Genomic DNA, 72,089 nt, shown 5'->3' on the forward strand with positions numbered 1-72,089 from the left:
CAAAATGGCTACTTTACCCCTCCCACTACTATAAGGATGAGGGGATTTTTCTGCAATCTTCACTGTGTGAACCTGGTAGAGCTCCTAGAGCTGAAGCTCATTAAAGTGTAGGTATATCCACTTACCTCCTTAAGACTGGGTCTCCCTGGAGTTTTTAACTCTCACGCTTGTCCACACTGAGCCCCCAGCTACTTGTCAATTACAGTTTAGGTTTTCCCATTCTAGTACTTATACACACAGAGGCTTCCCCCATTCTAGTATTGATGCACACAGAGGCTTCAGCTTGAGGGTCTCTGCTTTGGTGTGCTATGATATCTGTATCTGTCTCACTGTCTCTCCAATTGGGGAGGTAGCAATTTGCCCTAAGCCCTCAATTCTCTGATGAATCTAGGAAAGTTCATGGATTTTCAGTTTAAGTTTTTACTTGTTGTTAGGATGTGGAGTGATGGCTTCAAGCTCCTTGGACAACAGACCAGAAACTAGAAGTGCCTATCTTGAACTTAGAAATTTTTCTATGTTTTTACCCATGCATGATTTTCTAACATCAAGTTTTAGTCTTTGATACTGAATCACTGAGTTATGCAGGTCTTCCAAATGTTGGCCATATCATTATAGATTTTTTTGATTACTTCATTTAATGTCACCAATGATCTAATCAGAAAGTCTTCAAATATTGTAAAGCTCTCAAGCTCATGGTGAAGAACACCTTTTTTTCAAAATTCTAATTTTCACTTGAAAGTCCAAATTTTATCATTTGTAACAAATACTTCCAATTGTTTGCCTTGAAATAACAGATTCATTTCATCCATTATTGAGAAAATGTCTACAGAATGTCTAAGTTGGAATAACCATAGATTTCTCTTTTTGCCTGTTGTCCTTCAGGCAAAAATGGTATTCCATGAGAAAAACTGCTAGTTTGACTCAAAGCTCAACCATACAAGTGCTTTTCCTAAAGGCAACCATCAAACTTCTTTATGCAGCAAATGTGCTTTATGTACACTTCTTTTGTCAAAGAGTATTAACTGACATGTACTCAGCGTCAAGATTCTAAAAAGTTATTTTTAAATTATTTTTTCATCAAAGAAATTCTTTTCTTTTGAGAGAGAGAGAATGTTGGGGGTAGAGAGCAGAGGGAGAAGGACAGAGAAACTCAAGCAGACTTGCACTGAGCACAAAGCCCAACACAGGGCTCAGTATCACCTGAGCCAAAACCAAGAGTCAGATGCTCAACCAACTAAGCCATCCAGGTGCCCCTCACCAAAGAAACTCTTAAGTGAAAGTGGTTTTTCTTGTAGTGTGTAGTGGTAAAGAATACAGTAGCCACTAGTACAATTTGGTACGACTTCCTTGATTTATTTGTGCTGAAATGCCATTGCTTTTAGACCATCAGTGGGAATATCAACATAGCAAGAAAAAAGCAAAATAAAATCATAGCATGGGGTGCCTGGGTGGCTCAGCTGTTAAGCATCTGCCTTTGGCTCGGGTCATGATCCCAGAGTCCTGGGATTGAGCCCTGCATCGGGCTCCCTGCTCAGCGAGAAGCCTGCTTCTCCCTCTCACACTCCCCTTGTTGTGTTCCCTCTCTCGCTGTCTCTCTGTGTCAAATAAATAAATAAAAAACATCATAGCATTATTTTGAAAATAACCTTGACCTCATGGACCCCCTAGAAGGGTCTCATGGACCCCTCAAGGTCCTTAAACCATACTCTGAGGAACATTGGTATAGTGGAAAAGATAACGGTTTTTGAACTATATAGACTTGCATTCAAATTCTGCTTCTTCAATGGGTTTTGCAGTTGGAAAATTTAAGTTCAATTTAGTAAACATATAGTGTATTATTAGCTTCAGGAGTAGAATTTAGTGATTCACCAGTTTCATATAACACCCAGTGTTCATTACATCAACTGACCTCCTTAATGCCCATTACCCAATTACCCCATCACCCCACCCACTTCCCCTCCAGCAACCGCCACTTTATTCCCTATAGTTAAGAGACTCTTACGGTTTTCCCCTCTCTCAGTTTTTGTCTTATTTTCGTTTTACTTCCCTTCCCTTTTGTTCACTGGTTTGGTTTCTTAAATTCCACATATGTGTGAAATAAAATGGTACTTGTTTTTCTCTGACTTACTTCACTTAGCATAATACACTCTAGTTCCATCTACATCATTGCAAATGGCAAGGTCTCATTCTTTTTGGTGGCTGAGTAATGTTGCATTGTATATTTATGTATATACCATCACTTTTTTATCCATTTATCTGTCAATGGACATCTGGGATCTTTCCATATTTTGGCAATTGTGAACATTGCTACTCTAAACATTGGGGTGCATGTGTCCCTCTCTTTCTGTCCTTTGGATAAATAGGTAGCAGTGCAATTGCTGGGTCAGAGTGTAGTTCTATTTTTAACTTTTGTGGAGCCTGCATACTGTTTTCCAGAGTGGCTGTACCAGTTTGCATTCCCACCAACAGTGTTAGAGGGTTCCCCTTTCTCTGCATCCTCACCAACATCAGTTGTTTCCTGAGTTGTTAATTTTAGTCATTCTGCCTGGTGTGAGGTGGTATCTCACTGTGGTTTTGATTTGTATTTCCCTGATGCCGAGTGATGCAGAATGTTTTTTCACATGTCTGTTAGCCATTTGAATGTCTTCTTTGGAGAAATATCTGTTCATGTCTTCTGCCCATTTCTTGACTGGATTATGTTTTTTGGGTGTTGAGCTTGATGAGTTTTTGGATACTAGCTTTTGGATACTAGCCTTTTATCTGATATGTTATTTGCAAATATCTTCTCGCATTCTGTAAGTTGTCTTTTAGTTTAGTTCATTGTTTCCTTTGCTTTGCAAAAGCTTTTGAAGGAGAACCTGCTCTTAAAGGGCTCACATGCAGTATCATTCACCTTGAGACCCAGCAATAAAACACCATTTGGGAAAGTTCCTAGAACACAAGCGAAGGATACCACTTACTAGTCTAGCAGTGTATGCTGAACAGGCAAGAAACTGCTGAGACACTCTCTGGGGAGTGAGAAACAGTTCTGCACACAATTTGTGTAATTACATTCTATCTTGCTAATGCCAATGCTAGTGAACAATGTCTTGGGACTCTCACTGTAACCTGTTAATACTGCTAAGCATGCATGCTGAGAGCCCCCTGCACCACCATGGTCATAGCTGCAGGAATGGCAATATAGCCAGATGGTATAGGGTAAGATCCCACCCACCTGCCACCACAGCCCCAGCCACCAGGGCTAGAGGGAGAGCCCCAACCACTGGAGGACTTGCATTGTCCAAGACAGCTGGAGAGGTGGAATCCTGTCCAATATCATAGCCACAACAGCAACCATAGCACTCCAACAAGCTGGGGTGTTAGAGGTTAACCTCACCACTCATGTAGCCCCAGAGGCTTCCATGGTGTGCCAGCAAATTGGGCCAGGAGATAGCTTTGCCCATTATCACAGCCCAAACCAGCCGGGCTACAGGCAGAACCCACACACCTATGCATTTGCAGCTACAGTCATGGATCCCAAGCCATATGGGTAGGTGTGGGGAAAGAGCCCTGCCCACCACCATGCCACAACAATTGTTGCACAAGTAGGCGAACAAAGCTCAACAGGAGATGCCACTTAAGCACCTGGCTCTGGTGAACAGAGTGTATTACACTTATGGGCATCATGGGACAATTCCTACACAAGGCCACTCCTTCAAAACTGGGAGAGGTGGCTGATTGGCCTAACATATAGAAACAGAGAGGAAAAAATTAAGGATACAGAGAAATGCATTCCAAATGAAAAAGCAAAACCTCAGAAAAGGACCTTAATAAATCAGAGACAAGTAACCTGCCTGACAAAGAATTCAAATAATAGTAAAAAAGATGGACAACAAACTCAGGAGATGAGGGAACACAGTGAGAACTTCAAAAAAAGACAAAATATAAGAAAGTACCAATCAGGAGAAGAATGCAATAAGTGAACTGAAAAATATACTAGAGGGAATCAAAAGCAGATTAGATGATACAAAGGAATGAATGAGTGAAAAGAAACCCAAGGAAGTGGAAATCAACCAATCTGAACAACAAAAAGAATAAAGAAAAAAGGGGGCCTGGGTGGCTCAGTCAGTTAAGCATCTGCCTTCAACTCAGGTCATGATCCCAGAGTCCTGGGATCAAGTGCCATGTCAGGCTCCCTGCTCAGCGGGGAGTCTTCTTCTCCCTCTCCCTTTGCCCCTCCCCCCTGCTTGTGCTCTCTCTCGCTCTCTCTTGTGTGCTCTCTCTCGCTCTCTCTCTCTCAAATAAATAGTCTTTTAAAAGAGAAAAGAGGATAATTTAAGAGACCTCAGGAACAGCATCAAGCATATTAACATTCACATTATAAGGTTGCACTAGGAAAAAAGAGAGATAAAGTACAGAAAAATTATGTGAAGAGATAATGGCTAAAAACCGTCCTAAACAGACATCCAGGTCCAGAAAGCACAAAAAGTACCATACAAGATGAACCCAAAAAGATCTACATCAAGACACATTATAATAGAAATATAAAAATTTTTAAAAAGTTAAACATAGAGAATCTTAAAAGCAGCAAGAGAAAACAAATAACTCGATAAGAAATGGGCAGAAGACATGAATAGGCACTTTTTAAAAGAAGACATCCAGATGGCTAACAGACACATGAAAAGATGCTAAACATCACTCAACATCAGAGAAATACAAATCAAAACCACAATGAAATACCAGCTCACACCTGACTGCATAGCTAAAATAAACAACATGAGAAAGAACAGGTGTTGGTGAAGATGTGGACAAAGGGGAACCCTCTTGCCTTGTTGATGGGAATGGAAACTGGTGCAGCCACTCTGGAGAACAGTATGGAGGTTCCTCAAACTGTTAAAAATAAAATTACCTTACAATCCAGCAACTACAACCCAAAGGATACAAAAATACAGATTCGAAGGGGCACATGCACCCCAATGTTTATAGCAGCACTCTCAACAGTAGCCAAACTATGGAGAGAACCCAAATGTCCATTGGCTGATGATTAGATAAAGAAAATGTGGAACATATATATACAATAGAATATTACTCAGCCATAAAAAAGAATGAAATCTTGTTATCTGCAATGACATGGATGGAGTTAGAGTGTATTATGCCAAGTGAAATAAGTCAGTCAGCGAAAGATAAATACCATATAATCTCAACCATATATGGAATTTAAGAAAGAAAACAGATGAACACATGGGAAGGGGGGAAAGAAAAACACAGAGAGAAAGAAACAAGCCATAAGAGACTCTTAACCATAGAGAACAAACTGAGGGTTGATGGAGGGAGGAGGGTGGGGGATCGGCTAGATGGGTGATGGGTATTAAGGAAGGCACTTGTGATGAACACTGGATGTTGTATATAAGTGATGAATTACTGAATTCTATTCCAGAAACTAATATTGTACCATATGTTAACTACCTAAATGTAAATTTAAAAAATTAACAATAAAATAAAATAATAATAGTGAAAAAGAAGCAGCAAAAGAAAAACAGCTAGTTATGTATGAGGGAATCATCACAACACTGTCAAGTAATAGTTCAGCAGAAACTTTGTAGCCCATAGGGGGGTACCATGATATATTCAAAGTGCTGAAAGAAAATACTAATAACCAAGAATAATCCAGCTGGCAAGGTTATCATTCAAAATTGCAGAGATAAAGCTTCCCAGTCAAGCAAAAGCTAAAGGAGTCCATCACCAGGAAACCAACCTTAAAATAAATGTCAAAGGGACTTCTTTAAGTGGAAAAGTAAGACCATAATTAAATAAGATAATATATGGAAGAAAAGCCTCAATTGTAAAGGCAATTATTATTTTATTATAATGAAAGTACTGCATCAACCACTTATAAAGCTACTATGAAAGTTTAAAAAACTAAAGTACTAAAATCAACTGTAACTACAATAATTAGTTAAGGGATACACAAAATAGGATGACTGGGTGGCTCAGTAGGTTGAGTGTCTGCCTTCAGCTCAATCATGATCCTGGTGTCCTGGGATCCAGCCCCACATCAGGCTCCCTGTTCAGCAGGGACTCTGCTTCTCCCTCTTCTTCTGCCTCTCCCCCCTGCTTGTGTGCTCTCTCTCTCTCTCTCTCTCAAATGAATAAATAAAATCTTTTCTAAAAGGGATACACAAAATAAAAATATATAAAATATGACATCAAAAACATGACATGTGAGGAGGGAATACAAATGTAGTGCTTTTAGAATGATTTCAAACTTAAGTGACTGTTAACTTAAAACAGACTGCTACATATATAGGTTGCTATATATGAACCTCATAGTACCCACAAATCAAAAACCTGTAATAAATAAACATACACAAAAAGTGAAAGAAATCCTACTATAACACTACAGAAAGTCAGGAACCCACAAGGGAAAAGAGCAGGAAAAGAAGAAAGGAAAGGAAAAGAACTACAGAAACAACCAGAAAACAATTAACAAAATGGCATTAAGTACATATGTATCAATAATTACTTTAAATATAAATGTAATAAATTCCTCTACCAAAAGGCATAGGGCGAATGAATGAATTAAAACATAAAGACCCTTCTATATGCTGCCTACAGCAGACTTACTTCAGACCTAAAACTGCACACAGACTGAAAGAGAAGGGATGGAAAAAAGATATTGCATACAAAGGGAAATAAAAAGAAAGCCAGGGTAGCAATATTAAAAAAAAAAAAAACTTTAAAACACAGACTAATAAAACACAAAGAAGAGCAATATATAGTAATAAAGAGTTTGAGCCAACAAAAGGACATAACATTTGTAAATGCTTATACCTCTAACATATAAGCACCTAATAAATAAAGCTTATGTTAAGAGACATAAAAGAAGAGATGGACAACTATATGATCCTAGCAGGAGACCTTTATACCCCATTTACATAACTGGTTAGATCATTCCCATAGAAAATCAACAAGGAAATGTTAGCCTTAAATGACACATTAGACCACATGGACTCAATGTTTATATATAGAACACTTCATCCAAAAACAACAAAATTCACTTTCTTCTCAAGTGCAAATGGAATATTCGCTGGAACAGATCACATGTTAGACCACAAAACAAATCAATAAATTTTAAAAGATTGAAATCATATCAAGCATCTTTTTCTACTACAACATTATAAAACTAGTTATCAACTACAAAAAACACAAACATGTGAAGACTAAACAACATGACGTTAAACAACCAAAGTGTCATCACAGAAATCAAAAAAGAAATTTAAAAATACCTTGAGACAAATAAAAATGGAATTGCAGCATTCCCAAATCTACAGGGTGCTGAAAAACAGTTCTAAGAGGGAAGTTCATAGCAATATAGGCCCACCTCTAGAAACAAGTAAAATCTCAAATAAACAATCTAACCTTACACAAAAAGGTACTAGAAACAGAAGAATAAACACATCCCATAGTTAATATAAGGAGGGGAATAATGAAGATCAAAATGGAAAAAAATGACATAGAGAATAAAAACAATAGAAAAATCAATAAAAACTATCAACTAGTTCTTGGAAAAGATAAATTAATAGACCTTTGGGTAGATGCATCAAAGAGAGAAAGAGAGAAAGAGACAGAGAGAGAGAGGTTCAGGATCAATGTTGGAATAGGAGAATCCTGAGCTTACCTTGACCCACAGACACACCAAGATAACATCTATACAACTAACTCTGAAAACAACCTGAAGACTGGCAGAACAGACTTTCCACAGTTAATTGTTGAGAAGAGGCCACATCAAAAAGGAAAGGAGGGACAGAGATGAGGTTGGGAACCAAACCCCCAGAGAGACTAACCACAAATGGGAGGAACACCATAAACACAAAGAAATGAGAGGATCAGATCAAACATCAGGCATCCCTGGCACTGGGGAGAGAGATTCAAAAAGAAGCAAGACAAAAGAAAACAGTTAAATGAAAAGAAACCCCATTAGGGTATCAGCTGATTTTTCAGGAGAAACTTAGTGGGTCAGAACAGAGTGGCATGATATAACCCAAAGTATTGAAAGGAAAAAAAAAACTGCAACCAAGAACTCTACCCAGCAAGGTTATCTTTCAAAACCGAAGAAGAGATAGTTTCCCAAACACAAGGTAAAGAAGTTGATCACTATTAAACCAGCCTTATAAGAAATGTTAAAGGGAATTTCTTTTTTGAGTGGAAAGAAAGGTCATATCTAGAAGAAAATTAGGAAAGGGAAAAAATTCATAGGTAAAAGCTAACATACAGTAAAATGAGTAAATTAACCACTTATAAAGTCAGATTGGAGGCTAAAAATGAAAAGGAGAAAATAAATTATATCTACAAAAATCAGTCAAGGGAGAGACTGGGAAGATGGTGAAGTAAGAGGATCTTCACCTCATCCCATGAACGCACCAAGATAATAGGTGCATCAGTGCAACTAACTCAGAAGACAACCCAAAGACTGGCAGAACAGACATTCCACAGTTAGTCTTAGAGAGGAGGCCACATCAAAAAGGGTAGGAGGGACAGATACAAGGTTGGGAACCATACCTGCAGCAAGACTAACCATAAAAGGGAGGGATACCACAAGCATGGAGAAGTGAGAGGATCAGACCTCACCAGGCATCCAAGCATGGGGGACCTGCACTAGGAAGATGAGTCCCATAACATTTGGCTTTGCAAATGAGTGGGGCATAACATTTGTGAGTTTTCACAAGAGAGCCATAGGGTGAAAGGAAACCGAGTCCCTGTCCTTAAAGAAACAGCATAACAAACAACCCAGGCTAGATACAACATAGAAGCAGCAGTTTAAAAAGTGCCTGGGATATATGTGAATATTTATTTACTAATCTCAGAACATGTGCTGGAAAGACTTTGGCAAGAACAAAAGAGCTCTCAGGCTCCATTACTCCCCCTCGTTCCAACAATTAGATAAAAGGACAATTTAGGAAAGCAGAACTCTCCACATATTGGGCTAATACTGAGCACCCTACACCCATGTTCTTCTGTAGATCCCTTCCCATCCAAACCACCCCACTCAGAAGACATTATTCCAAAGAGACTTCTGCCACTGGCTACCATGACACCCAAAGTCTCAGCAGGTGAACCTTACAGCTGGCAGCATAGAAAGAGTGCCCTGCCAATCAGTGATACGCAGCTCCAAGAGATAAACTGGGGACAGTAATCTAGTCTGACTGCTAGAACTGCTCACCAACAAAAACATATCAGGTACAACACAGGAAGAGAGCCCTGAAATTCAGTGTGACTGCAGCTCCAGCAAATGAACTGGGGGCAGGCAAAGGGATTGACTGCCAGCCCCTCACTCAAGGAAAGCCTCTGGGGAAAGAGCAGGGAGAATATGTTGCAGGGTAATGCTACTGTAGCCAAGGAAGACAGATTGAGGGCAAGCATGTGGTCTGACTGCTGACACCACACAACTATAAGCCAACATTGGCCCCAGGCAGGCCCCTTAATAACATAAGAAAAAAACCCTACCGGGTATACCCGCAATAGGCAAAATGTACCATTGCAACTGACTGGACTGAAGGCAACCACAGCTCAGCTACAACAATAGGGTACATTATCCCACATAGGAAACATAACCTGGAGCAACTCCTTCTGGTGAACAGGGATATTGCATGGCAAGGCGCAAGGTGACCTTTTCTTCATAAGGCCACTAATTTCAATATCAGGAAATGTGGCTGACTTTTCTAATACACAGAAACAAACTAAGTGTTAAACAAAATGAGGATGCAGAGGAATACATCCCAAATGAAAGAGGAGAAAAAAAAAACATAGTGGTGGGAGGCCAGATGGTGGAAGAGTAGGGGACCTCAATTCATCAGGTCCCTTGAATTTAACTAGATAAGTATCAAATCATTCTGATCACCTATGAATTCAACCTAAGACATAAGAAAAGAATTGCTGGAATTCTACAGGTAGAAAAGCAACCAATTTTGCAAGGTAGGAGGTGCGGAGAAGTGAATCTGAGGGGATATATGGAAAGACAAATGGGGTGGGGGGAAAGGACTGTCCATAAGCAAGCTACTGAAAAGTGATATAATGCCAGAGTGCAAAAGAGAAACTTTTAGAAATCTGCTCCTATGACAGACATCCCTGCCTGAAAGGTGCTCAGGTGGCAAAGTGGGGCAGAATCCTAGATGGGACAGTGTGGTCTCAGGATCCCTGGGGTCACACAAAGAAAGGGGGTGCCTGAGCTGGCAGAATTCCCAAGCATTGGAGCAGGGAAACTGGATACAGTCGCCAAGCCCAGGAGTGGGCTCTCAGCTAGGATTGCCATGAAATACCAACTGAGGCACGATCAGTTGATGACTAATCAACCAGGGTCTCTGCAAAGGGCAGAAAGGCGGTGACCCTCCTCCCTCCTCCAGGAGGATTGGCACGGGTGTGCACTGCAGGAGTCTGCAGAGTTTGGAGCACACAAAAGTGAAAACAGTTTTCTCTTGAGGTTTTACTGTAGAAAGGCGCCATGATCTTTCAGCTCCAGGGCAGGAGATCCAGGTGTGGCCATTTTTATTTTCATCACCTAAAGCAGCATGGAAAGACTTCAGGGAACTAAGCCCACATAGAACAACCCAAAGAAGCTTACACTGAGCCCGGCCTCCTGGCAAGGGGTGGTGTAACTCCATCCAGGCAAAGACACCTGAGAATCAGTGAAGCAGGCCCCTCCCCAGAAGACCAGCTGGAAGATCAGGCCAAATTTACAGAGCACACAGAACTGCAAAACTCCATTATTAGGGGAAAATAGTACATAGAATTCGAGGTTTTTTCTCATGATTCTTTTATCTTTCAGTTTAAAATTTTTCATTTCTTTTTTTCATTTACACCTAGTTTATCAACTTTTTTTCAGGGTTTTTTATTTTTATTTTTTAAATTTATTCCTTTTAGTTTCTGATGTAGGTTCATTCATTCACTAGTTGTAACACCCACTTCTCATCAAATCACATGCCCTCCTTAAGTTCTTTTTAAATTTCAGTTTTACATTTACATTTTATAGATATATTCCTCATTTTTTAATTCCTTTCATTATATTCATACACACACACACACACACACACACATACATATATATGTTTTGTTTTCTTTACAATTTTGAGATCTAGTGTCTTCTAACAAACATAACAACATACACCTAAGACCAAGTGGATCATCTTGTTTTGTCTACCTGGGAGATTATATTCTCTCCTATTTCCTTTTTTTTTTCTTTTTTTGGCTTCTGATATCTTTGGATTTGTCTAGTGTGTATTTTCTTAGGTCATGGTTGATATTTTTTTTCTGCTCACTGGCTCACCCATTCTTCTCTGGGCAAAATGACTAGAAGGAGGAATTCACAAAAAAAGGATCAGAGGTAACACTTTCTGCAACAGATCTAATCAATATGAATATAAGTAATATCTCAGAGCTGGAATTCAGGATAACAATTATAAAGTTACTAGCTGGGCTTGAAAAAAGCATAAAAGAAACTAGAGAATCTCATAGTGCAGAAATGAGATCTACTCAGGATACAATTAAAAATGCTTTAACTGAGATGCCACCTAAAATGGATGCTCTAACACCTAAGGTAAATGAGGCAGAAGAGAGTCAGTGACATAGAAGACAAGATGATGGAAAGGAAGGAAGCTGAGGAAAACCTAATGGGCCATGAGGGGAGGCTTCAAAAAATCACTAAAACCTTAAAGTGAAACAATATTAGAATTATTGGGGTCCCAGAGGAAGAAGAAAGAGAAAGGGCCAGAAGGTATATATGAGCAAATCATAGCTGAGAACTTCCCTAACGTTGGAAAGGAAACTACCTTCAAGTCCAGGAGTTAGAGAGATACACCCTCAAAATCAATAAATATAGATTAACACCCCAACATATAATATGGAAGCTTGCAAATTTCAGACATAAGGAGAAAATCCTGAAAGCAGCTCGAGGCAAGAGCTCCTATACTTACAGGGGTAGAAACATTATACTGGTAGCAGACCCATCCACAGAGACCTGGTAGGCCAGAAAGGGCTGACATGATATATTCAGGACACTAAATAAGAAAAACATGCTACCAAGACTACATTATCCAGCGAGGCTATCATTCAGAATTGGAGAGTTAAAGACCTTCCAGAACAAACAGAAGTTAAAAGAATTTGTGATCACTAAACTAGCCCTGCAAGGAATATTAAAGGGGATCCTGTAAGTGAAGAGAGAGCCCAAGATTAACACAGACCAGAAAAGAAAAGAAAGAGAGAGAGAGAAACTACAGACACAGGGACTTTACAGGTAATACAATGGCACTAAATTCATAACTCTGAATAGTTACTCTGAATGTAAATGAGCTAAACACTCCAATCAAAGATATAGGGTATCAGATTACATAAAAAGCAAGACCCATCCATAAGCTGTCTACAAGAGACTCATTTTAGACCTAAAGCACCTCCAGATTGAAAGTGACAGGGCAGAGAACCATTTATCATGCTAGTGGACATCAAAAGAAAGCTGGGGTAGCAATCTTCATTATAGACAAATTAGATTTTAAACCAAAGGCTGTACTAAGGGATGAAGAGGGACACTATACCATAGTTAAAGAATCTTTCCAACAAGGAGACCTAACAATTATAAATATTTAAGCACCTAATTGAGGAGCAGCAGATTATATCAACCAATTAATAACTAAATTAAAGAAACACATTGATAATAATACAATAATAGTAGGGGACTTCAACATCCCACTCGCAGCAATGGACAGACCATCTAAGCAAAAGATAAACAAGGAAAAAAGGGCTTTGAACGACACACTGGACCACATCGACTTCACAGATATATACAGAGCATTCCATCCTAAAGCAACAGAATACACACTCTTCTTGAGTGCACATGGATCATTCTCTAGAACAGTTCACATACTGAGTCACAAATCAGGTCTCAACCAATAGCAAAAGATTGGGATAATTCCCTGCATATTTTCAGACCACGATGCTTTGAAACTTGAACTCAATCACAGGAGGAAATTTGGAAGGAACTCAAACACTTGGAGGTTAAAGAGCATCCAACTAAAGAATGAATGGATCAATCAGGAAATTAAAGAAGAATTTAAAAACTTGATGGAAACAAATGAAAATGAAAACACAACTGTTTAAAACTTTTGGAATGCATCAAAGGTGGTCCTAAGAGTGGAGTATATCACAATACAAGCCTCTCTCAAAAAATCAGAAAAATCTCAAGTACACAAGCTAAAGGAATTAGATAAAGAATAGCAAATAAAGTGTAAACCAAGCAGAAGAAGACAAATAATCAAGATTAGAGCAGAAATCAATGAAATAGAAACCAAAAGAACAGAACAGATCAATGAAAGTAGAAGCTGGTTCAATGAAAGAATTAATAAGATCGATAAACTCCTAGCCAGACTTATCAAAAAGAAAATAGAAATGACCCAAATTAATAAAATCATGAGTGAAAGAGGAGAGATCATGAACACCACAAAGGAAATACAAACAAGCTTAAGAACATATTGTGAGCAGCTATATACCAACAAATTGGACAATCTGGAAGAAATGGATGCAGTCCTGGAAATTTATAAACTACCAAAACTGAAACACAAAGGAAGAGAAAACATGAACAGACCCATAACCAGCAAGAAAATTGAAGCAGAAATCAACCATCTCCCAGAAACAAGAGTCCAGAGCCAGATGGCTTCACAGGGGAATTCTACCAAACATTTAAAGAAGTACTAATCCCTATTCTTCTGATGCTTTTTCAAAAATGGAAATAGAAGGAAAACTTCCAAGCTCATCCTATGAGGCCAGCATTACCTTGATCCCCAAACCAAAGACCCCATCAAAAAGAATTACAGACCAATATCCCTGATGAACTTGGATGCCAAAATTCTCACCAAGATACTAGCCAAGCAACAATACATTAAAAGGATTATTCACTTTGACCAAGTGGGATTTATTCCTGGGATGCAAGGGTTGTTCAACATTCACAAATCTATCAAGGGTATGCATCTCATTAATAAAAGAAAGGACAAGAACTATATGATCTCCTCAACTAATGCAAAAAACACATTTGACAAAAACAGCATCCTTTCTTGATTAAAACTCTCCACAGTGTAAGGAGAGAGGCAACACACCAATATCATCAAAGCCATCTATGAAACTCCCACAGCAAATATCATTCTCCATGGGGAAAAACTGAGTCCTTTTCCCCTAAGTTCAGGAACATGACAGCAATGCCCACTCTCACCACTGTTGTTCAACATAGTACTAGAAGTCCCAGCCTCAGCAATCAGACAACAAAAAGAAATAAAAAGCATTAAACTATGCAAAGAAGGGGCGCCTGGGTGGCTCAGATGATTGACCATTTGCCTTCGGTTCAGGTCATGATCCCGGTGTCCTGGGATCTAGTCCTGTATTGGGCTCCCTGCTCAGTGGGGAGTCTGCTTCTCCCTCTGCCTTTCCACTGGCTTGTGCTCTCTCTTGCTCACACACACTCTCTCTCCCTCAAATAAATAAATAAAATTTAAAAAATAAAACAAAACAGAATAAAATAAAATAGTCAAAGAAGAAATCAATTCCTCATTCTTTGTAGCAGACATGATACTCTATGTGGAAAACCCAAATACTCTACCCCAAAATTGCTAGAACTCATAAAGCAATTTAGCATTGTGGCACAATATAAAATCAATGCACAGAAGTCAGATGCATTTCCATACACAAACACTGAAAGAAAGAGAAATTAAGGAATCAATCCCACTTATAACTGGACCAAAAACCACAAGATACCTAGAAATAAACCAAACCCAAAAGGTAAAGGATCTGTACTCCAAAAACTACAGAACACTTATGAATGAAATTGAGGAAGACACAAAGAGATGGAAAAGCATTTCATGCCCATAGACTGGAAGAATAAATATTGTAAAAATGTCTATGCTACCCAGAGCAATTGGCATATTCAATGCAATCCTTATCAAAATACCATCAACATTTTTCACAGAGCTGGAACAAATAATCCTAAAATTTGTGTGGAACCAGAAATGACCCCAAATAGCCAGAGGAATGTTGAAAAAGAAAACCAAAGCTGGTGGCATCACAATGTGTAACTTTAAGATAAACTAGAAAACTAATCATCAAGACAGTATGGTACTGGCACAAAAACAGCCACAAAGTTCAATGAAACAGAATAGAGAACCCAGAAATAGAGCCTCAGCTCTATGTTCAACTAATCTTTGACAAAGCAGGAAAGAATATCCAATGGAAGAAGGACAGTCTCTTCAACAAATGGTGCTGGGAAAATTGGATGACCACATGCAGAATGAAAATGTACCATTTTCTTTCACCATACACAAAGATAAACTCAAAATGGATGAAAGACCTAAATGTGAGACAGGAATCCATCAAAATCCTAGAAGAAAACAGACAGCAACCTCTTTGACCTCAGCCACAGCAACTTCTTGTTAGACATGTTTCCAAAGGCAAAGGAAACAAAAGCAAAAATGAACTATTGGGGACTCCAAGATGTTAAGTTTCTGCACAGCAAAGGGAATAGTCAACAAAACTAAAAGGCAGCTTATGTAATGGGAGAAGGTATTTGCAGATGACATACCAGATAAAAGGCTAGTATCCAAAATCTATAAAGAACATATAAAACTCAACACTAAAAAAACAATGAATCCAGTCAAGAAATTGACAGAAGACATGAACACTCATTTTTCTAAGGAAGACATACAAATGGCAACAGACATATGAAAAAATGCCCCACATCACTTGTCATCAGGGAAATACAAATCAAAACTCCAATGAGATACCACCTCAGATCAGTCAGAATGGCTAAAATTAACAAGACAGGGAACATCAAATGTTGCTAAGGATGTGGAGAAAGAGAAACACTTTTACACTGTTCGTGGGAATGCAGGCTGGTACATCCACTCTGGAAAACAGTATGGAGGTTCCTCAAGTAGCTAAAAATAGAGCCACCCTATGACTCAGCAATTGAACTACTAGGTATTTACCCCAAAGATATATCAGCGTGGATGGAACTGGAGGGTATGGTATTATGCTAAGTGAAATAAGTCAAACAGAGAAAGACAAATATCATATGGTTTCACTCATATGTGGAATATAAGAAACAGCACAGAGGATCATGGGTGAAGGGAGGGAAAACGGAATGGGAAATCATCAGAGAGGGAGAAAAACCATGAAAGACTCCTAATTACAGGCAACAAACTGAGGATTGCTGAAGGGGAGGTGAGTGGAGGGATTGGGTAATTGGGTGATTGGCATTAAGAAGGGCACGTGAGGTGACAAGCACTAGATGTTACATGCAATTGATGAATTATTGAACACTACATCGGTATCTAATGATGTAGTATATGCTGGCTAATTGAATCTAAATTTTAAAAAAATAACAAAAGAATTAAGTGAAATGGAGGTAAGTAATATGTCTGAAGAAAAATTCAAAGTTATATTCATAAGTATACCCACTGGACTTGAAGAAAGATAAGAGGATCTCAGTGAGACCTTCAAGAAAGAGGTAGAAAATATAAAACAGAGCCAGTCAGAGATGAAAGACATAATTACTGAAATAAAAAAAATACTAGAGGGAATCAATAGTGGATTAGAAGAGGTGGGAGAGTGGAACAACTACCTAGGATGCAGAGTAAAGGAAAGCAACCAAGATGAATGGCAAAAGGGAAAATAAAAGAATAATAAAGAATGAGAACAGGTTAAGGGACCTCAGTGACATCATGAACCATAATAATATTAACATTATAGGGATCCCAGAAAAAGAGAGAGAAAGGGGCAGAATATTTATTTGAATAAATAATAGCTGAAAATTTGCCTTGTCTGAGGAAGGATACAGACACATAGATACAAGAAGCACAGAAAGCCCCAACAAAATGAACCCAAGAAGGTCTACATCAAGCAGAGAAAGACAATTATCATATGGTTTCATTCATATGTGGAACATAAGGAATAACACAGAGGACCATGGGGAAAGGGAGGAAAAAGATGAATGGGAAGAAATCAGAGAGGGAGACAAACCATGAGAGACTCTGGACTCTCCAGGAAAACAGGAAACAACTAAGGGTTACAGAAGGGAGGGGGTGGGGAGACGGGGTAACTGGGTGATGGGTATTAAGGAGGGCACATGTGGTGATGAGCACTGGGTTTTATACACAACTAATGAATCATTGAACACTACATCAAAAACTAATCATGTACTATATGTTGGTTAAATGAACATAAAAATAAATAAATGAATAAACAAATTAAAAAACAAACAAAAAGCTGAAAAAAGACACTAATTAAAATGGCAAAAAGGAGTGATAAAGAAATAATTTTAAAAGCAACAAGATGAAAGAAAACTGTTACATACAAAAGATACCCCATGAGGTTGTTAGCTAATTTTCTTTAGCAGAACTTTTGCTGAAGAGAAAGGAGTGGAATGATATAATCAACATAACGAAAGAGAAAAAAGCCTTCAGCCAAGGGTAGTCTACTTACCAGGTTATCATTCAGAATAAATGGAGAGATAAAAATTCTCCCACACAAACAAAAATTAACGTTTTGCATGGTGCACTGGGTGTTATACACAAGTAATGAATCATGGAACTTTACATCAAAAACTAGGGATGTACTGTATGGTGACTAACATAATATAATAAAAAAATATTATTTTAAAAAAAGGAGTTCATCAACACTAAGCCAGTCTTACAAGAAATGTTACAGAGAATACTTTGAGTTCAAAGAAAACTCCATAATTAAGAGAAAGAAAATTATGAAAGGAAAACATTTGACAGGTTAATGCAAACATATAATAAAAGTAGTAAATAAATCAGTTATAAAAGCAGTATGTAGATTAAAGTGCAAAAACTGTAAAATAAATTAGAACTATAAATATCAGGGTGCCTGGGTGGCTCAGTCAGTAAAGTGTCTGCCTTTGGCTATGGTCATGATCCCAGGGTCTTGGGACTGAACCCCACATTGGGCTCCCTGCTCAGCAGAGAGCCTGCTTCTCCTTCTTCCTCTGCTGCTCCCCTTGCTTAGGCGCTCTCTCTCTCTCTCTGTCAAATAAATAAATAAAAACTTTTTAAGAAAAGAAATAGGAATATCAGTCAAGGAATTCACAAAGCAGAATGTAAAGTATGACACAATATACATAAATCATGGGAGGAAGGAATAAAAAGTTCGTGCTTTTAGAATGTGTTCAAACCCATCAATTTAATATAGACTGCTATATGCATAAGCAATTAAAAATGACCATAATGGTAACCACAAATCAATAACACATGTTATATTTTTAAAAAAAGAGAAAAGAATCCAAGCATGACACTAACAAAAGCCATCAAACAAAAGGGAAAAGAGCAACAGAAGAAAAAGAAACAGAGAAGAACTACAAAATATACCAGAAATCAAATAACAAAATAACAATGAGAACATGCTTATCAGTAATTCCTTTAAATGTAAATAGAGTAAATGCTGCACTCAAATGACAGAATAGATAAAAACAAGAACCATGTATACGCAGCCTAGAAGAGACTCACTTCAGAGCTAAAGAAAAACACAGATTGAAAGGGAAGGGACAAAAAAACTTCTACCATGCAAATGTCAGTGAAAAGAAAGGAGGGGTAACAATACTTGCACTGGAAAAAATATACCTTTTCTTTTTAATTATGTTCTCTTAGTCACCATATAGTACATCATTAGTTATTGATGTACAGATCCATGATTCATTGTTTGCGTATAACACCCAGTGCTCAGTGCAATATGTGCCCTCCTTAATACCCATCACCAGCCTATCCCATTCCCCCAGCCCCCTCCCCTCTGAAGCCCTCAGTTTGTTTCCCAGAGTCCAAAGTCTCTCGTGCTTCATTCCCCCTTCTGTTTACACCCCGTTCATTCTTCCCTTCCTTCTCCTACCGATTTCCCTGCTATTTCTTATGTTCCATTAATGAGTGAAACCATATGATAATTATCATTCTCTGCTTGACTTATTTCACTGAGCATAATCTCCTCCAGTCCCGTTCATGTTGCTATAAATGTTGGGTAATCGTTATTTCTGATGGCTGAGTAATATTCCATTGCATATATGGACAACATCTTCTTTATCCATTCGTCTATTAAAGGGCATCTCTGCTCCTTCCAGAGTTTAGCCATTGTGGACAATGCTGCTATGAACATTGGGGTGCATATGGCCCTTCTCTTCACTACGTCTGTATCTTTGGGGTAAATACCCAGTAGTGCAATTGCTAGATCATAGGGTAGCTCTATTTTGAAATTTTTGAGGGACCTCCACACTATTTTCCAAAGTGACTGTACCAACTTGCATTCCCACCAACAGAGTAAGAGGGTTCCACATTCTCCACATCATCTCCAACATTTGTTGTTTCTTGCCTTGTCCATTATTGCCATTCCAACTGGTGTAAAGTGGTATCTCAATGTGGTTTTGATTTGAATTTCCCTGATGGCTAATGATGTTATTAAATATTTTTTCACGTGTCTGTTAGCCATTTGTATGTCTTCATTGGAAAACTGTCTGTTCATATCTTCTGCCCATTTTTTTATTTGATTATTTGTTTCATGCGTACTGAGTTTGAGAAGTTTTTCATAAATCTTGGATACCAGTCTTTTATCTGTAGTATCATTTGCAAATACCTTCTCCAATTCCATGGGCTGCCTCTTAATTATTTTGACTGTTTCCTTGGCTGTGCAGAAGCTTTTTATCTTGATGAAGTACCACAAGTTCATTAAGTTCATTTTTTCTTTTGTTTCTCTTGCCTTTGGAGATATGTCATGAAAGAAGTTGCTGTGGCTGATGTCAAAGAGGTTGCTGCCTATGTTCTCCTCTAGGATTTTGATGGATTCCTGTCTCACATCGAGGTCTTTCATCCATTTGGAGTTTATCTTTGTGTATGGTGGGAGAGAGTGGTCAAGTTTCATTCTTCTGCATATAACTGTATAATTTTCCCAGCAGAATTTATTGAAGAGACTGTCTTTTTTCCACTGTATGTTTTTTTCCTGCTTTGTCAAAGATTAGTTGCTCAAAGAGCTGAGGGTCCATTTCTGGGTTCTCTATTGTGTTCCATTGGTCTATGTGTCTGTTTTTGTGCATGTACCATGCTGTCTTTGTGATCACAACTTTCTAGTATAGCTTGAAATCCAGCAACGTGATGCCCCCAGCTTTGTTTTTCCTTTTCAACAATTCCTTGGCAATTCTGGGCCTTTTCTGATTCCACACAAATTTAAGGGCTGTTTGTTCCAGTTCTTTGAAAAATGTCATTGGTATTTTGATCAGGATGGCATTGAAAGTGCAGATTGCTCTGGGTAGCATAGACATTTTAACTATGTTTATTCTTCCAATATATGAGCATGGAATGTTATTCCATCTTTTTATGTCTTCTTCCATGTCTTTCAACAGTGATATGTAGTTTCTAGAATATAGATCCTTTATCTCTCTGGTTAAGTAAATTCTGAGATATCTTACAGTTTTTGGTGCTATTGTAAATGGAATGGATTCCCTAATTTCTCTTTCTTTATGTTATTCTTTTTTTAATGTTTTTTATTATATTATGTTAGTCACCATACAGTACATCCCTGGTTTTTGATGTAAAGTTCGATGATTCATTAGTTGTGTATAACACCCAGTGCACCATGCAATACGTGCCCTGAAGCCCTCAGTTTGTTTCTCAGAGTCCATAGTCTCTCATGCTTCATTCCCCTTCTTCAGTCTCATTGTTCGTGTATAGAAATGCAACTGATTTCTGAGCATTGATTTTGTATCCCGCCACATTACTGAATTGCTCTATAACTTCTAATAGTTTGGGGGTGGATTCTTCTGGGTTTTCCATATAGAGTATCATGTCATCTGCGAAGAGAGACATTTTGACTTCTTCTTTGCCGATTTGGATATCTTTTATCCCTTTTTGTTGTCAGATTGCTGTTGCAAGGACTTCTAGTACTATGTTGAATAATAATGGCGAGAGTGGGCATCCCTGTCGTGTTCCTGATCTTAAGGAAAAGGCTTTCAGCTTTTCCCCATTGACAATGATATTCGCTGTAGGCTTTTCATACATGATTTTTAATGAAATTGAGGAACGTAACCTCTATCCATACACTCCAAAGTGTTTTAATTAATAAAGGATGCTGTGTGTTGTCAAATGCTTTTTCTGCATCAATTGAAAGGTTTATATGGTTCTTGACTCTTTTCTTGCTGATGTGATCAATCACACTGATTGATTTGCAAATGTTGAACCACCCTTGCATCCCAGGGATGGTGGTGATGGAAAATCCTTTTTATGTACTGTTGGATCCTATTAGCTAGGATCTTGTTGAGAATTTTGGTGTCCATAATCATCAGGGATATTGGTCTGTAATTCTCCTTTTTGATGGGGTGTTTGCCTGGTTTGGGGATCATGGTAATACTGGCCTCATAGAATGAGTTCAGTAGTTTTCTTTCTGTTTCTATTTTTTGAAACAGCTTCAGGAGAACAGGTATTATTTCTTCTTTGAATGTTTGGTAGAATTACCCAGGGAATCCATCAGGTCCTGGACTCTTGTTTTTTGGGAGGTTTTTGATCACTGCTTCAATCTCCTCATAATTAATCAGTCTGTTTAGATAATCAATTTCTTCCTGTTTCAGACATGGAAGTTTATAGGTTTCCAGGAAGGCATCCATCTCATCCAGATTGTTTAATTTATTGGCATATACTTGTTGATAATAGTTTCTAAAGATTGTTTCTATTTCCTTGATGTTAGTCTTGATCTCTCCCCTTTCATTCATAATTTTATTAATTTGTGCCCTTTCTCTATTCTTTGAATAAGTCTGGCCAGTGACTTAACGATCTTATTTATTCTTTCAAAGAACCAGCTTCTAGTTTTGTTGATTAAAAAAAAAACTTGCATTTTAGATTGTTTATTCTTCTTAACTGAGGCTTGGAAGGCTATGTATTTTATCCTTAGGACTGCCTTTGCAGTGTCCCATAGGTTTTGGACTAATGTGTTTTCATTTTCATTGGTTTCCATAAACTGCTTAAGCTCATCCTTAATTCCCTGGATTACCCAATAATTCTTAAGCACGATGGTCCTTATTTTCCAAGTGTTTGAGTTTCTTCCAAATTTTTCCTTGTGATTGAGTTCCAGTTTCAAAGCATTGTGGTCTGAGAATATGCAGGGAATAATCTCAGTCTTTTGGTATCGGTTGAGACCTGTTTTGTGACCCAGTATATGGTTTATTCTGGAGAAAGTTCCATGTGAGTTCGAAAAGAATGAGTATTCTGTTGTTCTGGGGTGTAGTGTTCTATATATATCTATGAGGTCCATCTGGTCCAGTATATCATTCAAAGGTCTTGTTTCTTTGTTGATTTTCCACTTAGGTGATCTGCTATTGCTGAGAGCATAGTGTTGAGGTCCCCCACCATTAATGTATTATTATCTATATGTCTCTTTATTCTGGTTTAGAGTTGGCTTGTGTATCTAGCTGCTCCCCTGTTGGGGGCGTAGATATTTGTAATTGTCATATCCACATGTTGGGTACATCTTTTAAGAATAATATAGTGTCCTTCTGTATCTCTAACAACAGTCTTAAGTTTAAATTCTAATCTGTCTGATTGAGAATTGCCAGCCCAGCTTTCTTTTGAGGTCCATTGGCATGAAAAATGGTTTTCCATCCCTTCACTTTCAGTCTGGATGTATCTTTAGTGTCAAAATGAGTCTCTTGTAGACAGCAAAAGGATGGGTCATGTCTTTTTTATCCAATCTGCAACCCTGTGGTGTTTTAGGGGAGCATTTAGACCATTCACATTGAGAGTGATTATTGAGAGATATGATTTTATTGATATCATGTTGCCTGTGAAGTCTTTGTTTCTATAGATTGTAAATTTCTGTTCTGTATCACTTTTGGGGTCTTTTTTACGTTTATACAACCCCCCTTAATATTTCTTGTAAGGTGGCTTGGTGGTCACATATTCTTTCAGTTTCTGCCGGTCTTGGAAGGTCCTTGTCTCTCCATCAATTCTGAACGAAAGCCTTGCTGGATAAAGGATCCTTGGCTGCATGTTCTTCTCACTTAGAGCTCTGAATATCTCTTGCCAGCCTTTTCTGGCTTGCCAGGTCTCTGTAGACACGTCTGACGTTATTCTGATGTTCCTCCCTCTATAGGTGAGGATTCTCTTCCCCCTGGCCACTTTCAAGTTTGTATCCTTCGATCTAATATTTGCGAGTTGTACTATTATGTGATATGGAGTTGGTCTGTTTTCATTGATCTTGGGAAGGGTCCTCTTTGCCTCTTGGACATGAATGCTTTTTTTCTTTGCTAGATTAAGGAAGTTCTCAGCTACAATTAGTTCAAATATCTCTTCTAGACCTCTTTCTCCACCCCCTCGGGGATGCCAATGATTCCGACATTGAATGTTTCATTGAGTCAGTAATCTTCCATAATCTACATTCTTGAGATTGGATTTTTTTTGAGCCAAGTTCCCTTTTTTTCCTTCTTTTCTATCATCCCATCTTCCAACTCACTAATTCGTTCTTCTGCCTCATTTACCCTGGCCATCAGAGCATTCAGTTGAGACTACATTTGATTCATAGCATTTTTAATTTCTGCCAGATTCGCTCTCATTTCCACCCTTAGAGAGTCTATATTCTTGTTAACATTTTCGTTAATATTTTTTCAGGCCTACACATCATCTTCACCATTGTTACTCTGAACTCCATTTCTGACAATTTGTTTATATCCATATCCTTTAGTTCCCTGGCAGAGGCCACAGACTCTGTATCTTTTCTTTGTTGGGGAGGGATTTCTCCTCCTTGTCATTCTGATGACGAGAGATTGTGGGGATGTACAGAGCCCAAATTATTGACCAGTACCCAAGTAATGTGCACTTGTTTTATAGGGACCTTAGGGATGTGGGCTTCTTGATTTTTCAGCCTTCCTTCTGGGGGAGGGGCCTGCAACACTGATACTCAGGCAACCCTGTTTGGGTAGAGTTGCCCGGTCTCCTGTGAGAGGGGGTGGGGATGGGCACACTGCGAACCGGTATTTCCAGGCTTTTGTTCTCTGGCAGCTTTCCCTGGCAGTTTTCTGTGACTCTTCTGAGAGTCAGAGCCGTAGTGGCCATATCCAAGCATCTGTCTTAGAACAGAGAGATTGCAGTCTGCTCTCCACTGAGAACAGTTTTTGTCAGTGGCCACTCTAACTGTTTCTGTCGGTGCTGCTAAAAACCGCACAGCGTCCGGGTTGTGCACCCCACAGCCACTCTCCCAGCCCTCGTTCCCAGGGCCAGCACATCTCTGTCCTCTGTGCTTCTAACACCACCAGCCACCCCCAGTTCCCACGCACACTCCCGAGCTCCCTGTTTCAGTGTGGTTTGCTCATGCTCCGGAGCTCTGGTTTTCAGTCAGGTCACGTGCACATTTTGGAGTTCCACTTTTCAGTCTGGTTGTGCGCATGGTCCCGAGCTCTCGGTTTCAGTCTGGTTTCTCGGCAGCTACCGGTCCCCAAATCCAGCCCGCTCCCCCGTGCAGGTGGCTACTGCTTCCAGGCACCCCAGTGTTGTGGCTCCCTCCCCTTCCATTTATCTTCCAATATCTGTGCGCAGATTCATGGCTCCCCATTTTGTACCTCAATATTCAGTGCTGGAGATGTTCATTTGTAGAGATCCAGATGTATCTAGCTTCATCTCAGGCTGATTTCGTGGGTGTTTCAGGATGATCTGGTAGATATCCAGCTCAATTCAGGGGACCAGCTGAAAGAAAGGTCCCCTACTCCTCTGCCATCTTTTTTCCTCCTCCTGTACAAAATATACTTTAACACAAAGACTGTAACAAGAGTCACAAAAAACCGCTATATAATGATAAAGGGAACAATACAATAAGAGGACATAACAATTGTAAATATGAACTGATCATGGGACCACCTGGATACATAAAGCAACTATTTGCAGATATGTAGGAAGAAATTGACAGAAATATAATCACTATGGGACTTTAACACCTCACTTATATCAATGGATAGATCATCCAGACAGAAAATCAAGAAGGAAAAAGTGGCTTTGAATGGCACATTGGACAGATAGACCTAACAGAAAAGTTCAGAACATTCTATCCCCAAGCAACAGAATACACATTCTTTTCAAGAGTGCATGGCATATTCTCCAGAATAGATTACATGTTAGGACACAAAGCAAGTCTCAATAAATTAAAAAAATACTGAAAATCTATCATGTATCTTTTCCAATCACAATATGAAACTAAAAATCAGTCACAAAACAAAATCCAGAAAGACAAAAATACACGGGAGTATAAATAACATGCTACTAAAGAATGAAGGCGTTTACCAAGAAACAAAGAGGAAATTTTTTTAAAAACACACACATAAAGACAAATGAAAATGAAAACACAATGATCCAAAATGTTTGGGATGAAGGAAAAGCTGTCCTAAGAAGGAAGATTATAGCAGTACAGGCCTACGTCAAGAAGCAAGAAAAATCTTCAATGAACAACCTAACCTTACACCTGAAGGGGCTAGAAAAAGAAGATCAAACAAAATGCAAAGCCAGCAGAAGGAAAGAAATAAAGATAAGAGCAGAAATAAATGAAATAGAGACAAAGAAAAATAACAGAAGAATGAAACGAGGAGTTGGCTCTTTAAAAAGATAAACAAAGTGGAAAAATTTATAGCCAGACTCATCAAGAAAAAGAAAAGACTCAAATAAAATGAGAAATGAAAGACAGGAAATAACAACCAATGCCACAGAAATGTAAAGGGTTATAAGAGAATATTGTGAAAAACTATACACCAACAAATTGTACAACCTAGAAGAAATGGATAAACTCCTAGAAACATATACATTACCAAAATTGAATCAGGAAGAAATAGAGATTTTGAACACACTGATAACTAGCAAAGAAATTGAGTCAGTAATCAAAAAAAATCCCAACAAACAAAAAGTCTAGGGCCAGATGGCTTCACAAGTGAATTCTATCAAAGATTTAAAGAATTAATACCTATGCCTCTAAAACTCTTCCAAAAAAATAGAAAAGGAAGGAACTTACATGTTCATTCTATGAGGCCAGGATTGTCCTAATACCAAAACCAGATAAAGACACTATTACAAAAGAGAGCTATAGACCAATATCCCTGATGAAAATAGATGCAAAAATCCTCAACAAAATACTAGCAAACAGAATCCAACAATACATTAAAAAAACATTTATGACAATCAAGTGGGATTTATTCCTGTGTTGCAAGGGTGGTCCCATATTTACAAATCAATCAGTATGATACACTACCTCATTAGAGAAAGGATAAAAGCCATATGATCATTTCAGTAGACACAGAAAAAGCATTTGACAAACTACAACATCCATTCATGATAAAAGCCCTCAACAAAATAGGTTTAGAGAGAACATACTTCAACATAATAAAGGCCATACATGAAAAGCCCACAGCTAATATCAACTTAAACAGAGAAAAACTGAGAGCTTTTCTTCTACAGTCAGGAACACGACAAGGATGTCCACTCTCACCACTTGTATTCAACATGGCACTGTATGTCTTGGCCATAGCAATCAGACAAAAATAAATAAAAGGCATCCAAATCAGTAAGGAAGAAATAAAACTCACTAGTTATAGATGACATGATACTATATATAGAAAACCTGAAAGACTCCACCAAAAAATTGCTAGAACTGATCAATGAACTCAGTAAAATGGCATGATACAACATTAATACCCAGAAATCTGTTCATTTCCATACACTACTAATGAAATAGCAGAAAGAGAAATTAAGAAAACAGTCCTATTTACAACTACTCTAAAAAATAATAAAATACCCAAGGATAAACATAACTAAGTAGGTGAAAGACCTGTACTCTGAAAACTATAAAACACTGAAGAAAGAAATTGAAAACACAAACAAATGGAAAGATAGCTCATGATCATGTATTATAAGAATTAATATTGTTAAAATGGCCATACTACCAAATCAATCTACAGATTTGATGTAATCCTTATCAAAATACCAACAACATTGTTCATAAAACTACAACAAATAATACTACAATTGGAACAGAACCACAAAAGATGCTGAATAGCCAATGAAAGCTTGGTACAAAAGAACAATGTTGGATATATCACAATCCCAGATTTCAAGATATACAACAAAGCTGTAGTAATCAAAATGGTATGATAGGAGCACAAAAATAGACACAGAGATCAATGGAAAAAAAGAGAGTCCAGAAATAAACTTATTCTTATACAGTTAATTAATCTATGAGAGGGAAGAATATACCATGCTAAAAAGACAGCCTTACTCAACAAATGGTCTTGGGAAAACTGGACAGCTACATTCAAATAAATGAAAGTAGACCTCTTTCTTATATCATACACAAATATAAATCAAAATTTATTAAACACCTAAATGTGAGACCTGAAAACATAAAAATCCTAGAAGAAAACATAAGCAGTAATCTCTTTGACTTTGGCCATTGAAACATTTTTCTAGATATGTCTCATCTGGCAAGGAAAATAAAGCAAAATTAAACTTTGGGTACTATACCAAAATAAAAAGCTTTTGCACAGCTAAGGAGATCATCAGCAAACCAGAAAACAACCTACTAAATGGAAGATGATATTTGCAATGATATATCCAATAATGGGTTAATATCTAAAATACATAAAGAACTTACACAAGCAAACACCAAGGGGAAAAATCCAATTAAAAAATGAGCAGAAACTCTGAGTAGACATTTTTCCAAAGAGGACACAGAGATGGCCAATAAACACATGAAAGGATTGTTAAATCACTAATAATCAGTTAAAAGCAAATCAAAATCATAATGAGATTACCACCTTACGTCTGCCAGGATGTTTAAAATCAAAAACACAAGAAATAACAAGTATTGGTGAGGATTTAGAGAAAAAAGAACCCTCATACACACTTGGTGGTAATGCAAATTGGTGAAGCCACTGTGGAAAAACAGTATGAATGTTCCCCCAAAAAATTATAAATAAAATTATCATATGATCAATTAATTCCCCTACTGGCTATTTACCAAAAGAAAATAAAAAGACTAATTTAAAAAGGTACATGCAGGGGCGCCTGGGTGGCTCAGTCGTTAAGCATCTGCCTTCGGCTCAGGGCGTGATCCCGGAGTCCTGGGATCGAACCCCACATCAGGCTCCTCCACTGGAAGCCTGCTTCTTCCTCTCCCACTCCCCCTGCTTGTGTTCCCTCTCTCGCTGGCTGTCTCTATCTCTGTCAACTGAATAAATAAAGTCTTTAAAAAATAATAATAAAAATAAATAAAAAGGTACATGCAACCCTATGTTTATTACAACATTATTTACAATAACCAAGATACAGAAGCAACCCAAAGGTCCATCCATAAATGAATAAAGATGTCATATACATATGCAATGGAATATTGCCTAGCCATAAGAAAATGAGATCTTGCCATTTGCAACAACATGGTGGACCTAGAGGGTATAATGCTGTGTGAAATATGTCAGTCAGAAAAAGACAAATACCACAAGATTTCACTCATATGTGGAATATAAGAAACAAAACAAATAAACAAGCAAAGAAAAAAAAGAGACAAAAAAAAAAAACCCCAGACTCTTAAATACATAGATCAAACTGGTAGTTTGCAGAGGGGGGGTGGCTAGGGGAATGGGTCAAATAGGTGAAGGGAGTTAAGAGTACACTTATTATGATGACTACTGAGAAATGCATAGAACTGTTGAAGTGTTATATTGTACCTGAAACTAATATAATACTGTATGCTAATTATCCTTCAATAAAGAAGTTAACTTTAAATGGATTAAAAACTTAAACATAGACCTGATCCTATAAAACTCCTACGAGAAAATGTAGGAGAAAAACTCCTGAAGACTGGACTGGGCAATGATTTTTGGTGTGCACCAAAAACACAAGCAACAAATATAAAAGTGGGACTATATCAAACTAAAAAGCTGTATAGCAAAAGTAGCAATGAAAAAAAAAAAGAAAGAAAAGGCAGCTTATGCGATTGGAGAAAATATTTGCAAACCATATATGAGACAAGGAGTAACAGCCAAAATATATAAAGTACAACTCATAACAGAAAAACAAATAATTCAATTTAGAAATGGTCAGAGAAGCTAAATAGATATTTTTCCAAAAAAGACATCCAGATGGCCTACAGGTTTATGAAAAGATGCTTAATATCACTAATCATCAGAGAGATGCAAATCAAAACCAACACAGGACATCACCTCACATTTGATGGAATGGCTACCACCAAGAAAACAAGAAATAGGGGCACCTGGGTGGCTCAGTCAGGTAAGCGTCTGCCTTTGGCTCAGGTCATGATCCCGGGGTCCTGGGATTGAGCCCTGTGTCAAGCTCCCTGCTCAGTGGAGAGTATGCTTCTCCCTCTCCCTCTTCCCCTCCCCCAGCTCATTCTCTCTCTCTCTCTCTCTCTCTCAAATAAATAATCTTAAAAAAAGAAGACAAGAGATAAAAAGTGTTGGTGAGGATGTGGAGAAAAAGGAACGCTTTTACATTATAGATGGGAAGGTAAATTGGTTCAGCCACTATGGAAAATAGTACAGAGGTTCTTCCAAAAAATAAAAATAGATTTATCAGTAATTCCACTATTGGGTATACATCCAAAGAATATGAAAATGGGAGTCTGAGAAGATATATAACCTCTTATGTTTTTGCAATATTATTCACACTAGCCAAGATATAGAAACAATCTAAGTGTCTGTCAACAGATTAACAGATAAAAAAAATACATATGAATATTAGACAGCCATGAGAAAGAAGGAAAGCCTACCATTCGTGACAACATGAATGAACCTTGAGGACATTATGCTGAGATATGTTAAGCAGAAAGACAAATACTGTATGGTATCACGTATATTTGGAATCTAAAAAAGCCTAACTCAAGGAAAATGAGTAAAATAAGGTTACCAGAGGCTGGCAGAGTGGAAGGATTGGGAACAAACTGTTTAAGGGTAAAAACTGGAAACTAGTAGATAGATAAATCCTGGCGAAGCTAATGCACAGCATAACAATTACAGTCAATGGCACTGTATTATAAACTTCAAAGTTGCTAATAGATTCGTTCTTAATTGTGCCCACCACCAAAAAAATGATAATTTTGTAACATAATACAGATGTTAGCTAACTCTATGGTAGTAATCATATTGCAACATATAAATATATCAAATCATTATGTTGTACACCTGAAACTTACACAATGTTATGTATTAATTTTATTTCAATAATAAAATTTAATAAAGATTATTATAAGAATGAAGAAGGAGAAAAGAAAATATCTTGAGACAAAAACTAAAACCCAACATATCAAAACATGTAAGATGTAGCAAAAGCAGTACTAAGAGATAACTGTATAGGGGTATACATTCACATTTAAAAAGAAGAAAGATTTCAAATCTTTCTTCACTTTACATCTCAAGGAACTAGAAAAAGAAAAAATCATATCCATAGTTAGCGGAAGGAAATAAACAGTAATAAATGAAATAGAAAATAGAAAAAAAAGTCAAGAGTTGATTCTTTTGAAATGAAAACAAAATTCAAAAACCACCAAGGAAAATTGAAGACTCAAATAAAAAAAGAAAAAAGAAAGAAAGAAATGCAAGAGGAGATATTACAACTGTTGTCACATAAAGGATTATAAAATAATTACACACCAACAAATTGCATAATCTGGAAGAAATGGATAAATTCCTAGAAACATACAACTTACCAAAATCTGAATAAGGAATCAAAAACTAAACAGACCTGTATCTGGCTTTGGTATCAGGGTAATGCTGGCCTCATAAAATGAGTTTGGAAGTGTTTACTCCTCTGATTTTTTTGGAAAAATTTGAAAAAGATTAGTTCTAGTTCTTTCATGTTTGGTAGAATTCATCCATGAAACCATCTGGTTTTGAGCTTTTGTTGTTGTTGTTGTTGTTGTTGGAACATTTTTGATTACTCATTTAATCTCCTTAGCCAGAAAAAAAAACTACTAGAAAAAAGAAAATTACAGGCTAATATCCCCAATGAATACAGATTCAAAATTCCTGAACAAAGTACTAGTAAACCAAACTCAATAGTACCTTAAAAGGATCACACACCATGAAAAGGTGGGATTTATCCCCAGATTCGAAGATAGTTCAACAGACAAAAATCAATCCATATGATACAACCACATTAACAGAACAAAGGGAAAAATTACATGATTATCTCAATTGATGTAGAAAAAGCATTTAACACATTTTAACACCACTTTATGATAACTAGCACTCAACAAATTAAGAATGGAAAGAAATTACCTCAACATAATAAAGGCCATATATGAAAAGCCCACAGTTAACACCATACTTGATAATGAAAATCAAACCTATCTTCCTCCAAGATCAGGAGCAAGGCAAGGATTACAACTCACACCACTTCTATTCAACATAGTACTGAATTTTAGGATTTTTCGTTTCTGTAAAAAATGCCATTGAAATTTTGATAGGGATTGCACTGAATCTGTAGCTTGCTTTTGGTAGCATGGGCATTTGAACAATATCAAGTTTTCCAACCCATAAACATGGTATGTCTTTCCAATTACTTATGTCATCTTTAATTTCTAGCTAGAGCAATTAGGCAAGTAAAAGAAACTTAAAAGTCATCCAAATTTAGACAGAAGTGAAATAAATCATCTCTGCTCACAAGTGACATGATCTAATATGTAGAAAATCCTAAAGATTATACACACACGCCATGCACAATCCTAAAATTCAAACAGAACCAGAAAGTACCCCAAATAACAACAGCAACAACAACAACGTTGAGCAAAAAACAAACAAACAAACAAAGCTGGTGCCTTCACACTTTCTGTTTTCAAAACATATTACAAAGATACAGTGTAGTGTTAGCATAAAGACAGACATATATTCCTATGGAAAAGACTAGGGAGCCCAGAAATAAACCACCCACGCATATACAGTCAACTGATACTCAACACAGTGTTAATAATATGCAATGGGGAAAGGACAGTCTCTTCAATAAATGGTGTTGGAAATATGAATATCTACATGCAAAGGAATGAAATTGGACTGTTATCTTACACATCCACAAAAATCAAATCAAAGTGCATTAAAGACATAAATGTAAGACCTGAAACCATATAACTCCTAGAAGAAAACATAACAAAAGCACTTCAAAATATTGGTATTAGTAATTATTTATTTGATATGACACCAAAAATGCAGGTAACAAAAGCAAAAACAGACAAATGGGAGTATATAAAACTAAAATGCATCTTTACAGAAATACAAATTGAGAGTGAAAAAACAACCTATGTAATGAGAAAAAATATTTGCAAACTATATTTCTGATAAGGGGCTCATTTCTAAAATATTAAAGACCTCCTACAAAGCAATAGTAAAACTGAAAACAAAAATAAACCAATTTAAAAAACAAGGAAATGATGAATAAACATTTTTCCAAGGAAGACACAGAAATGGCCAACAGGTATATTAAAAGATAGTTAACATCGCTAATTATCATGGAAATGCAAACCAAAACCACAAAGCGATAGTACTTTACACCAGTTAGGATGGTCATTACCTAAAAAAACAAAACAAAACAAAAACCAGAAAATTATTGTTAAGAATGTTTAGAAATTAGAACCTTTGGGGCGCCTGGATGGCTCAGTCAGTTAAGGGTCCAACTCTTGATTTCAGCTCAGGTCATGATCTCAGGGTCAGGAGATCAAGCCCTGCATCAGTCTCAGGGAGCATCTGTTTCTCTTTCTCTCTCTCTCCCTCTCCCTCTGCCCCACCTAAAATAAATAAATAAATCTAAAAAACAAAAACAAACAAACAACAACAACAAAAACCAGAACCCTTGTGCCATGTTGGTGGGAATGTAAAAATGGTGCAGCTGGTATAGAAAATTGCATGGAAATTCCACAAATCTCTTTTAAAAACAATCATATGACCCTAAAACATAAATAATCCAGTTAAAAATGGGCAGAAAACATGAATAGACATTTTTTTCCATGTACTGTGTGGTGACTAATATATCATAATAATAAAATATGAATGGACTTTTTTTCCCAAATAAAGACATACAGATAGCCAACAGATACATAAAAGGTGCTTAACATCTCTCATCATCAGGGAAATACAAAACAAAACTACAATGAGATATCACCTCACATATGTCAGAATGGCTAAAACTAACAACAGAAGAAAAAACGGGTGTTGGCAAGAATGTGGAGAAACAGGAACACTCTTACACTGTTGGTGAGAATGCAAACTGGTGAGAATGCAGCCACTCTGGAAAACAGTATGGAGGTTCCTCCAAGAGTTTAAAATAGAACTACCCTACAATTCAGCAATTGCACTACTAGGTATTTATCTAAAGGATACAAAAATACATATTTGAAGGGGTACATGCACCCCAATGTTTATAGTAGCATTATCAGCAATAGCCAAATTATGGAAAGAGCCCAAATGTCCATCAACTGATGAATGGATAAAGATGTGGTGTGTACATATATATAATGGAATATTACTCGGCCATAAAAAAAATAATGAAATCTTGCTATGTGCAATGACATGGATGGAGCTATAGAGTATTATGCTAAGCGAAATAAGTCAGTCAGAGAAAAACAAATACCCTATGATTTCACTCATATGTGGAATTTAAGAAACAAAACAGATGAACATAGTGGGGGATAGAGGCAAACCAGGAAACAGACTCTTAAATATAGGGAAAAAACAGGGTTACTGGAGGGGAAGTGGGTAGGAGGATGGGTTAAATAGGTGATGGCAATTAAGGACAGCACTTGTGGTGAGCACCAGGTGTTGTAGGTAGTGCTGACTTATCAAATTCTAGACCTGAAATTAATACTACACTGTATGTTAAGTAACTGGAATTTAAATAAAAAAGGAGTATTAGATCCCTAAAGAAAAAGAAAAAAAATCTACCATATGATCCGACAATCCCACTTCTGGGTATGCATCCAAAAATATTGAAAATAGGATCTCCAAGAAATATTTGCACTCCCATGTTCATTGCATATTATTTACAACAGACAAAGGGTGGATACAACCTAAATGTCCATTGACAGATAAGGAGATAAAATGTGGTAGACACATGCAATTGAATATTATTCAGCCTTAAAAAAGAAGGAACTGCTGTTACAAGCTATGACAGGTATACCTTGAGGACATTGCATTAAGTGAAAGAAGTCAGTAACAGAAAGACAAATATTGAATTTCACTTATATGGGGCATCTAAAGTAGTAAGACTCATAGAAGCAGAAAGTACAATGGTATTTGCCAAAGGCTGGGGGGATGGAGAAATGCGGAATTATTGTTCAATGGATATAGAGTTTGTCATACAATATGATAAAATTCTAGAGATCTCCTGTAGAACAACACTCTACTTCATACTTAAATTTTTGTTAAAAGAGTAGATCTCACATATTATATGTTTTTACCACAATAAAAAATTGGAAGACATAGCCCTAATATAGCAATAACTATTTTAATATGTAAATAGTCCAAATGCACCAATTTGAAGACAGATATTGGCATGGTGGATAAAAACAATATGGTCCAGTATATGGTGTCTACAAGAAATTCACTTCAAACATAAAGATATGTGTAGACTAAAAGTAAATGGATGGGGGGAGGGGCTCTGGGTGACGCAGTCGTTAAGCATCTGCCTTTGGCTCAGGGCACGATCCCGGCGTTCTGAAATCAAACCTCACATCAGGCTTCTCCGCTGGGAGCCTGCTTCTTCCTCTCCCACTCCCCCTGCTTGTGTTCCCTCTCTCACTGGATGTCTCTCTCTGTTAAATAAATAAAATATTTTTTTTTAAAAAGTAAATGGATGGGGAAAAGATACACCACTGAAACATAGTTTTTTGTTGTCGTTGTTTGTTTTTTTAATCACTTCCCCATAAAGTACACTTCAGAGCAAAGAAAATCACTAGGGATAAAGAGGAACATAACACAACAGTCATGAAATAACATAATTATAATGATAGAGAACAGATTAGAGGTGAGAGTTTAGGTAAGGGGGCAAAGGAGGTGAATATGGCTCAGTCTGATTAGTTAAGAATTCCAGAGAGCTAAATTTTTATTCTAGTTGATCTAATGACCTTTGTGTTATTGCTTCCTTTGCTCTTACTCCTAAGATCTAGGATCTATCGGTGAAGACCAATGAGTTACACAGTAGAGGAGAATTATCACTACTACAATAGGAATGAAACAAAAAGAACTAGTTTTATTCCCTTCCCAAAAGAACATCAATAGTAAATAATAAGCCTCCAACAGCTCTATTATTACATGTAGTTGTGCTCTGCCCTGGTTAACTTTGACATTTATCCTGGTTTCTTGTTAGAAGAATTTCATTCCACGATGTCAGTAATGTTGGTTTTTAGAACTTTTTGCATCGTCACATAAATAAAACAAAGCTGTATCAATATGCATGCATGTGTTATATGATTACTAACTCAAAACTAGAGAAAAGGAGGGGTGCCTGGGTGGCTCCATCGGTTAAGCATCTGCCTTCGGTTTAGGTCATAATCCCAGGGTTCTGGGATCAAGCCCTGCATCAAGCCCTGCATCAGGCTCCCTGCTCAGAGGGGACTCTGCTTCTCCCCCTCCTTCTGCCCCTCTCCCCCATGCTCTTTCTCCCACTCTCAAATAAATAAATAAAATCTTTTTAAAAAACTAGAGAAAAGGAGGTCCTACTTTCAGAGCTGTTGGAACACCATTAACAAATCAAGTCTATCAAGATTACTCAGTGTAGGGGCACCTAGGTGGCTCAGTTGGTTAAGCGTCTGCCTTTAGCCCAGGTCATGATCTCAGGGTCTTGGTTTGAGCCCTGAGTGGGTCTCCTTGCTCAGAAGGGAGCCTGCTTCTCCCTCTCCCTCTGCCTGCCGCTCCCCCTGCTTGTGCACTCATTCTCTCTCTCTCTCTTTCTCTCTCCCTGTCAAATAAATAAAAATCTTATAAAAGAAGACTACTCAGTGTAACTTTCAATGCACACTTCTTTCATTTTCTTATGCTGACTAAATGATAAGAAGAATTTAAATGCAGAATTTACGTGCAAATAATATTGCTTTTACAGTTTTTAAATCATCTGAGAGCAGTTCATCATAACTATCGTCCCAATTTTGCTTACATTATTAACTGATGTTCAAATCCCTTTTCTTGTTAATAGCCCAATTCAATTAATAATCTAATCCTCATATGCTCAATGCAGTACTTAGAAGACATTTTAAAATACACAAAACCTAGTGGTGTCTACCTTCTTTCCTCTTAGCAGTTATTATAATTTACTATCAGTGCTTTTGTTAGAGAAGGCTAGTTAGGTTCTAACAGGAGGCCTGGAGGCCAGCAAAGAGGAAGCCATGGCCAGCTATGGGGAAAGTCAGAGGACTGTTCTGGCAGCACTCCAAAATTAAGCCACAAGAAGCTGGATCAAACAAGACAGGCCCAAGATGGCCGACAAAGTAGACCCTACACTCCTGACCAAATAAAAACCGGCTGAAAACCCTGCTTCCAAGAAATCCCCTCCTAAGTAATGAATATTCCACCCCTAGTTTACAACTGTCAATAAAAGATAGACACCGAAACCCCAGGTTGCAGTTCTCTCTCTCTCTCTCTCTCTCTCTCTCTCTCTCTCTCTCTCCCACCTCTCTTGCCAACTCTCACATCTTGAGAGTGTATTTTTGTTCTAATAAACTTTCCCACAAGTGTCGATTGTCGCCTAGGTTGTGTCTGCCCTTGGATTCTTTCTCTTGATGAGACCAAGTACCTTTGGCGACATCTTTGGGATGACCTCAGGACCTGGGGTCTCCCCAGTTCACCTGACGACACTTTCATAGCCAGTAAATAAGCTCTGACATTTCCTAACCTCTGGTATGGCTCTGGCTGCTTCTTCTGTGGAGTGCAATCCATCACCAGCATGGGTTTGGCACTCTACAGAATATATTTTTTAGCATAATTGGTATATCCAGGCTATAACAAATTTTAGCTAGTGGAGCCTGAATTAAGGAAACTTTGTTGTATTATCATTTGGACCCCACTGATTCAGAATTTGAGATAATCAGACAGGGGCTGAGATTAAATTGACCTTAGCATTATTTATGAACAAAGAGTTTGCTAAGCAAATTAATAGTATAAACAAGATAGTAGAGAAAAATAATGCTCCCAATCATCTTTAAATACCTTAGAAATATTTCTTTACATATAATTCACAGATATACTAACTACATATCATTCTCACATATTTATTAAAACAAGATCCTTAAGAGTAATACTTTGTTAGCCTCATTCTGGTCACTACATGTACAAGGAAGTAATAAAAACTGCGGTACATAAATATTCTAAAATTCACAACTTCAACCACTTTATACATATTCTACTAATGTTGTTGCACATTAAGAAAAATTTTAAACATGTAAAATCTAACACCCATTTTTCTTATACCCCTACTTTTTTCTTCTTCTGTGGAATCATAGGTATCTGAACTAACTTGGCAACAAAATCAATACAATCCATGATAATTAAATCTATTAATAATAAGCAAAAACAACCAAGTCAATAATGATAGCCTTGAAGGTACAAAAGAAGAGAAAAGGAATATAAGGATATGTGTGCACGTTTAGAAATTAAACTCAACAAGAACAATCAAATGCCCAGCAAAGGTCAAGGAGAAGCTAATAAGTAGTAAGAATGGCTTATGTGTGATCTGTGGAATAAAACTTACTACTTACGTCACACGTCATATATCAACTGGTTTTCAATTTGAAAGAAAAACAGTGATTATTTTTTAATTACTAGATTCTAAGTCTACTAAGTTAGACACAGCATTTTAAAAGAGTTTGGATTAGTTGTCTCCTTATTGCTTCCAGTCAAATCACCCAGTTTCAAAAGCAGTTTATCTGATATGGATTCAGCTTTTTAGACTATGACAGAAAATCTTCCCTAAATAACTTTTTAAAAATATAAATGTATTTTGTGAAATTCACTCAGGGGTCACAGAAGTAGTTCAGAAGTGCCAGTGAGAGGGGCGCCTGGGTGGCACAGCGGTTAAGCGTCTGCCTTCAGCTCAGGGCATGATCCTGGCATTATGGAATCGAGCCCCACATCAGGCTCTTCCGCTATGACCCTGCTTCTTCCTCTCCCACTCCCCCTGCTTGTGTTCCCTCTCTCGCTGGCTGTCTCTATCTCTGTCAAATAAATAAATAAAATCTTAAAAAAAAAAAAAAAGAAGTGCCAGTGAGAACAAACCAATACCCACATTTGTTAGGAAAAGTGGAAATGAGGTAACAGAAAGTGAACATAATGATCTATATAATTTTAAAGGTTATGGAGTTACTAATACTTAGTGTGCAAGAGTTTTAATCAAGAATGTTTAAAAACACCCATTTTTCTCATTATGAATCACGTCAATTTTCAACTTCAGGTTTTCAGTTAATATTTATTGCATTTTATTTTTTTATAATTTTTATTTTGTTATGTTAGTCACCGTACAGTACATCCCCAGTTTTCAATGTAATGTTCCATGATTCATTATTTGCATATAACACCCAGTGCACCATACAATATGTGCCCTCCTTAATACCCATCACCAGCCTATCCCAATCCCCCACCCCCCTCCCTTCTGAAGCCCTCAGTTTGTTTCCCAGAGTCCATAGTCTCTCATGGTTCATTCCCCCTTCTGTTTACCCCCCCTTTATTGCATTTTAAAAGCTGCTATAAAAAGCTTGTATTTCATACCATCAAATACCTGAGGTGTATTTGTCATCAGGAAAATAGGAATGAATCAGACCACAGGGGAACTTTTGGGTGCCAACAGTCTAAAGACAGTTAACAATTTTAATATAAGATATGATATTAAGAGAACAATAATTATGTATAAGGCAGTTTTTATGAATATTACTTTAGAACTTACATGAGAAAGATTTGTTTTATTTTGTTTGTAGGTACCATTCTTTAAGAAAGAATTCTACTCTCCACTTTTCTTCCTTCATTAAAGTGGTTGTTAGTATTTTCCACTTTGTGGACAAGGTTATGGTCCAGGGAAATATAATCCAAAAAGAACTATTGGGTAAAAGCCATTTTTCCCATAAGCTTCCATAATAAAATCTAGGGATGTGCTCATCTGGGAAAATTTTCAACCCAATGACATAATAAATATCATACTTAAGATGATAATAACACTGTTGAAACTGCATATTTAAAGAAAATTGTAACTTTTGGATGTATCTTTGGCACTCAGTATAATGCTGCTCTACCTCCAGATTCAGTAATATGGTAAAAATATTGACAGTTTCCTATTACACAGTAAGGGAAACTGACAATCCCTTAGCTATTTCACATGCAGCCACCACTGAGATTTAGCAGTTTACGCAAGATGTTTACCTGCCTTAAATCACCAGAGTACACGGAACTGGACATACAAAGTAATCTTAATTTTCTCAGCGGTTTCCCCATCATTTAAATTTACCAGTTGTCTTTCCAAAGATGTTCCCTATTGATACGAGCATAATCAGCTAAGAACAGAAATGTGCAATACTTGCTTAGCAAAGGAGACTAAACCCAACACCTTCTGAATATGTTTTGCTATCTGTTAACTAGTTAATTTCCAGTGATCCAATATTCATTGACTATGTATATGTGGACTATTCTATTCTCTAACTAATAATTTGTTTATTTAGCTAATAGCTGACAACCTAAGTAGACAATGCTAAAAACAAGTATATTTGTCAAAATCATCAGCCACTGTGAATTAACATTTATTAGTAATAACTATAATCAGAGAAGACTATTGTTGGCAGCAAAGATACAAAATGAAAAGTATACGATGGTGTACAGAAGCCTCAAAAAATGTCAAGTTTGGGTATATTGTTCCTTAGAGTAAATCTGTGAATTCATTTTGAGAATTCTTTGCATTTCTGTTGGGGAGCACAATCATAGCACATTTTCTTATTGTTATTTTTCTATATACAAACATCAACCTACAATGGTTGACTAAAACGAAGAAGACTATGAGTCATGTTACTAGTTCTCAACACAGCAGAAGTTGTTAGAAAAGCAATAAAATAAGTTTTACAGTGGTTTGTAACTGCAGTTTAAACACTGATGTTAGTTGACAATTATTAACACAAGCACTATTAATAGCATTATATTAGAACTTTGACAGACATCAATTTATAGGACTCTGGCATACCTTCCTTTGTTTTTAAAAAATAATAAAAATATCAGTATTAATTAGCAATGCTAAAAAATAAGCTATCATATATTTAATGGACCAAAATTAATGTTGCTTAAAGAATTTCCTAATTTACTTTATCAAGAAATAGTCTTTGGATGGGGCGCCTGGGTGGCACAGCGGTTAAGCGTCTGCCTTCGGCTCAGGGCATGGTCCCGGCGTTATGGGATGGAGCCCCACATCAGGCTCCTCCGCTATGAGCCTGCTTCTTCCTCTCCCACTCCCCCTGCTTGTGTTCCCTCTCTCGCTGGCTGTCTCCATCTCTGTCAAATAAATAAATAAAATCTTAAAAAAAAAAAAGAAAAGAAATAGTCTTTGGAGAATATTAATAATCTAAAGTTGTACTAATCAGATCAGTCCTGTACAAAATACTTAGATTATAACTGTTTTAAGAGATAGTGAAAGTGTACAGGTGATAAAAATATGTGAACTTTGGGGCGCCTGGGTGGCTCAGTCATTAAGCATCTGCCTTCGGCTCAGGGCGTGATCCCAGAGTCCTGGGATCGAGCCCCGCATTGGGCTCCCTGCTCCAACTGTGGACTCTGGGAAACAAACTGAGGGCTTCAGAGGGAGGGGGTAGGGGATTGGGATAGGTCAGTGATGGGTATTAAGGAGGGCCCATATTGCATGGTGCACTGGGTGTTATACGTGTTACATGCAAATAATGAATCATGGAACATTACATCAAAAACTAAGGATATACTGTATGGTGACTAACATAACAAAATAAAAATTATTATTAAAAAACAAAAAACATTTTCACTTGCCCCAAGAAATAGAATGATTATTTTAGATCTGGCTTCTATAGTATGAACATGTGAAAAATTACTTGATATTAATTTATTGATTTAGGATATAATTTATCATAAAAACTGTGCCCACTACTGACAGTGCCCTTTAAGTTTATCCAGGAGAGTAATATTCACAAAGATTAGAAAATCAAGTGTCTCAGTTCATGCTATGCTGAACTCCCCCACCTTCCAACAAAATCTGTAATTCTAAAAAGAATCAAATCAAATCTGACTTTCTCTATAAAGCCTTCTCAGACAAACAACAGCTCCAAAGCTCTTCTTTTACCCTATAATTATTTTAGCTCTTATTCTGTACTACTTTATGTTCTAATTATTGACCATGATGTCTCCAGTGGATAAGCAATTTAATTCTTGGGGCCTGTTTCTCTTCTATTCTCCACAGTAACCAGTATAGTAATGGGCACTCAGTGAAGCTAGACAATAAAAGCTTGTTGAAAATCAATTAATTAAAAAAACACCAAATTCATTCCAGAGTTCACTGGTCAAGTGCTTTATTGTATTTGTATTAATACTATCTTAAAAAATGTGGTTATGACTCTCTAAGTAAATGCTCTTGAGTATGTGGCACCTTTATAACCATATTCATTAAAATCAAATTCTAAATGGGATCCAAATTACTGCCTGGTTCTAAAAGTATGTGAAGATGAACAGGGAGTATCCACATGGTACATTTTATTTCAAATAGTTCAGACTTGAATTGATCAAGAGCTTCTCCAAAACAAAAACATTCCTAACTTTGGAATCTAGCAACCAGAAGCATGTCAATTTGCCAGTTCGCCACTACCACCAACACGATGACCACCACCAACAACATAAAATACTCGCTGAGGTCTGAGATTATTTTGCAGTGATACTAGAATTAAACCATGTTCTAAACTATATCCAAGAGAACCTCAAACAACATGAAAGCTGCATTTTACCCAAAACTATCAAGTCTTGACTGATTCACTAGATAAGTTATCTAATCACAAATAGCATATATATCCTTTTTAAAAATCTTTAGCTTAAAAGCATTTACTCAAAATTAAATTTAGCCTTTTTAATACAGCACGTTTTTACTTCTTTCCTCTTTTTCTAATAAAAGAAACATGAAATAGCTTAAAAACTAGTAGGGAGGGAAGAGAGCCAAATAAAAGAAGGAACTCATCTTTCATTGTACATGAAAGTACCTTACAATCAAAATTATTCGTTAATCTGAATTCAGTCCACTTTTGGAAAGGGTAAACTGCAAACTGTGATTTTTTTCAACCATTTGCTTTTAAAGAAACAACTTCACTACTGAAAGATAATATTGCTAATTTTCAAAAAGTACCTTACAACTTTAGATCCTCATCTAATCATCCTGTCCAAAACATCACTTCAGGTCTCTCATGGCCATGTTTTTTGGAAGCAACTATTCTCAATTGCAGGATATCCCAGGAAGAACAGATAGATCATACACACCCTTGCTTTTATTAGGGACATTTTAGGTTTCATCATATCTACTAAAAAAGAAGTTATGTCATTCTGGATGAAGAGTAGTTAGTTCATAAAACCTGTTTCACCTGTTATCAGTCACTGTCTACTTCTCTTCAAGTTTGATGCCTCTTTGGAAGTCAAGTGGAGTAGTTTGTTTTATTACTATTACTTAATGTAAGTACTGACTTCCTAACCCTTACATGTCAGGAGTCAGAAGCCAGGCACTCGACTTTCAGAAGCTCTCAGCACACGAGTATCAAGAAAACTGAAAAGAGGCCAGGCCATCTGCCCCTTCAACCTTTGAGGCATGGAGAGACAACAGTCTGAGAAGTGGCTCTTGAGAAGCTTATGGTCAGACTGAACCGTTCCAGAGCGAAGGCGACAGAAAAGGGATGAGAACGGTATGGGAAAGTCTGTCCCGGAATCAGGGACCAGGCTCCGTGATTGTACGTGGAATTATCAGCATCTATGGCATCTAAGAAGCAAAGCCAGGCCTTAAGCCCCTCATTCCTGGATGCCGGGGTTGAGATCAGAGAGTGGTGGTTTTTAGAAGGAAAACTACCTCGAAGGACATAGAGAGCCGCGAGCAGATGTAGGAGAGGCGTTAGAAGCTTCTGCAGGAGAAAGCAGCGCGTTGGTCGCCTCCCGGGGCCCCGGAGGACAGAAAGGAGCCCCAGCACCAGGCGAGTGCGGTGCCACTACTCACCCCTACTCTCCTACGGTCCCCGTCGTCGCCCTGCTGGACACAGCCCCTGCAGGGGGAGCCCCTCCCCCGCCCGCCGCCAGGGGTGGGCTCAGCGGGCGAGAGGAGACGGCGGCGCAGGTGTCCGTGAGCCGGTGCCAGAGATGCGCCCCAGGAGGAGCTGGGTGCAAAGGAGGCAATCTGGTGCCTTGCGCTCCCTGGCGCCGCCAACTTCACCACCATCGACGTGGAGGGGCGAGGGGAGGCACTTGGGGGGAGGCCCTCGCCCAGCGGCCCGTACCTTCCTGGGGTACTAGGCCTGAGCTCGGGCGGGACCGCCACCCCCGGCCCCCTCAGCGACCCGACCCCCGGGCCTGATTCCCGTCCCTCAGCCCCCGCGGCCACAGAGCACACCGGCGGCTCCCTCTCGGGGCCGCGGTCGCAGCTGCATCCTCGTGCTCCTCCTCCTCTGGCGCCGCTGCCTACACACACAACCCCAGCGCCGTTGGAGCCGCGGCGCCTGGACTGCCGTTGCCTAGCAACCGCGCGCATGCGCCCCACCCCCGCCGGCGACCGCCGCCACCGCTGGCGCCTCTGTAGGAGCTCAGGATACGACCTACAAAAGTGCGCAAAAGCCCACTTCCTAGATCCTGGATGGAGCAGCGTCAAGGCAGGGGTGAAGTGGGAGAGGTGCAGTTTGCGCTGCAAATGGAAGAGGCTGGAGGATTTAGGATACAATCTCCCGACCCCTCGACAGGCATCTCGGACAGTCCAACCACCTCCCAATTTATTCTTTAGTCTTGCCTTCACCGATTCATTCTTAACAAGGGCTTCCAGAGGAATTTTCTAAATAAACTTCTCTGACCAGGTCATCCATCTGCATAATTCTGGTAGTTAAGGGGCAACCCCTTAATAGGGCCTAACAGTTCTGTACTACTGCAACAGCATACTCTCTGGTCTCCCTGCCTTTACACTTGTCTTGCTACAATCCATTCTCATACTTCATCAGAGTGATCTTTGTAAACATAAATCTCTCACTTCCCTCCGGTTTAGGGAAGGGCTTTGGAGTTAGAGCCAGTTTTTAATTTCTGCCCCACTACTGACTAGCTGCTTCATTGAGCCAGGATGCTTAACCATTCTGAATCTGTTTCCTCATCTGTAAAATGGGGAATATTATAGTACGTATAGAATAGTTATGAGGATTAAATGAGAGAGCGCATGTAAAGCACTTAACATACAGAACTTACTCTGGCACCAGAATAAGCACTCAGTAAAAATTAGAGCTACTTTTAAGTTGATTTTTTTTTGCTTATAAAAAAGGATAAAGTATGAACTCACTAGCTTAGAACTTAAGGTTCCCTAAGATCTTGCCTCTATTTTTCTAGCTCTGGCCCCTTTCCTTTCCACTCCCATTTGGGCATCTAGCCACAGACCAGTCCCTGCAGTTTTTGAGATACATCTAGATTATAAAGTTCTTCAATATATTTTCCCAAGATTCATCTGGGGAAGAATTCTATGTAAACCCTCCAATTAATGAACATTTAAGTGTTCAGTGATCCTTCCCAAAATACACATGCTAATTTTTAAATAATGACACTGAGAATTGGCACATAGTGATTGCCTACAAAAATTGCATGTTTTTTCTGGAGGCTTCTTTACTCAATCTTTTGAAATTAGGTTTCAAGTTTCTGTAATGTATAATGACAAAAAATATGTCACCAATTTTGAACTTAATGCCATGCATGAACATATTTAAAAACATCATAGGCCCTAATAGATGTTTATTTAACAAAAGATTTAAACATTTTAGGAAGTGTAAAAATCACTCTACCATATGTAGAGAGTCTGAGAGGCCCTAGAACTAACATTAAAACATTAATGAAGAGCTCAAACGGAATATAACACTAAAATGAAATTTTGAGGACCAGGCAGCCAGAAAATATCAAAAAAGGAGAAGAACATATAATTGTCTTTCTCTGATTGACTTATCTCTCTTAACATAATACACTTCAGTTCCATCCATGTCGATGTAAATTGTAGGTATTCATCCTTTCTGATGGCTGAGTAATATTCCATTGTGTATATAAATCACATCTTCTTTACCCATTCATCTTTTGAAGGACATCTCAGCTCCTTCCACAGTTTGGCTATTGTTGATAATGCTGCTATGAACATTGGGGTGCAGGTGCCCCTTTGTTTCACTTCATCTGTATCTTTGGGGGTAAATACCCAGTAGTGAAATTGCCAGGTGGTGGGGTAGCTCTCTTTTTAACTTCTTGAGGAACCTCCATACTGTTTTCCAGTGTAGCTATACAAGCTTGCATCCCTACCACACTCATATGTAGAATATAAGAAATAGTGCAGAAGATCATAGGGGAAAGGAGGGAAAACTAGGGGAATGGGAAGAAATCAGAGAAGCAGACAAACCATGAGAGACTCTTGACTCTGGGAAACCAACTGAGGGTTGCAGAAGGGGAGGTGGGTAGGGGGATGGGGTAACTGGGTGGTGGGCATTAAGGAGAGTATGTGATGTGATGAACACTGGGTGTTAGATGCAACTGATGAATCATTGAACACTGCATCTGAAACTAATGATGTACTACTATATGTTCTCTAATTGAATTTAAATTAAAAAAAAGAGAGAACAATTGGAAAGGTGAAAAAGAGTGAATCACTCTAAGACTAATCATAGAAGTACCAGATGAAAAGAATCAACAAACTGTAATCAGCAGGGAAGATCACAATATAGGGAATAGGTATTACAACTGTGAATACGGCAGTAAGCTTGGATAGACTTCTCACACATATCATACCTTTCCTTACATAAGATACAGACATTCCTTTCAAGTTCAAAGAAACAAAATTTCTTAGTGTTCAGCCTTTTCCAAGGACCATCAACAACTCACAGGGACAGACTTCTAACAGAATTTGCTTCTAAAATCTGTATTTAGTGACATTAAATCAGTATTTTTTTTTGTTTTAATCTGTATTTTCTGTTCACTTACCGAACTCATTACATTCTATAGTGAAACAGAGGAATAAATACATAAAATCCTACCAGTCATCTTTAATTTTTCCTTTTCTACATACAGAACTGTGTCATTGATGCACTTAAACACCTTCAGTATTTTTCCTTGGGTTTCAATATAAAATCTGAGCTCCTTTGCACGCGTCATTGTATCTGCCTCTACTATGTTAGCAAAGTAAAAACTGTCAACAAAGAGAGACCTATCCACATCAATACGGTAAGAAATAAATATTTATTATTGAGTAAGGACCACACAGTGCACACATATAGGTAACCCTCAAGAAACTGCAAAGTCAGGTTATGATTCCACACAACTTATAGAGTAAAGCAAATACAAAGTTCACTTGAGAATCATAGTGGCTGTTTAGTTAATTGACTTCCTCCAAAAGAATAACAAAACATCTCTTATTTCCCCAAAGATACCTTGAATCTTCCTGGAAGTCAAATGGTTACCTCTGGAGATGGGCTCCCACATTATCTCTGTAGATGTGTCTTTACATTTCAAAGGGGAATATGGCTCATGACCTTGAAAAAATGTCTACATTCTAAAACTGAAGAATATGTCTTTCTAGTTGCTGGAGAGATTGATCTGCATTCTGAGAATTAGAGAAAGGATCCATGCCCACTATGTCCCCCAAAGAGACACATTAAGTGAAGAGGAAGAAATAGTTTTTCTCTTTATGTAACCTTTATTTACCTTTACAATTCAGTGAATTGTTTCAAAAACAGAACTCTGTTCACACACTAGATGGCACCTAGTAGATCATAAGGAAGTCTTTCTTAAATAAGAAAGTCATAGAAGAGGTGGCATTGCTCTGGGTGTTGACAGATGAGTAGGAGTTTTCCAGAAGGGAAAAGAACATTCCAAGCAAATAAAAAGATCTGTTCAAAGGTCCAGAAAATGTGAAAGCCCCTGGTATGTTCAGTGAAAGTAGAAGAGCTGGACTTACACATATTATATCTATTTAGGGGCTGAGAAGCATAAGGGCACAATGGAGTATAGAGAAGTAGGTTGGTGAAAGATTGTGAAATGCCCTAGATACCACGCCAGAGTTTGGAAAATGTCTATATCTAATAACTAAAATAGTCAACATACTAAGGTTTGTTTGGGGATCCAACACAAATATTAAACAGAGCCCCAACCCCAAAGAGCTTATAATCTAATGGTTGCAAGAAGGCAAGATAACAAATAATTAACATAAATGAAATACCATAAGTTGACAGATGTATTTGGGATGTATTTGAGGGGGCAGATAGAGGATTGTGTATAGATTTTGGATAAAGTTTCTGAGAAAGCTCCTTGGATGATTTCATCTTGACCTATAATGTAAAGGGTGTCCATAATCAAAATGGCTCCTGGAATTTCAGGTACTTGAACTCTGTGGGTCTATATGCTCTACTTCTTCCCCACTTTGTTCTCTGGCTCTGCTGAAGAAAATCACTCCAGCACTTTTTTTAAAAAACCTACTAGCTAACTTAGAGTACATCATTAGCTTCAGAAGTAGAGTTCATTTATTCATTAATTGCATATAAGGCCCAGGCCTCATCACATCATGTGCTCTTAATGCCCATGATGCAGTTACCTCATCCCCCGCCCACCTCCCCTCTACAACTGTTCGAAACCTTTGGGATGCAGCAGAAGAAGGAAGTACATAACAATGCATGTCTTCCTCAAAAAATTAGAAAAGTCTCAAATACACAAGCTATCCTTACAACTAAAGAAGCTGGAGAAAGAACAGGAAATAAAGCCTAAACCAAGCAGGAGAAGACAAATAATCAAGATTAGAGGAGAAATCAATGAAATAGAAACCAAAAGAACAGTAGAACAGATCAATGAAAGTAGAAGCTGGTTTATTTGAAATAATTAACAAGATTGATAAACCCCTAGCCATACTTATCAAAAAGAAAAGAAAAAGGACCCAAATGAATAAAATCATGAATGAAAGAAGAGAGATCACGACCAACACCAAGGAAATACAAACAATTTTAAGAAGCAACTATATGTCAATAAATTAGGCAATCTGGAAGAAATGGATGAATTCCTTGAAACTCATAAATTACCAAAACTGGAACAGGAAGAAAGAGAAAACATGAACAGACCCATAACCAGCAAGAAAATTGAAGCAGAAATCAAACATCTCCCAGAAACAAGAGTCCAGGGCCAGATGGCTTCACAGGGCAATTCTACTGAACAATTAAAGAAGTACTAATACCCATTCTTCTGAAGCTACTTCAAAAAATAGAAAGGGAAGGAAAACTTCCAAACTCATTCTATGAAGCCAGCATTACCTTGATCCCAAAACCAAAGACCTCATCAAAAAGAATTACAGACCAATATCCCTGATGAACATGTTGCCAAAATTCTCACCAAGATACTAGCCAAGAGGATCCAACAGTACTATAAAAGGATTATTCACCACAACCAAGTGGGATTTATTCCTGGGATGGAAGGTTGCTTCAACATTCACAAATCAATCAACATGATACACCACATTAATAAAAGAAAGGACAAGAACCACATGATCCTCTCAACTGATGCAGAAAATGCATTTGACAAAAATAGCATCCTTTCTTGATTAAAACTCTCCAGTATAGGGATAGAGACAACATACCTCAATATCATAAAAACCATCTATGAAAAGCCCACAGAGAATATCATTCTCAATGGGGAAAGTTTTTCCCTTAAGGTCAGGAACACCACAGTGATGCCCACTCTTACCACTCTTGTTCAACATGGTACTAGAAGTCCTAGCCTCAGCAATCAGACAACAAAAACAAATAAAAGGTATTCAAGTAGGCAAAGAAGAAGTTAAACTCTCACTCTTTGCAGATGACATGATACTTTATGTGGAAAAAACAAAAGACTCCATTTCAAAATTGCTAGAACCCATACAGCAATTCAGCAACATGGCACGATATAAAATCAATACACAGAAATCAGTTGCATTTCTATACACTAACAATGTGACTGGAGAAAGATAAATTAAGGAATAGATCCCATTTACAATTGTACCAAAAACCATAACATACCTAGGAATAAATCGAACCAAGAAGGTAAAGGATCTGTACTCTAAAACTACCAAACAGTTATGAAAGAAATTGAGGAAGACACAAAGAAATGGAGAACATTCTGTGCTCATGGATTGGAAGAACAAATATTGTAAAAACGTCTATGCTACCCATAGCAATCTACACATTCAATGCAATCCCTATTATTCTGGCCTTTTAATGCACAATGTTATTAACACAGATTTGGTTTCTCAACTGACTATTTAACAATCCTTTCACTTTTTCTTGGTCAATCTCTCTCCAAGTCTCAACTATTACTCCAAATATTAACCATTCTCCACTATTATTTATGACTTCTTCACTCACCCATCGAAACCACCTAAATGATTATTTCATCACCTACCTTCCTTTAAAAAAAAATTGAAGCTATCAGGCGTTCTTCTCACTCTTAATCAGCACCTGATCCTGTACTGTACTTTGATCCCTTCACCCTCACATAGATTGTATAAAACTAAATCTTTCATCTGTGCTCCTGTTCCTTGTCTCACACAGCCTCTCAGAGATTATGATCTATTATCTTTTCTGTCTTTAATACTTTATACCTCTCATCCCCACTGACTCCTTCCCCACAGCCTATAAACATACACAAGTCTCTTCCATCCTTAAAAGAAATACTTTCTTTTATCTTGGGGTTTCCTCTAGTTTCCTCCTCTAGTTCCTCCTCTACTTTCCTTGCAGTGTTGACTGTTACCACCTTTCCTTTTCCCCCAGAGGTCTCAAAAGTGGTTATCTACATTTATGGCCTTTATTCTTTCATTTCCCATTGACCTTTCAATCACCATAATAGGGATTTTTACTTACCCATCTCCACTAAAATCTCATTTGTTAAGAATGCCATTCACTGACAAATTTTTCTTTTTAATGGACACTTTTAAACTCTTTTCTTATTGGATCTTACTGCCACATATAATAATGTTGATTATTTCAATTTGCTTGAAATTCTCTGCTCACTTGACTTTCAGACACACATTCTCCTTGCTCTCTTCCTTCCTCTTTAGATTTTACATTTATGTAGCTTTCACAGATCCCTCTTTTTCTTCCTACCTCTTCAATATTTATGTTCTCCCATCGTTCTGTCCATGGCCTATTCCTTTTGTTCTGCTCTCCAAACTCTATTAACTATACATGGATGACTTTCAAATCTATGTTTCTAGTTCAGCCCTGTCTCCTGATATGTAGATCAGTAGATTAAACTGACTACTAAACATCCTTATCTGGATGACCCCAAACAATTTAAATTTATTTTGTCCACAACTAAACTCAACATCTTTGTGTACTAATGTGTTCTTCTTTCTTGTTAAGGAAGATTAAAAAAAAAAGAAATATGCAAAGGAAGACCTTATTATCATCACACATTTCACAGAACCAAATGAAATGAGTAGAATATGACTATTTTATGAGTTATGTCAAGACTACTGTATATTTTCCTGAAAAATAGACATATATATCAAGTAAGAGTAAGTTGTATTGCTTGAATGGAAGTTTCATGAGGACAGGGCTTTTTGTCTGTTTTGTTCACTGCTGTGTCACAGAGTTCTTAGGGTGGTTTCTGCCACATAGAAAGCCCTCAATAAATGAATGAATCTCTATAGCCCTTGTTTAAAGAGGCTTTGTTTAGGAATTCTGCTAGTATAGATGGATGATAGATAGATAGATGATAGATAGATAGATAGATAGATAGATAGATAGATAGATACTTAGATAGATACACAGATATAGATATCAATATAGACATAGATCCATAATCTGTCCATAGATTAAGGAGGGTTGTGTCTTTTTTTTAATCTGAATAAGGCAAAAGGTATTTGTAACTTCACGTCATCCAGATTTCTGCCCATGGGAAATAAAGGAAAAGGACCGGGGCAGGGGGATAAAACACGTCATCTATCACTTGGAACATTCAGTTCATAGTTACTTCTTCCAGGGGCTCAGATTTCTGCTCATAAGCAAAATTCCTCTGAGGTTTTCTTCAAGAGCCTGAATAAGCAACGCTAGCTCCACTTCAAGAAGGTTGGAAGGATCGTGGGTAATATCTAGATCTTGTTTTGTATTCAATAGTGAGTAAAGAGCATGTGAAACCCTTTGCCTTGTCTCCCAAAACAGAAAGTTAAAGTCACCTTAGACTCTTTATCCCCCTACCCCATCAAATTAAGTTAATAAACCTGTTGATTCTATCGCCTAAATATTTCTCATATCCATATTTCCTTTATACTTCCACTGCCATCAATTTTGCTTTAGTTTAAACCCTCATCTTCTCTTTTAACTATTTCAACAACTTTCTAATTGGGCTCATTGCCTTCGGTCTTACCTCTCTTCCAAATCATCTTCCACACTGCTCCTTTAGTGAGTTATCTAAAATGCAAATCTTACCAAATCCCCCCCTGATTAAAAACATTTCAAACCTACTCCACAATGCCCACTGAATACACTTCAAACTACATAATACTCTTTATACCTTGTCTCTTCTCCAGCCTCATCTCCTACCATTCCATTTCATGTTCAGAAATATGCTGTTTGCTGTTCTCCTTTGATAAACATACCCTTTCTTCTGGGAGCTTCTCTTGCCACCAACTCCATCCCAATGTTACTTTACAAATTTTCACGTTACGTGACCCCTTGGACACAGTTGACCAGTCTGGGTCTATCATAGCCCTTCCTCAGAAATTTGGAATCTAGACTGCGATTTCAACCCACTTTGACTGTTTTCTTATGCTGAGTAGTGTACGCTTCAGAGCTGTTTGGCAGCAGCCATTTTTATGCCATATGGTCTGGGAAAGAGGAAAACCTGGTCTGCTATGAAAGACAAAGCAGACACACAGAGAGATGCAGAGATGAGAAAAGGAGACTCCAGATAGCAATTGAGTCCCTAGCTCTAGCTTATTCCTTTAAGTTCATCTGCCTTATTCTTGGGTTCCATAAGACACTCTGTCCTCATGCTAAATTAATTTTGTTGCCTAAGCTAGTTTGAATTGAATTCCCTTCCTTGAAAAAAAATACTGTTCTCCCATATCATGTTGTTTAACACTCTTGAGTCTTTGCTTATTCTTTTCCCTTTAACTGGAAAACTATAGTTCCCCTCACAACGATTTTGCCTGAATAATTCCTATTTTTACAGAGAAAGTAGGATTCAGGCCCTCTACCTGTATCAGGAAGGTACCTGCCTTTCTACCCTGCCCTTTCCTCAATCCTTCCCAAGAAAAGGGAATACTGATATTATAGGTCAGACGTCAAGACCATGACTGGATCAGACTTAATAGCAGGTGGGATAATTGTCTGCAAATAAGTCCCATGCTCATGTATAGTTTTTCTTTTCCTAACCTTCTAATTCTTTGTTATGGATATTGTAAGAGGACCAGAGCAGCTTTTCTTTCTCATTCTCTCTCTCTCTCTCTCTCTCTCTCTCTCTCTCCCTCCCTCTCTCTCAGTATTAATTCAGCATTAGTTAATATTCCTATGACTTGTGGCTGACCAGAGAAGAGTAACGTTTTAATTTGAGCTTGGGAGCAAGGGTGCCATTAGGGAACCTAACATAGGTTTTAAGTGAGCCATGTTTCAACCATGCTTTCCCATCACTCTACAGGAAATATTTTTTGCAGCCCCCTATATTTAGTAATCACAGTTGCAGCTCATATTAGGAAGAAAAGAGATTCTGTCATAAAGTAGGACACCCTTTGGGGAATATAGACTGAAGAGACAGATGCACTTCTGCTGAAGCTAGATTAGAAGGCACAGTCCCACATAAAGGAAAGTTCTCTTTGTGGCTGGCTAGGAATGGACCCTTTAGACAGAAAGATTTTTGGTGCCGATACTTTTAGGCATTGATTGGAGAAATAGTATCTTGTCTTCCTCACTTCCCACCCCAACCTATCTCTCACTTGGAGCTGAGTAATTGTATGTTTCTCCAAAACAGGTCACATCCTACCATGTAGGAAAAAGATAGTAGAAGAAAATTTGTGTGTTTTTCCTTCATTTTAATTTCTTTGTTTTCATTATGTTATGTTAGTCACCATACAGTACTTCATTAGTTTTTGATGTAGTGTTCCATGATTCATTGTTTGTGTATAACACCAAGTGCTCATTGCAATATGTGCCCTCCTTAATATCCGTCACCGGGCCAACCCATCCCCTACCCCTCTCCCCTCTGAAACCCTCAGTCTGTTTCCTGGAGTCCATGGTCTCTCATGGTTTGTCTCCCCCACTGACTTTCCCCAACAGAATTTTACCCTGCCATCAGAAAGGATGAATACCCATCATTTGCATTGACATGGATGGAACTGGAAGGGATTGTGCTAAGTGAGATAAGTCAAGCAGAGAAAGACAACTATCACATGGTTTCACTCATATGTGGAACATAAGGAATAGCATGGAGGACATTAGGAGAAGGAAGGGAAAACTGAAGGGGGGGAAATTGGTGTGGGGAAATTTGTGTTTATTTAGGTAACCAAGCCTGGGAAATTCAAAAGCTGAGGAAAAACAGTACTGACACAGATCCAAGTTTGGTAAGTCCCAATAACAGCAGCTCCGAAGTAATAAATATTTGAGATTCCACAAGGCTTTTAGAAAATAAATATGGGGTGTGTCTGGGTGGCTCAGTCATTAAGCATCTGTCTTCGGCTCAGGTCATGACCCCAGGGTCCTGGGATCGAGCCCCGCATCAGGCTCCCTGCTCAGCTGGAAGCCTGCTTCTCCCTCCCACACTCCCCTTGCTTGTGTTCCCTCTCTTGCTGTCTCTCTCTGTCAAATGAATAAATTTAAGATTTTTTATTTATTCATTTGACAGAGATAGAGACAGCCAGCGAGAGAGGGAACACAAGCAGGGGGAGTGGGAGAGGAAGAAGCAGGCTTCCAGTGGAGGAGCCTGATGTGGGGCTCAGTCCCAGAATGCTGGGATCACGCCCTGAGCTGAAGGCAGACGCTTAACGACCGAGCCACCCAGGTGCCCCTAAATAAATAAAATCTTAAAAAAAAAAAGAAAATGAATATGGAAGCTTACTTGGTCTCCTGACAGACAATTTCTCACAAGAAAATTTTATTTAATAGTTATAGGCAGTGCACAATTAACATAAATTGGCAGGCACACAGATAATGTTAAAGTAAGATTTTGGATTCCCCCCCCCCCATTTGCTCTCTATTCTCATTCCCCAAGAAATAGGACTGGTAATAGTAACATGGGAACATTATTTTTGCTTAAGATTGCCATTGGCCAGGATGGTCATTATTTGGTCATACATTTCATGAGTGTGGGACTGAAACTTGAGAGAAGTGAGACCCAGAGGAGACTTGAAGTTGTATAAGTCCAACTGCAGAAGTCTTAGAAAAGTTACAATCCTGGTGAAATGGAGCCAAGTCTGTAACTGCTGAAGGAAGCCAGACTCCAACCAGGCATCTGGATGACACCTCTTTCAGCTGAGATAAAGAAAAATTAAAAATTCGGGAGAAGATAATTTTTGGATTTAATTTCTTTGGGAAATTAATTTCTACAAAAGAAACAGTTTTCCATGTGGAACTCTGTCTTTGTGGGAACTTGATCTTTGAGGGGTTTAATATTGTTCAAATATAGGATATTATATTGCTGGGCACCTGTTGCATTATCTGGGCTGTGCTACCATGTAGTACTCATTGCCATGTTGGACAATTGTAGATAAACATAATTTGAGATGGAGGATAAAATAATGGGTAAAATTTTGGCCTGCTGTACAGCTATGGTCCTGGGAGGAAAAAATAAAATGATGAATGTCAGGGAGATGGTATTACAAAAGAAGCATAACTTCCTTGATATTCATGGATCTTCTCCCACAAAGGGGGTAATTACCATCCTATCTGACCATCATCTTGTCTATTAAGCCCAAAGGATTAAAAGAGAATCTAATATAGAGGAGTATAGGGTGAGAGGAGCTCTCATTCCCTTTCCTCACAACAGAAAAATCTCTAACAGATGGTTTCCACACTTTTTCTTACTATTTTCTTCCCTCTTCCTAAGCAAAAGGGAGTGCTAAACTGATAAATCGAATAGCACTACAATGACTGGGTCACATTTACTTGTGAGCTAATGAATGGGGTCACTAGACTAAAGATCAGGCAACTGGGCATGGCCTACTTCTCAGCAGCTTCGCCTTTCATTCTGTTGGGATCATTAGTTCTTTCTCTTCATCTAAGGTTCTTGTGGCCTACAGGTGATAAAATAGTTGTAGTATTTTTATTTATACTGAGTTGTGGGGATAGCAGCCTTAGACCTCAAGTTTATGCCATGCACTTCAAATATTGGGCCCAGGTCTGATTAATAATAACATGGTGCTCTATTTACCAGTTTTTATTGTTCTGCCCTCAGGGAGTAATTGAATAAGGCAGAGTAAGGAAGAGTAAGGCAGAATTTGGGCATCTTGGGTATTCTAGCCAATACCAACAAAGTCTCTTCACACTCCCAATACTATCATCATCTAACTTTGTTGTAACAGGTACCTATGTAATTATCTACCTAGAAACTTCTCTCTAGGAATTCTGTTCCCCTTATCTTGTTCCTCCACTCCACCATCTACCTGGTTGTAATAAGAGCTGCCAGGTTATTACAACATAATCATAACCCCTAACCATAGTTGATTGGGCTGGGGGTAAGTGGTGAGCACATAATTTAAGGTGGTCCTTTTCCCGGGTCTTTTCCCTGGGGTAAGAAGGCAGCACCAGCTATTCCTCTCCCTTTTATTAAAAGAGCAAAAACTTTCCTTGGAGCCCCCCTCCCAACTGATTCCTCCTTATGATCATTGGTCAAAACTGGATGCATGACCACTCTGTCTTTAAGGAAACTGGGAAAGTGAGGACCTGCCTGGGCCAGTCACATTGCTTCCCAGAACAAATTTAGGGCTATGTTGGCAAGAAAAAAATGGGGAATAAGTCTTGGGGAACCAATTTACAAGGTCTGCCACACTAATACACTTATTCATAGAATATAATACAAAAACAAATTTACTAAATATAAACCTTATTGTCTTGCAGGGAAAACGATCCATTTAAAAGGGGGACCTTTGTTTGTCTGTATATCTTTTATGGGTTAGGGTAGGCAAGCTAGTAAGGAGAATCTGGGGAAGACAGAAATATTCTGTATAACAGAGGAGGAAGTGTTTGGAACTATAGAAGCAATCTGGGAGGGAGGGGCGTAAGAGAAGAGATAGGAGGAGAAAGTAGATGGTGGAAAGCCACATGATTTGTGTTCTGAGATTTCCCTATTACCTCCAAATCTTCAATAAAGTCTAGAACTCATGAAAGGATTATTGTGAATAGATTTCTCGTGAAAACTGGTGAAGGGCTGAACTCTATGTGTAAGTTGTATTAGAGTAAAACACAGACAGCATGTATAGATACAAGAGCTATAGGCCAGAACCTAAGGAAAGCAAGAAGATATAAGCTCCAACTTTCACCTTATGAAATCATAAGGAGAGTCAGAAGTTCATATATCATGGAATGATAAAGGCCATAACAAATTATTTCAAGATCTCTGAGAAGTAAGGCAGGCCCAGCCAACATCTGAGTTATATATTTGTTTCTTGTCCCCATTAAGTGGTGAGCACCTTGACAACTAGAATAACATCTTATTCATCAACACATTCCAGCACTTAGCCAGATGCATGAAACATAGTGGATAGTCTATGAATATTTCTTGAATTAAATTCAACTGACCTGTCCTATATTGTAGTTCTCAATATACCTACCTTAAATTCCTTAGTAAATCGAAATCTCCTTTAAGAGTGTGTTGTTTCATCTCTTTATTAAGTAAAGTGCCTTGAACATAGTAGGCACTAAAAGAGCCAATTTTCATAGTCCTGACTTAATGAAGAGGGATAAAGAAGTCTCAGGTAATCTAAGTCACATTTCTAGTGTGCTTTAGAATGTAGGTTCTGATTTCTTGGCGGCTTGTTTCCCTTAGGTCAGTATGAAAATGAATTTTCATTCCCAGACAAATATTAATTGATGGCGGGAGAAGGTAGTACAGGAACGTGCTGTGTGGCAGCAGGAAAACAGTGTGGGATTTTAATTTGCCATCAATGACCCATAAAGTAGAGAGTCAAGTAGATAATCAAGAGTTGAAAGTATTAGGGTGCCTGGGTGTCTCAGTCAGTTAGGTGTACAGCTCTCAGTTTTGGCTCAGCTCATGGTCTCATGGGTCCTGAGATGGAGCCCTGCATGCGGCTCTGCACTCAATGGGGAGTTTGCTTGAAGATTCTCTCATTTTGCCCCTCCCCCCTCACACACAGGGTCTCTCTCTCTCTCTCTCTCAAATAAATCTTTCAAAACAGCAGTTAGAAGTATTAGAAACTTGGGGCGCCTGGGTAGCGCAGTCGTTAAGCGTCTGCCTTCGGCTCAGGGCGTGATCCCGGCGTTCTGGGATCGAGTCCCACATCGGGCTCCTCCGCTGGGAGCCTGCTTCTTCCTCTCCCACTCCCCTGCTGTGTTCCCTCTCTCGCTGGCTATCTCTCTGTCAAATAAATAAATAAAATCTTTAAAAAAAAAAAGAAGTATTAGAAACTAGAAATTAGAAATTGTAACTCATTTATTATAAGTGTAACTAGGTGTAGAAAAATACTGGAATGATAGGGATTATAATGTTGAGTGTGAAAATCATTATGAAGTAAAATTATGTGATTTTTTTTGTTTTTATGCAAATTGTAAACTGTAGAATATGTCCATAAATGCTTTTAAAAATAAATTCAGTTTATTTTTGTCAACAAGAATAGAACTAACATTTATTGAATGCTTATTATATGTCAAGCACTGTGCTAGGCACTTTATAAATGTTATATTATTTAATCTTTGGTAGTACATTATCCGACCCATTTCTTTCTTTTTTTAATTAAGTCTTTTTTTTTAAATTCCAGTATAGTTAACATACAGTGTTACTTTAGTTTCAGGTGTACAATATAGTGATTTAGCAATTCTATACATTACTCAGTGTTCATCATGATAAGTGTGATATAGGAAAGGCATTAGGGTTCAAAGCCGACAGCCAAGAAAGAATTCTTGAGACATCTTTGGTGCAGAAAGGTGGTTTTATTAAAGCATGGGGACAGGACCCTTGGGCAGAAAGAGCTGGACCTGGGTCATGAAGAGTGACCCATTATATACTTTCAACTTGGGAGGGGGTTAGGGATAGGATAAGTCCCTAAGGAATTTGGAAGCAAGGTTTCCAGGGCCTTGAGGGGGCTAGCTCTTTTGGGGAAAGAGTCATTTATTACTGTCTAATAAAACCTTAGTCATGAGACCCTTCAGATGTATATCAGTTGGCCTTATGCTTGAAGGATGATTGCCAACACGTACCTTGAGGGACTTAGGAATAAAGGAAATTTGTAAAGGAATTTTATATGTTAAAGTAGACTTACAGGATCCTGGGGGTCAGGATAAGTTTACATTTTGCCCTTAGCAAAGTATTAATATTGAGGCAGTTGATTCCCTAGAGGACTTGTCAGTGGACTGTAGATAGTAAGGAAATTTAATACTTTTTCTTCTGCCTTTGTTTCCCACATCATTGCCCCCTGAACAATTTTGACCCTTAAATATTTAAGGTTGCTGAGAGTGGAAGGTCTCATCTTCTGTAATTTCTTTATTATTATTATTATTAATTATTTTCAATTAGCCAACATATAGTACATCATTCGATGTAGTGTTCAATGATTTCTTAGTTGTGTATAATACCCAGTGTTCATCACCACACGTGCCCTCCTTCATACCCATCACCCAGTTACCCCATCCCCCCACCACCTCCCTTCTGTAAACCTTAGTTTGGTCCTGGAGTCCAGTGTGTCTCATGGTTTGTCTCCCTCTCTGATTTCTTCCCATTCAGTTTTCCCTCCCTTCCCCTGCAATCCTCTGCATTATTCCTTACATTTCACATATGAGTGAAACCACATGATAATTGTCTTTCTCTGCTTGACTTATTTCACTTAGCATAATCCCTCCAGTTCCATCCATGTCGATGCAAATGGTGGGTATTCGTCCTTTATGATGGCTAAGTAATGTTCCAATGTATATATGAACTTCTTCCTGCATAATAGGAGCATAGAGATGTCCCTACCTATGGGTCAACATTGGTCAGTTGGGGCTTATATGGATATAAGAATTTCTAAAGGCAGAGGCAGTTGAATCCAAGGGAGACCACGTGTGTGGATCTCCCCGAGTGAAAAGGATCATCTGTTGGCTTGAAGTTATGGCAGTGAAGGAGTCTCAGCACCAAGTGGAGAGACAAGGGAGAAAACAGCAAAATATGATTAGTAAAACAAAAAGTAAAGGAAACCCAATTCAGAGTCCTTTGATTGTTGACAACAGTCCTTCTCCAATCCAGGAGTTTAGCCAACAATTAAAGGAAAGAGGGATTATTTAAAGAACCAATTTGAGTATTTATGCCAGTTAGAAACCCAGAAATACTTTTGTGGTAATCTGGAATGTATATACAGCATTCTGGTTTTATGCTAACACAAGTTCCACCTTGTGTAGCAGTTAAAACATCTAATTCCATTCTATTTTGTAAAATTAATTTACACATTTGTGTTACTTCAGTATTTAATAGGGAAATGCTATTTTTAGTGTCATTTAGGGCTTTGACCATGTACTTATTAAGAGCTTCCATGTGCCAAACAACATCCTCCGGTACCAAAGAGGGAACAAAGATGGATGTTAAGTAGTCATACCAATGAGACACAGAACATGTCCACCATTGTTTTAAATTTGGAAGATTGGCTAGATTGATAATGGTTTTAACAATGTGTCCATGCATCCAGGCAAATTCCAGAGTACAGCAGCCTATCCAGCCTGAGGGAAGCCATGGACACAAATTAGAGCCACATAGCCATTGGATCCTTCTGGGCCTCCTTTAACTGCAGTCAAGTTATCAAGGTCTACTCAGTTTTGGAGGTCCATCTTTTAAATTTGTGTAATAAAAGACATTCTGTTGTTACTTTGTGGGGACCAAGGAAATCCAAATCTAGGGACAATTTTACTTAGCAAAGCTTTTATCAACTCAGCGGCCTTTTTACCCAAATCCGTAGCCTGGTGTAAAACCTGTATTACCTTCTATTGGTTATTTTTGGGTATAAAGATTTTTTTTCTTCATTATTTTTAAAATTTATTTATTTATTTATTTATTTATTTATTTATTTACTTATTTATATTATTATGTTATGTTAGTCACCATACAGTACATCATTAGTTTTTGATATAGTGCCCCATGATTCATTGTTTGTGTATAACACCCAGTGCTCCATGCAATATGTGCCCTCCTTATTAACAAACCAGTCCTGTGCATTTTTTAATATCTTCTTTCTTGTACTATGTGAATTTCTTGATCTGAATGGACTGGGCTTATGGGCTCGATTGGAGTTAAGATTAGTAAAAGACTTAATATTTGTTTATTTTGTGTGCCTGCCTGGCTGCATGGTCTACTGACTGGTTTCCTTTAGATTCTAAGATCATATACTTTGATGTCCTTTGAGGTGAATTATATCTACCTCCTTAGGTATGTGTACAGCTTCAAGAAGAGCAATAATTTCAGACCCATATTTGATTGGGGAGTTATGGCATGATAATAATCCCCTTCCCTTCTAAATTTCTCCATGAGCATGCAGGACTAGGAAAGCATATTTGGAATAAGCTCAAATATTAATTTTTAAGGCTTTGGCAATTGCAGAGCACAAGTGAGTGCTATAGTATACTCAGCTTTTCTTATTCCTTTCCCCATGAAGCTATTGCCATCAGTAAACAAACTGTCATCTACATTTTTGATAGGGGAATCTTTTTTTAATATATTTTTTTATTTTAATGTTTTTTATTATATTATGTTACTCACCATACAGTACATCCCTGGTTTCTGATGTAAAGTTCAATGATTCATTAGTTGCGTATAACACCCAGTGCACCATGCAATACGTGCCCTCCTTACTACCCATCACCAGTCTATCCCATTCCCCCACGCCCCTCCCCCTCTGAAGCCCTCAGTTTGTTTCTCAGAGTACATAGTCTCTCATGCTTCATTCCCCCTTCTGATTACCCCCCTTTCTTTATCCCTTTCTTCCCCTACCAATCTTCCTAGTTCTTATGTTCCATAGATGAGAGAAATCATATGATAATTGTCTTTCTCTGCTTGACTTATTTCACTTAGCATTATCTCCTCCAGTGCCTTCAATGTTGCAGCAAATGTTGAGAAATCGTTCTTTTTGATAGCTGAGTAATATCCCATTGTATATATGGATCACAACTTCTTAATCCAGTCATCTGTTGAAGGGCATCTCGGCTTCTTCCATGATTTAGCTATTGTGGACAATGCTGCTATGAACATTGGGGTGCATATGGGCCTTCTCTTCACTACGTCTGTATCTTTGGGGTAAACACCCAGTAGTGCAATGGCTGGGTCATAGGGTAGCTCAATTTTAACTTTTTAAGGGACCTCCACACTGTTATCCAGAGTGGCTGTACCAACTTGCATTCCCACCAACAATGTAGGAGGGATCCTCTTTCTCCACATCCTCTCCAGCAATTGTTGTTTCTTGCATGTCAATTTTTGCCATTCTAACTGGTGTAAGGTGGTATCTTAGTGTGGTTTTGATTTGAATTTCCCTGATGGCTAATGATTTTGAACATTTTTTCATGTGTCTGTTAGCCATTTGTATGTCCTCATTGGAAAAGTGTTCATATCTTCTGCCCATTTTATGATTTGTTTATTTGTTTCTCACGTATTGCGTTTGAGAAGTTCTTTGTAGGTCTTGGATACCAGTCTTTTATCTGTAGCATCATTAGCAAATATATTCTCCCATTCCATGGGCTGCTTCTTAGTTTTTTTGACTGTTTCCTTGGCTGTGCAGAAGGTTTTATCTCGATGAAGTCCCACAAGTTCATTTTATCTTTTGTTTCTCTTGCCTTTGGGGATGTGTCATGAAAAAGGTTGCCTTGGCCGATGTCATAGAGGTTGCTGCCTATGTTCTCCTCTAGGATTTTGATGGTTTCCTGTCTCACATCGAGGTCTTTGATAGGGGAATCTTTTAAATCCGATTGACTAGAACAAACAAGATCAATAACCTCTGAACAGTTATGCTTTGTAGATGTACAATGGTCAGGTCCAGGCATAAGGGTAGCTAGGTTTAAAGTTTGACAGGTTTTAGGTATATTTCAGCCATATCTATAAGCATAGCCTGGTATTTGATAAGTTGGCTTCCCATCATCTATTGGTGGCTTTTGGTCTCTAAGACACTCTGGACCTGATGTGAAGTCGTTACACTCAGGGATTGTCCCATAGTGAGCTTTGAAGCTCCTTTTACCAGGAGAGCTGCTGTATGCTTGGCTAAAGCCTTTGTTTGTAGTTGTACCTCAACAGAGGTGGCTTCTAGGGTAAATATGACTATGAGGGATGAAGCCAGCAAGAAGTCCTCTTTGTTTGAGGTCCAGTGTTAACAATATCCTAATTATAAGGAATTACTGGCAAGTGGGAGAAGGCTTGTCAAGAGATAAGGGCATCCCCAAGTGCATCATCCAATCTAATCATAAGGAAAGTGAGGTCATCCATTATCTCCACAAGTCCATAGTTAACCGCATAGAGTGGGGTATTCTCTGGCTTTTAAGGAGTGATTCTGTCATTCCAGCCACACAGAATTGGTCAAGGTGCTAGCTGGGTTATACAACTGTTGGGGAATCAATCCTAAATAACCATATGCCGATGGGGTCCTGTTATATCCCCACAGAATAACAAGCAAGAAGATTGTCTATATATGAGCCATTGTGGCAATTTCTCTGAAGTTAACTTCAAGTAGTCTAGCTTAGGGAAACAACATTTACAGGTAATCAAAACTAGGATTTAACATCTGCAAAAGTGGGTTATTGAAACATAATTTTTCTCTCTTAAGTCACCCTTGTTTATAGAGATAGCCAAATCAAGACTAATTTATTTGAAAAACAAGTCCAGTTTTAACAAACTTGGCCTAATCACTTATGCTCAGCAAGAATAATGATTGATCATATAGATCTTTTAAGATCTGCTTTGCTGGAACTTTTATAAGGAATTTCTAGGTTGAATTTTTAGTAGCCTCTCCAGGCTAGAAGCCAATCCAAGTAATTGCCATAAGACATGCCTGTAATACCTGTGGATTTGGGAGAATTCCTCTTCACAAGGTCCCCAATATATCCTGAGGTTCCTGCACCTGCCAGGAAGTGACAGTCTTTACTCACCTAGTGAGGTTCCTGGAACTCTGTAAGCAAGGTGTCAGGCCAACATTTCCAAGAAATTTTATGGCTCCAGGTTTCATAAAGTCATCCTTAGCTCCTTAAAGCTGTTTGGTCATATCTGAGTCAATGCACATCTCTATAAAATATGACATTCCTGTCAAAGCCTTGGTAAAATAACCAATGTTTCCAATGGTGTCCTGTTAACAAGAACAGATTCTTATTGAACTCATGCAAATGACTATGATTGCCATAGAAGAAATATTAATTACTGAGACCTTTTGAATTTCAGAGGGTTAAGGTAGAGACAAAAGTTAAATGCTTCAGTTTCTTCACAAATGAATACTTTATCATGTTTCTGAAAGTCATAGATACATTAAGAGAAAGTTTCCTTAATCTGGAAGAGTAAACATTAGAGAACTAGCAATGTTTCAAACAAGAGTCACAAAACTATAATCATCTTTTTAGTTCATTTAGTCCCATAGTACTATTTGTTCAGTCTCAGTGCAACTTTTAGTTAGTTCTGGAAATCCTCACCCATTTTACTCTAATGATCTTAAAGATATTGAATACGTGTATTTGTCCTAAAAACCAAGTCTTTGTTCATGACATAAATCTTGGGGAAGTTTGTTAAAAGCTTAAAAGGATTTTTTTACATTAATTTTATAATAATTTTTTATTACGTTATGTTAGACACCATAGAGTATATTCCTAGTTTTTGATATAACGTTTCATGATTCATTGTTTGTGTATAACACCCAGTGCACCATGCAATACATGCCCTCCTTACTACCCATCACTGGTCTATCCCAATTCCCCATTCCCCTCTCCTCTGAAGCCCTCTGTTTGTTTCCCAGAGTCCACAGGCTCTCATGGTTCATTCCCCCTTCTGCTTACCCACCCCCTTCATTCTTACTTTCCTTCTCCTACCGATCTTCCTATTTCTTATGTTCCATAAATGAGTGAAAACATGATAATTCTCTTTCTCTGCTTGACTTATTTCAGTTAGCATAATCTCCTCCAGTCCCGTCCATCTCGCTGCAAATGTTGGGTAATCATTCTTTCTGATGGCTGAGTAATATTCCATTGTATATATGGACCACATCTTCTTAATCCAGCTGTCTGTTGAAGGGCGTCTTGGCTATTGTCGACAATGCTCCTATGAACATTGGGGTGCATATAGCCTAACCCTTCACAATGTCTGTATCTTTAGGGTAAATACCCAGTAGTGCAATTGCTGGGTCATAGGCTAGCTCAATTTTTAACTTTTTAAGGGACCTCCACACTGTTTTTCTAAGTGGCTGTACCAACTTGCATTGCCACCAACAGTGTAAGAGGGATCCTCTTTCTCCATATTCACTCCAACATTTTTTGTTTCCTGCCTTGTCAATTTTTACCATTCTAACTGGCGTGAGGTGGTATTTCAATGTGGTTTTGATTTGAATTTCCCTGGTGGCTAATGATGTCGAACATTTTTTCATGTGTCTGTTAGCCATTTGTAAGTCTTCATTAGAAAAATGTTCATATCTTCTACCCATTTTTGCTTTTTATTTGTTTCACGTGTATTGAGTTTAAGAAATTATTTATATATCTTGGATGCTAGTCTTTTATCTGTAGTGTCATTTGCAAATATATTCTCCCATTCCGTGGACTGCCTCTTAGTTTCGTTGACTGTTTCCTTGGCTGTGCAGAAGCTTTTTATCTTGATGAAGTCTCACAAGTTCAATTTTCTTTTGTTTCTCTTGCCTTTGGAGATGTGTCATGAAAAAAGTTGCTCTGGCCGATGTTAAACAGGTTACGACCTATGTCCTCCTCTATGATTTTGATGGATTCCTGTCTCACATTGAGGTCTTTCATCCATTTGGAGTTTATCTTTGTGAATGGTGTGAGAGAGTGATCAAGTTTCATTCTTTTGCATATAGCTGTTCAATTTCCCCAGCACCATTTATTGAAGAGACTTTTTTCAACTGGATATTTTTTCCTGCTTTGTCAAAGATTAGTTGCCCAAAGAGCCGAGGGTCCATTTCTGGGTTCTCTATTCTGTTCCATTGGTCTATATGTCTGCTTTTGTGCCAGTACCATGCTGTCTTTGTGATCACAGCTTTCCTGTATAGCTTGAAATCCGGCATTGTGATGCCCCCAGCTTTGTTTTACCTTTTCAACAATTCCTTGGTGATTCAGGGCCTTTTCTGGTTCCACACAAATTTAAGGGCTGGTAGTTGCAGTTCTTTGAAAAATGTCATTGGTATTTTGATTGGGATGGCACTGAAGGTGTAGATTGGCAGCCATCCTGGTGACTTAGGTGGCTGTCCCATACCCAAAATAGACAACTTTGTATAAGCACAGGAATAGAGAGGGCATCAAGTTTCTGGTCTTATTACCATCCTGGCAAGGATACTAACTTCCAACCAAAAGGCAGGCTTTCTCCCCTCCATAGAGTAGCCATGGGCTAGAGGATTGCAGCCTGAACAAACAACATGAAAGTGTTCCAATAAGACCGTACTCCTTGAAGGGTCCCTGGAATGAAAGTAAAGGAAGAGGAGAGAAAGTACTCACTAAGTTTGCACCAAGGCTCAGAGTCCAGATGAAACTCTGGACTCAAAGCCCCACGTCTGGGCACCATGTAATGTAGGAAAGACATTAGGGTTTGAAGCTGAAAGACAAGAAATAATTCTTAAAACATCTTTGGTTCAGAAAGGTGGTTTTATTAAAACATGGGGACAAGACACTTGGGTAGAAAGAGCTGCACCTGGATGATGAAGAGTGGCCCATTATATACTTTCAAATTGGGAGGGGTTTAAGCATAGCATAAGTCTCTAAGGAATTTTGGAAGCAAGGTTTCCAGGGCCTTGGGGGGACTAGCTATTGTTGGGAAAGGGTCATTTATTACTGTCTAATAAAACTTTAGTCACGAGACCCTTCAGATGTATATCAGTGAGCCGTAAGTTTGGAGGATGACTGCCAACGCGTATTTTGGGGGGCTAGAGATAAAGGAAATTTCTAAAGGAATTTTTATAAGTTAAAGTAGACTTATAGGACCCTGGGGGTCAGGCTAAGGTTGCCTTTGCCCTTACCAAAGTATTAACATTGAGGCAGTTGAGTACCCAGAGGGATGTCATTCTGCATGTTTCAAGGACTTGTCAGTGGGCTGTAGGTAGTAAGGAAACTTAATTTTTCTTCTGCCTTTGTTCCCCAAATCAGATGCTTATATAACTTTTGCTTAAATACCTCCAGAGATGGAGAAATCATTCACCTATTTTTATTCAGTTTCATTTTAGACTTCTCTAACCTAAATGTTAGATTTTTTTTCCCTCTACATAAACAGAAACCTGGGGTAATAGAGAATAGAAGAGAAAATATCTAAATCATGATTTCTCAGTCTATGGGAGAATTTGATATTTTGGAGATGTCTATAATTTCCTTCTGTATCATTTTTGCTCTAAAAGCAATTGCCCTAAAATCTGGAAGCTTAAAACAGTTCACTTTTACTATCTCACAGTTTCTGTAGGTCAGGAATCTAGGCACAACTTGATTGGGTCTACCACTTCAGGGTCTTCCAAAGGCAATTATCAAGATATTGGCTGGACTGTAGTCATCTCAAGGCTCAACTTTGGAGACATCTACTTCCCAGTTCACATGGCTGTTGCAGGATTCAACTGTGTATTTGGGGCTATATGGGATGCCTCTGTTCCTTGCTAGTACTTGGCCAGAGACTGCTCTCTGTTCCTTAGTACGTGAGTCTTTTCAACATAGACATGTGTTTCATAAAAGTTGTACGCTAAGAAATTGATAGAGTCGGCTAGTAAGATAGAAGTCACAATCTTTTGTAACATAATCTTGGAGGAGACATCCCATAACTTTGACCATATTCTATTCATCAGAAGCAAGTCACTTGACCAAGCCTACACTCAAGGACAGGAGATTTCACAAGGCGATGGATACTAAAGGAGGGATTACTGGGGCCCTTGTAGAAGTCCATCTACTACCCAGACTCTTCTATATTCCTTCTTAGGGAAACTACCCCAGGAGCAGCCCCAACAAGGCAGCACTTATCACTATGTTCTCTCATTTCCCTGAGTTGGACAATGACTTAGATTAGGGTAAACAGAGACTGGGTCGCTTGATGCAGGGAACTGAGCTTTGCAGCTCATTGTAGCTGAGATCTTCAGCTGCTGGTAATATCCATTTTCATATTCTTTCTTGATAGCAGAACTGAAATTTTTGTTCAGGACAACAATGTGCCTACCTCTTTTTCTCTGCCCCCTTTGTAGCTTGGGGTGGCTATAAGACTTAGTTCTGGCCAGTGAAATGTAAGGAAAAAGCATTGATAAGCATTTATTGGCATGCTCTGTTTTCCTGATAAAAAGGGACAAAAACAGTTAGCACTTTCTTCTATACCTGTCCTCCCCTTCCCTGCCATGATCATGGCTATGGTAACTGGAACTCAAGCAACCATCTTGAAACCATGTGAGGGAGGACCCTGAAATATTGACTCTGACATCATTGAAATAGTCTATCAACAGCAATAACCCCCTGCATCTAGACTTACTTAATTCAATTTATTTAAACAAAACGAAAAACAGTTCACCCATTTCACCCAGTCCAAGAGAGTGAATGAGAGTAAGAGATAGAAAAAGTATTTTTTTAAAGATTGTATTTATTTATTTGACAGAGAGAGAGAGAGCAGGAGCAGCAGGAGAGGGAGAAGGAGACTTCCCGCTGACCAGGGAGTCCAATGCGGGACTTGATCCCAGGACTCTGGGATCATGACCTGAGCTGTAGGCAGATGCTTAACTGACTGAGCCACACAGGCACCCTAGAAAAAGGTTTCCATGAGGGCTTCAGAGGGGAGGGGGGGTGGGGGAATGGGATAGGTTGGTGATGGGTAGTAAGGAGGGCACATATTGCATGGTGCACTGGGTGTTATTCGCAACTAATGAATCATCGAACTTTACATCAGAAACCAGGGATGTACTGTATGGTGACTAACATAATATAATAAAAAAAACATTAAAAATAAAAGAAAAAGGTTTCCAGTCCCTTGAGACATGATCGAGTTCCTCTAATTGGGTTCCACAAGATTGTCTACCATATCATTACAATAATATCCTTTTTACTTCAGTTAATTTCTGTAACTGGCAACCAAATATGCCTTTTAGGAATACTTGAGTTAATAAAAAAAAAAAAGGCAGGAGACTGAAAGATTGCAATTAGTCCAATGCACTAAATTTCCCAATAGCTTCTATAGCTCTAGAAGCATCTTTGGCTAGAGTCTATCAAAAAGCTGTATCATTGGGAGGAGTTAAGATGGCGGAGGAGTAGGGGACCCCTTTTTCAGCCAGTCCCCTGAGTTGAGCTGGATAGGTACCAGACCAGCCTGAACATCCACGGAATCAGCCTGAGATGCAGGAAGATATATCTGGATCTCTACAAATGAACATCTCCAGCACTGAGTATTGAGGTACGAAGCGGGGAGCCATGAAACTGCACACAGGTATCAGAATAAATGGAAGGGGGAGGGAGCCGCTGCGTTCAGGTGCTGGGAAGTGGTAGCCATCTGCACAGGGGAGCAGGCAGACTCAAGGACGGCACCCACGAGACAGCAGACTGAGACCGTGAGCCGGGAACACGCACCACAAGACTTCTCAAGGAACTCCAGAACTCCGGTGTGCTCACTGGAAACAGACTGAGACCGGGAGCTCCGGGAGCATGGAGGGCCAGCTGGTGGTATTAGAAACACAAAGGACAGAGAAGCGCCGTACCTGGAAGTGAGGGCTGGGACGCCGGGTGTGGGGCGCACATCCCGGGATGCTTCAGGGTTGAGCAGCACCAACAGAAACAGAGTTAAAGTGGCCAGAACATCAGTGGAGAATGGTCTGCAATACCTCTGTTCTGAGACAGAGGCTGAGATTCGGCCACTGCTGCTCTGACTCTCAGAAGAGGCACAGCAAACCGCCAAGGAAAGCAGCCAGAGAACAAAAGCCTGGAAATACCGGCTCACACTGTGCCCATCCACATTCCCCCTCGCAGGGGACACGGAGACTCTACCCAAACAGGATTGCCTGAGTATTGGCGTGGCAGGCCCCTCCCCCAGAAGGCAGGCTGAAAAATCAAGAAGCCCACATCCTGGGGCGCCTGGGTGGTGCAGTCATTAAGCCCCTGTCTTTGGCTCAGGGCGTGATCCTGGCATTCCAGAAAGGAGTCCCTCATTGGGCTCCTCGGCTGGGAGCCTGCTTCTTCTTCTCCCACTCCCCTGCTTGTGTTCCCTCTCTTGCTAGCGGTCTCTCTGCAACATAAATAAAATCTTCAAAGAAGAAGCCCACATTCCTAATCCCTATAAAACAAGGGCACACAGCCTGGGTCCCGGTCAATAATTTGGGCTCTGGACAACCCCAAAACCTCCCCTCATCAGAATGACGAGAAGGAGAAGTCCCCCCAGCAAAGAAAAGACAATGAGTCTGTGGACTCTGCCACAGAACTAATGGATATGGATATAACCAAATTACCAGAAATGGAAGACAGAGGAACAATGGTCAAGATGATGTGTAGACTTGAAAAAAGTATTAACGAAAATATTAATGAGAATATAGAATCTCTAAGGGCAGAAATGAGAGTGAATCTGGCAGAAATTAAAAATTCTATGAGCCAAATGCAGTCAAAACTAGAGGCTCTGACAGGCAAGGTCACTGAGGCAGAAGAACGTATTAGTGAATTGAAGGATGGGTTAGTAGAAAAAAAAGCGAATATAGAATCTGGACTTTAAAAAAAACCACACCCACGAATGTAGGGTATGGGAGATCACTGACTCAATGGTACGATCCAATATCAGAATCATCGGCATCCCTGAAGGGGTGGAGAAAAACAGAGGTCTAGAAGAGATATTTGAACAAATTGTAGCTGAAAACATCCCTAATCTAGCAAGGGAAACAAGCATTCGTGTCCAAGAGGCAGAGAGGACCCCTCCCAAGCTCAACCACGACAAAGCTACGCCATGTCACGTCATAGTGCATTTCGCAAATATTAGATCCAAGGATACAGTATTGAAAGCGGCCAGGGCAAAGAATTTTTCACGTACCAAAGCAAACGTATCAGATATAAGTCATACCTGTCTACACAGACCTGGAATGAGAGAAAGGGTTGAGGGGCATTTTTAAAGCTCTTTCAGAGAAAAACATGCAGCCAAGGACGTTCTATCCAGCAAGGCTGTCATTCAGAATGGATGGAGAAATAAAGACCTTCCAGAATAGCCAGTCATTGGCCAATTTCGTAACCATGAAACCAGCACTACAGGAGATATTAAGGGGGTTCTATAAAAGTAAAAAAGCCCCAAGAGTGATACAGAACAGAAATCACAATCTATAGAAACAAAGACATTACTGGCAACATGGCATCATTACAGTCATTTCTCTCAATAATCAGTCTCAACATAAATGGCCTAAATGCTCCCATGAAACTCCACAAGGTTGCAGATTGGATAAAAAGACATGACCAATCCATTTGCTGTCTACAAGAGACTCATTTTGAACGTAAAGATACATTCAAACTGAAAGTAAAGGGATGGAATACCATCTTTCACGCCAATCGACCTCAAAAGAAAGCTGGGGTAGCAATTCTCATAACAGACAAATTGGATTTTAAACTAAAGACTATAGTTAGAGACACAGAAGGGCACTATATTATTCTAAAGGATGTATCCAACAAGTGGATATGACAATTATAAATATATATGCCCCCACCAGGAGAGCAGCAAGGTACACAAGCCAACTCTTAACCAGAATAAAGAGACATATAGATAAAAATACGTTAATCGTAGGGGACCTCAACTTTCCACAATCAGCAATATACAGAGCACTGGAGGAGAAAACCAACATACAAACAAGAGCTTTGAATGCCATACTCGACGAGTTGGACCTCATAGATATATATACAGCACTACACACCAGAACCAAAGAATACTCATTCTATTCTAATGCCCATGGAACATTCTCAAGAACAAACCATGTTCTGGGTAACAAAACAGGTCTCAATCGGTACCAAAAGATTGAAATTATCCCCTGCATATTCTCAGACCACAGTGCTCTGAAATTGGAACTCAACCACAAGGGAAAATTTGGAAGAAACTCAAACACTTGGAGACTAAGAACCATCCTGCTCAGGAATGACTCAATAAACCAGGAAATCAAAAATCAGCTTAAACAATTTATGGAGACCAACGAGAATGAAAACACAGCGGTCCAAAACCTATGGGATACTGCTAAGGCAGTCCTATGTGGGAGATACATAGCCATCCAAGCCTCACTCAGAAGAATATAAAAATCTAAAATTCAGTTTTTATATTCTCACCTCAAGAAGCTGGAACAGCAACAGAGGGACAGGCCTAATTCACTCATGAGGAAGCAGTTGACCAAGATTAGAGCAGAAATCAATGAATTAGAAACCAGAAGTACAGTAGACCAGATCAACAGGACTAGAAGCTGGTTCTTTGAGAGAATCAATAAAATTGACAAACCGCTGGAAAGACTAAAAAGACTAGAAAAAGGAACCAAATTAATAAAATTATGAATGAAAAAGGAGAGGTCACG

Source organism: Ursus americanus, chromosome X, assembly GCF_024610735.1.
Source record: "Ursus americanus isolate L20-20 chromosome X, mUrsAme1.1.p, whole genome shotgun sequence".
In the NCBI taxonomy this organism is placed as follows: domain Eukaryota; kingdom Metazoa; phylum Chordata; class Mammalia; order Carnivora; family Ursidae; genus Ursus; species Ursus americanus.